Here is a 51,240-nt window from a genome sequence, read left to right on the forward strand (position 1 = left end):
TATTGGAGATAAAAACATCAGTCAAATTCTTAGCACTCTGCAGCCCACATTTACTGAACGCTTACGATGTGCCAGTCGCTGAGCTAAAGGTTTTACGCTGTTATATTTTATAAAAAATTGATTCTAGAGAGAGGATAAGGGAGAAGAGAAGGAGAGAAATACCCATGTGGGAAAGAAAAGTCAATTGGTTGCCTCTTGCATGCCCTGGGCGGGGCCGGGCGGGGTCAGGGGTGTGAGGGGTTGGGGGTGGGGGGTGTTGGACCAAACACTCAACCCAGGTATGAAGTCTGTGCCCTGACCCAAATGGAACCCGGTGACCTCATGGGTTGCTGGACAACGCCCAACCAACTGAACCAAACTGGCCAGGGCTACGCCGTTACCTCTTAAAGAATGCTCATAGCCCAGCTAGCAAGGTACTAGTCTCAGCAAGCCCGAGCGGGGACCGGTAAGCTTAGCCTGTCCCACCCGGCTTGGGGCGGCGCTCCCCCGATCCGGCGGGAGGGCTGGGAGCNGGTTGGGGGTGGGGGGTGTTGGACCAAACACTCAACCCAGGTATGAAGTCTGTGCCCTGACCCAAATGGAACCCGGTGACCTCATGGGTTGCTGGACAACGCCCAACCAACTGAACCAAACTGGCCAGGGCTACGCCGTTACCTCTTAAAGAATGCTCATAGCCCAGCTAGCAAGGTACTAGTCTCAGCAAGCCCGAGCGGGGACCGGTAGGCTTAGCCTGTCCCACCCGGCTTGGGGCGGCGCTCCCGCGATCCGGCGGGCGGGCTGGGAGCGAAGGGGGCGGTGCGCAGGTGGGGCGGGCCCGGCCGGGGCGGGGCTGCGCGGGGCTGCGGTTCCGGGATCCGGGTCCCCAGCTGCGCCGCAGCCTCGGGGCGCGCCGAGCGCTAGCAGTTGCTGGTGGGCGCATGTTGGGGCGCGCGGCGTTGCGGCGCTGCCCACGGGGGCTGCGGCGCGGCCCGGAGGTGCTGCTGGTGCTGGTGGCGTTGCTGGCGTTGATCGGGCTGCGCTCGGTTCTGCGGGCACATCGCGGGGCCAGGGCGGCGGAGCCGGGACTCCCACGAACCCCGCGCTCCGGCCGGCGCGACCCGGTCCTGTCACGGCCACCGTTGCCCGAGGACGCTCTGGGTGCGCGGGGCGAGGCGGTGCGGCTGCAGCTGAAGGGCGAGGAGCTACAGCTGCAAGAGGAGAGCGTGCGGCTGCATCAGATCAACACCTACCTTAGCGACCGCATCTCGCTGCACCGCCGCCTACCGGAGCGCTGGAACCCGCTGTGAGTCCGCCTGTGGCGGGAGGAGCCCTGCCCAGGGAGTCCAGAAGCCTCAGTTTTTGTATCTGTGAAGTGGTGGGGTGTCAAAATACCTGGGGATCGCGCGTCTTACTGAGTCTTTCTCAGGAGTTGGCAGCGTAAGGGTTACAGGGGGGAGGGGCACAAGAAAGTTTAAAAAAATAGGAAAATGTCAGAAATTGATAAATCTATTCCTAGGTGGTCTCTTGGCTCCCTCCCCGTTGAGAAGGGATGTCATTCGGTTCTGCCAAGTGGGAGTCTGGGCTAAGTAGCCAGGTTTAAGATGAGACCCATTTTGGGTGCCCTTTCTGGCTCCCACAGCACCCTCAGTCTGGCTCTGCCAGTATCGTCTGCTCCATTCACTTAAGTGTGCACCTGTGTCCATGAGTGAACTGGAGGGGTGTGCATCCTGGACAGGTGAGTTGAAAGGTGGCTGGAAGGCCACGTCAGAGGCAGTACACCACCTTCTTTCTCACCTGAGCTTTGGGAGGAGGGAGGCAGGAGGGAGTGGCTGGTGGGAAGGGCTCCTTCTGCCTGTGTTCTAGCCCACTTCACTCCTGCGGGTGGCGCAGGCTCAGAGCCTGTGTAGTCAAACAAGAGCCTGGTTCCTGTCAGAGCTGCTGGCTGGGCTGTTGCACCCACTTCCCAAGTTTCAAGAAGGAAGCAAGCTGGCAGGAGGATGATGGCCCTTCGGGCCTTCTCTTTCTTTTCCTTCATTGGTGGGAATCTTCCATGTCCCTGTTTGAGCAAGCCCCTCCTTAAAGACCTTGAGGAAAAGCGGGGTCCCTGGGAGCACCTAGTTGGGCAGCCTGCTGTATGCAGCAGGCATGTGCCTGCCATCCCTCCCTGGTCCTTGTCTTTCCTAATTTACAGGTGTGGAGACAGGCTCAGAGAGGACAGGTGACAGCTAGAGAGTGGTGGAACTTGAGGGACTGTGATCCTCCTGGTCCCCTTGGCACTGTGCTGATTTCAAGATTTAAGGGACCTGCTCTATGGATCCTTGGCCAGAGAGCAAGAGTGTCTGCATGAGGTGGCCCTACCCCTGCAAAATTTGGATGGACTTGCCCCTACCTTTTTTTTTCTTGCATCTGCTCATCTCTAGCCTCATGCTTTTGCCCGAAGCATTTTCCCTGTTAATCTTTTTGAGAAGTTTGTTTGCTGGGGTTGGTAGCAGTTCCCCCAACTTCAGCTAAATGGCTGAATGCACATTTATCTCCTTAAAACTCCAAGGGTGCTCACTGAGTGATCAATGAGGGGAAGCTTTCAGGTCAGACGCAGGGTTCAGGCCCAGCCCACGTGAGATAAAATTCTGACTCTCTTGCTTATAAGCTCTGTGACCTTAAGCCAGCTAACTAGTTAGTATTTGTGAGCCTGTTTCTTTATCTGCAAAACAAGGAATGAGTAGAAATAACATAACCTAGGAATGTAATAAAGCACCTAACACCTGGGAACATACTGTGTATTCAATTCTTGTTAGTTTTTCTTGTCTTTCCTGTTGCTAACAATATACACAGGAGGTCACTTTTTAGTTATCCAGGGTTTGGTTATAAAGTTTTTCCTTTCTGAGTTCCAACTTCCTTTATTGTCCCAGGTTGTGAAATCTCTTTCAAACACTGTGGATGACCTATGGAGCTTATGGTATCCTGTCTCCATGGTGACCCGGTTGCTTTGTGGCCTATCTGAATTTGCTTATAGATCCTGCTGTGGCATTGACCCTGGGGCATTAATCCAAACCCAGCGTGATAAGCGGTGTGAATACCTCCTGCCTTTAATTCCTGCAGCAAGGCCTGTTGGGTTATTCTTGCCTAGCTGGGGAGAGGGCAAGTTTATCTGTGTTGGGCTCAGACAGGCCAGGGCTTGAGACAGCGCTTCAGGGGGGCCAGTAGCGGCAGGGCCTTTCAGGGAGACTCACTTTTATTATAGTTCAATACAGGGGCGAGGACCCTTTCAGTGTCTTAAGATTTAGCTTGAGGATTGGCAGATTATGAGTTCATGGTGGGGATGGGAGGGATGGTCCCCTGGGCATGTAATTAGTAAACCGAGGGGTGGTGGCAAAGATCCTTGAACAGCACAGCAAGCAAGGCCCCGAGGCAGCGTCCAGTCTTAACTCAGAGAAAAAGCCATGGGAACACGCAGATGTGGGCAGGGCTGATCTAGCACCCAGATCTTTTATTCCCTCCGTCCTTTTAGGGTGCAGGCATTTATTTCTCTATTTTAATTATGAAAACCTTACATGTTCACTCTAGACATTTGAGTGTATGCAGAGAAGCAAAAACTGAGAATAAAAATCACCCATAAACCTACCACCCAAGGGAGAACCACTGGTAACATTTTGCTGTGTATCCTCCTAGACTTTTCCAGGCATAGAAATAGATTTCGAAAAATATGCATATGAGGAAGTGGGTGAGAACGCATTCAAACCCCAGTATTTTGTAGGCCCACCCACGTTTTTAACCAGTGTTTACGCTACAGCAGGTCCTCGAATAGCATTGTTTCATTCAAAGTTGTTTTGTTCCGACGCTGATGAGAGGCCGCAGGAACTCAACTTCTATTTATATCGATTGACCCAGGATAAAGTTGATTTCCTTATACGTTGTTTCCCTTCAAGTCAAAGAGTCTATGGACGTTAAGTGAGGACTTGCTGTACAGTGGATAAACCTGTTAGCACAGGCCAGGAGTTGGAACTTGCAAGGGTCGAGTTGGCTTGGCTCTCCCTGGCGTCTGCCAGCCTTGGGTCTGTGTGTGCTGCCTTGGACAGAGCCAGGCTGATAGGGAACCTTAGGAAAGCTGGTTCTAATTTCTTAAGACTGGGTGCAGCCCCCAACCCTCCTGAGTCTAATACTTTGCAGGCCAGGGCATTAGAACACAGCTTTCCCTCTGTTAGTGATAGTACTGAATCAAGGAGTTGGGGGGAGGCCGGTGAGGAATCCTCGCATGGTGATATAGTAAGTACAGGGTTTGCAATAGTCTTTAGCAAACACCATTTCATTTGAGGCTAGGAGGGAACTTTCACGCTGAGATGACAGCAGGCCAAAGTGGGGAGTCAGATAAGCTGCGTTTGTGGCCTTTGGAGACTTCTAACACTATTGATGCTAAGGACCTTCCCCAGAACAAGTAAATAGAATTTCTGTGGGTAGAGCCTGGGCTAAGGCTGACGTCAGCTGGGGTTGAAAGCTGCTGGCTGAGAGTCTGAAGATTTCTCACTGGGAAGATTAAGGGCGGGAGCTTTTCAGGGTGTGGACCAAGTTGGGGTTAAGGTCAGACCAAGTGCAGTTGAAGTTAGTGGTGACATCTCAGTGAGTTGTGTAAGGTGTGTCACAAGTAAGAGATTGCTAACAAGTTTGTACTAATATTTGCAAAAGGTTTTGGTTTTCGCAGATCAGAGAAGCCTCAAGATAATCACTAGAATGCCATTCTCGGCCATTCTTGTTTGCAGTCTGACTTATGTAGTCGGAGATCAAGGCGGAGTGAGTGGGTTTCCAGGGGCACCTGGGGAAGGATCCACCCATGTGAACAACAGCCATTCCCGCTGTGGCAGAGGGGTTGTGCAGCCCCGGGCAGGGGAGTGTGTGATTACACACAGGTTTTGCGTTTCTGAAAGGCTTGCTCTTTAGTCTCATTCATCCTGCGATTGCCGATGGGTTTAAGTTCAGGGATCAGGACCGGCCGGCTGGGATGATAGTCTGGAAATGGCTCTGAAGAGATAGTTTAGCAGAAGTGTTTGGCGTCGTCCGAGGGTTGACAGGAGGGAGTTGGTTGGGTAGGATTTCTCTTTTTGCAGAGAGTAGCCTGCTCGTCTGTTCTGATAACATTATATTTGGAAAAATAAAACGTGTGTGGAGATTAGAATGGTGTTTCTTTTGCTTCTCCAACAAGGCTGTAAACTGCAAGGCTGTAAACTGTAAACTGCAGTTCATTAATTCTCATTAGACTCGTCTTGTGGCCATCTGCTTGGCATTCTTCTACTCGGTTCTTTAAGTTTAGAACATGTTTGGTTTTGTTAGTATTTTCATGATACCTTTTCTCACTCACTCCACATCCTCATGTTTTAGGTGTGTCTCTAGCATGTTGCTGGATTTGTGTTTCTTTTAAATCCAGACTGATAGTCTTTGACTTTAACTAGTTATGTTCATTTATATTTATTGTGCTTATTGACACTTGGGATTTAATTATGCCACCTTATTTTATGCTTTCTATTTGTTAAGCTTTTTTCTTTATTAGTCATAGTTCTTTGGGTTGAAAGTGACTGAAAACCCAACGGAAACTGACTTAAATAAAAAGAAAATATATTTACTTGTATCACAGGAAATTCTGGCATGACAGCTGGGTTCAGATTATTTCAGGCCCTGGATTCAGGGAGTTGACTGGTGTTGTCAGGAAGAGGTTGACTGGTGAGGTCTGGGCATTCAGTCCGGAGGGCCGTGTGTATGTAAATGTACATGTGTGTATCCACGTGTGTGTGTGTTTAACCCTGCACAGACCACACAGACCACACAGACGGGAGGTCTCTGAAAGAGAAATCCCAGTGCAGTAAGGTGAGAAAGGAGAGGGGCATCTGGGCAGGTAAAACACACGAATGGAGGTTGTGACCTCTCTGGCCTGTTCTACGAAGGATATGAATTTTCATTTTTTATTTTTTTAAAGATTTTATTTATTTATCTTTAGAGGGGAAGGGAAGGAGAGAGGGAGAGAAACATCAATGTATGGTTGCCTTTCATGCGTCCCCTGCTGGGAGTTGGCCTGCAGGGAACTGGCCTGCAACCCAGGCATGTGCCCTGACTGGGAATCGAACCGCGATCGTCTGAGTCACAGGCCCCCGCTCAATCCACTGAGCTACACCAGCCAGGGCTGAATTTTCATTTTTTAAAGACATTTATGTGATAACCTGAATACAAAGATAAGAGATCGGAGGCATCTACTGCAGCCATTTCATTCACATCCATGGACTACACAGACGTGTCCTGTGCCAGTAGAGAATGGAGTGCTCCCCACCCAGCAGGGCTTTGGGAAGGGTAAATAGAATAACACAGGTAAAGTGCTCAGCACGCTGCCCAGCATGTAGTAACCACCAATAAATGTTACTGTTACCACCAGGTACAGTATAGGCGTGCTGAATAGCCAGGGGAAAACACAGTTCAGCCCCCGCCCTCCGAAAGTGCATGGATTAGACGGGAGAGTCAAGGAAAGGCTGGCTGGCTGCGATTTAGCAGTCATTTTGGCTCTGAGCTTTCTGTCGTGTGCCAGGCAGGAGTGGAGCCCAGGTGATGCAGAGCAAGCCTCTTCGGATTGAAGGGTGCGCAGCTGCCTGTGTAAAACCCTCACTCACTCCCCTTTTGCTGACCAGCCCTATCAGTCAGGAAAAGGGGAGACCGTGCGGGATGTTTTAGAGAAAGGAGGAGGAACTCCCAGGCCAAGAAAGAACGGAGAGGTCAGGGTATCACATCGTTGTTCAATGAAGGCATTTGCTGTGGGGAGCTAAAGAAATATGATCCCACTTTTAAAAAATAATCTTCCTTTGTGATGATAAAAACAATGCATATTCATTGTAGAACAATTTTGGCGTGCAGGAAAATACAAAGACCTAAATAAGACTCTGCAATAATCCACGACTCAGAGATCAGTATTGTGAACATGTTGGCCTATTTCTGTGTATTGTGTACTGTTTACATGTGAGCGCGTGCGCACACATGCATTGTCATGTATACAAGTGGCATTGTGCCGCACAGATCTGAACCTGGCTTTTCTGACTTAACATTGTACTGTGGCCATTGTCTTTTACCGTTAAATGTCCTCTGAGATGTGATTTGGATGGCCGTGCAGCGTGGCCGCATGCAGCCATGCTGTACTTGAACTACTTCTTGTTGGATAGTGAAGTTGTTGCCAGATTTTTGCTACTAGCAGTGATATTACAAAGACAAATTTTTACCGCAAGCCTCCTTCAGGGTGTCTCGGATTATTGCCTTAGGTGAGGAATCCCTAGAAATGTCAGTAGGAGATCAGAGAGAAGAGGAACAGTTGAAAGCTCTGAGTGTGAGTTGCCAAAGTGACGCCCAGCGTCCTGTGATCTAAGGAGGCCCAAACAGAGAAGCCAACTGGGCACTGGAGAAAAGTGGCCCCAGGCTCTGGGTTGTCACAGATCCGTAGAGACGAAAGAACACCGAGTAGGGACTGACACGGGGACCCAACTCTGTCCGGGGAAGCAAGCGCTTTCTTCCCTCCTGCTTACCATCATGAGGAGAAATGAATTTTAACCCCAGACCACAGAGACGTGATTTCAGACTAAAGGACAGTTGTGTAAGTTGAATAAACTTTATTGAAGACCTCACTTCATTGTCTTTATTTCTACTCTTTTCGCTTTGGATCTGTGTATGTTTGAATATAAATTTTAACTTTACCTTTTTTGTTAAGGTAAAAAACTTTATTTTTAGGTTTCACAAAGAACACAGTTTTCACGTAGTGTAAGCAATTCTTCATGATGCTTCCAGCGGGCAAACATGGCCTTTCTATGCACCCTGCCCAGCACGCAGGGGCTTATTAAACCCAGACATACGTATTCATATTTTCGTACACGTACATGTCTCCCTGCGCTAGAATGTCTGTCTGCTGGAGGACAGCTGCTTTGGTGGGAGTGGAAAAGGAGAGAGGACATTTCGTCATATCCACTGAGACTGAGGTACAATTCTGTAGGGCAGAACCGGCTTTCTCCACCCTTGGCAACATTGCACTTTTCCTTTTTGCATTAAACTTTTAATTTTGAAAAATTGAAACCTAGAGAAAAAGAATAGCACAACAAACTCCTATATATCCTTCACCTACATCCACTCATAACATACTTTGCCCCATTTACTTAATTTTTCTCTTTCTATTGGTGTATTATAGTATTACACACTTCTGAGAGTAAGTTACGGAGATACGCATCCTTTGCCCTTTGCTACTCTGGGTGTATTTTCTAAGAACCAGGACATTCTCTCATGATACTGTGGTGTAGTTATCAAACTCAGGGAGTGTGTACAGTATTGGAAAGCACCACGTGTCCCAGGGTTTATCTTTCTGATCTGGTATCTAGTCAGAAATCAAGTAAGACACTTACTTGTCGTATCTCTTTAGTCTCCATCAGTCTGAAACGGTTCCTCGGCCTTTTATGGCCTCTCAGGACGTTGACATTTTCAGGGGTGCGGGGCTACAGATTTATACAGCATGTCTCAGTCTGGGTCAGCCTGAGAGTTTCCTTGTGATTTATTTCACCTATGTACGGCCACAAAACTTAATGACTTAAAGCAATAATGAATATTTTTCTCTTACATTATGCCTATGGGTCAGGAATTCAGGTGTGGCTTCACTGGTGGTTCTGGTTTAGGGGGGTCTCCTAAGATCCCAGTTGAAATGTCATCTGGGGCCCTGGCTGGTGCAGTTCAGTTGGTTGAAGCATTGTCCCATAAACCCAAAAGCTGTGAGTTCGATGCTTCGTCAGGGCACATGTGTGGGTTATAGGTTTGGTCCCCCGTTCAGGGCATGTGTGAAAAGCAACCAATCAATGTTTCTCTCTCACATTGAGGTTTTTCTTCCTCTCTCTTCCTCCCCTCCCCTCTGCAAATAATAAACATGTCTTTAGGTGAAGATGAAAAAAGTTATCGGGGGCTTCCATCATCTCAAGTCTTGCCTGGGGCTGGAGGGCCTGCTGGCAAGAAGGCACATCCCATCCTAGAAGCTTTGTTGTGGGAGGGTGGCCTCAGTCCCTCACCCCACAGAGCTCTCCTCAGGCCACTTGAGTGTCCCCACTGCACAGCAGCTGGCCTTCCTCAGGGGGGATGGTCCATGACCTGGTCTTGGAAGTCACATCTTGTCACTTCCGCTGCATTCTATCCACATGTTGGTTTTAAAGTATAGTCACAAATTCTTTCATATTCTTTTCTTCAAAAGAGAGAACCTAGTTCTCCTCTCCTGGCGGGCGGGCCGGACGCCCCTCTGTGGAGCACTGTGCTAAGTCACGACTGCTGTGGGTTCAGGTCCTGCCGGCGAGGCCGTTGGGATGCCCTGTGGCTCCAGAGCACCAGAGCTGACTGGCTTCCAGCCCCAGGTGCTCACAGTGGGCCTCCAGGTGTAGCAAGGGTGAGAATGTAAAGGTGGCTGAGAAGAGCCAGCCCTTCTCAGAGACTGTTCTTGTGGAAAAGCCACCCTGGAGACAGGAGAGCCTGAGCTGCTGCAGAAGCTCTCGCGTCATTTATGAAGAGGGACCTGGAGCTGCTTGGAACACCGTGAAAGAGAGGAGAGGAGGAATCACCCGTGCGGGGTAGCAGGGAGGCCTGGGAGGGGAGATGTGACTGTAGAATCTTTCTGTAGATTCCATGGGCCCATCTGAGCCTCCTGAGGGGTGGAAGCAGCAAGATGACAAGACCGTGACAAGATCCCTGACACGGGTCTCAGCGAAGTTCACACTCACAAGTTCACACTCACAGGCACTCTGTGACCTGCCCACGTCACTCACCTTTCTGAGCCTTGCCTTGAAAATGAGAACTGTAAATACTTACCTAGGAAGAGGTCGTGAGAGTTAAATAAAGTCCTGCAGTTCCTCAATCCCAAGGCACTTTCTTATTTGTAAACGTTTCTGAAATGAGGATGTGTATTGAAATCCGTGTACCCTGTGATTGTCCACCTTCGTGGTTCAGAAAGAGGGACGTGTCTCCCAACCATCGGGTTCTTCACTTGGATGGGAAATTGTAGACCGGACATAGGGTAGCATTAAGGAATTACTGATTTTTAAGGTGTTACAGTGATATTGTACTTACTATACAAAAGAGTCCTTATCTCTTAGAGATATATATGGAAATGTTGTGGACATTGTGATATGCTGAATATTGCTTAAAATAGTCTGGGATGAGGGTGAGCGGGTGAGGAAGATTGACCAGGCCGTACTTACCTGGCCAAGGAGGTGCCTCGATCACGGAGACTGACCAGGCCAGGTGACATGGAGTTTCTTACAGTATCTCTCTGCTTTTGATATATTTGAAATTTTTAATAACAAGATAAAAGAAAAAACACAAAAGAAAAAAGTTGCGTACATAAAGGACTCTTCTGCGGCTTTTTGTGGAACTGGGTCCCTCATCATTCAGGTCTCATCCTCAGTGCCACTTCCTCTCAGAGGCCCTCCTTGATTACCTGTTCGGCGGTTGCTCACCTTCTCCCTTCCCTCTCCCCTCTGTGTCGCTCTGTGTCATCGCCCTTCTTTTGGTCATTGTATGGTCACTTTCGGAAATTATTGTTATGTTTGCTTTCTTTATTATTGCCCCCCTGGAGGTAAGCTTCGTGGCAGCAGGGGTTTTTCCTATCTGTCATGTAGTAGGCCATCAGGAAATAGTTGATGACGGGCCCATTGGCATAGGGCCTAGCAGGTGGCAGGTCGTCAGCAGATGTTAGCCGCACCCCTCATCCTGCTCGGCTCTCCGTCTCTTTGATCTGCCACTAGCGTGTTGGTAGGGCCTCCGCGTCCTGCCCGTGGCCTGGCTGGTCGTCAGCACTTAGCCCTTTCTAGGACTCCCAGCCCAGCGTCCAGTCCGCATTCAAACCTCGTTCCCTCTGGTGGCCCTCTTAGGTTTTTGTCCCTCCCCGCTCTTGCTGCCAGCCAGGGCCTGCTGATGATTTTCCCCCACTGCCCAGTGGGGGTTGGTCATGGGTCACTCTAAGGAGAGAGTTTTGTGTCAACCAGCACCTTCCTTGCACAGGACTAGCAAACCCTACCAAAGGAAGAGGGAGCCTACTGGTTCCTGTCACTGCCAGTCGAAGCCCACCCCCAGAGAGGGTGGGCTCAGCTTCCCCACTGCCAAGACGCTGCCTCAGAAGCTGCCACAGAATGGAGTAGGGATGACATGGGGACAGGGACGGGGTGGTGGGCAGTCACCGTCCTCTCTCGAGCCCTCCCTGGAGCGTTTGTCCATCCTGGCCCTGGTCCTGGCTGATGCACTCGGGGCAACACTGTTAAGCATAGATGGACTCTGCTTGGACCAAGTGTGGGGACGATGCTGGGAGGAGGCAGAGGGAGACGCAGGTGGGGCGTGAGCGACCAGAGCACTGTGAGTGACACACAGGGAGATGGAGGTGAGGCGTGGGCAGAGTGGGGAGGTTCCAGACAGAGGGCACGGTCTGAGCAAAGTCCTGGCAGGGGGGTGGAAAGGAGTGGACAGAGGGGAGAGCCGCGGGGCAGGGAGAAGTGACAGTCTCCCCGATTCTGATTCTGCTTAGTGTAGTCCTGGCTGGTGTAGCTAAGTGGATTGAGCGCGGGCCTGTGAACCAAAGGATCTCGGTTCGATTCCCAATCAGGGCACATGCCTGGGTTGCAGGCCAATTCCCAGCAGGGGAGGCACAAGAGGCAACCATACATTGATTCTGCTTAGTGTGAACATCACTCAAGCCTGAACATTGCTTTAAAGGGTAAAACCAGCATCCCACAGTTCAAGTCTGTGGGGTTTCATTTTAGAACCTTTCTTAGAATCTGTTCGGCCTCCTAGAGGAACGTGGGGGGCTCTGCAAGATCCCAGATTATTTCCCATTCTGCAGAGGGAGGCTTGAGACAGGGACCTATGTTCCGTGCGTCGTCCCATCCCCAGCGCCGGCCTGGGCTGGGTTCATGCCTGGTCAACAGCAGGTTCTTCATTCCTGAAGCTCTGTTGTATTTGCAGGTGCAAAGAAAAGAAATATGATTACGATCTTTTGCCCACGACATCTGTTGTCATAGCATTTTATAATGAAGCCTGGTCAACTCTCCTTCGGACAGTCTACAGTGTCCTCGAGACATCCCCAGACATCCTGTTGGAAGAAGTTATCCTTGTAGATGACTACAGTGATAGAGGTAAGCCCTGACATGGCCTCTTGGAGGAGCCCGGCTTTCTGTGGCAGTGCCTGGGAGGTGACAGTGTGACACGAGGCATGTGGGATAGGCCTGGTGAGGACAGGCTTCCTGCATGCCCCTGTGTCCACCAGAGCCTGCTGGAGGGACACACATGTCATGACAGAGGGCTCCACCACATGGCACTATGGGAGCAGGAGAGGGATCTACTCTGCCTGGGTGCCCAGGATGGGGCAGGTGGCCTTAGTCTTAAAGGTCGAATAGTTTGTGGTCAGCAAAGGAGGAAAGAGGGCGTTTCAAGTGGAGGCACCGTTGTGGGAAGGCGTGGAGGCGAGGCGCTGCGTGGATTGTGTAGGATCTGCCAGTAGTACAGAAAGGACGGAGGGCCCACTGCTGAGGGGAGCAGTAGAAAGAGGACAGGGAAGGGGGCTGGAGACGGAGGCAGGCACTACACATGAGGCCAAGGAGCTGGGACTTTGTTCGAAGGGCAGGGAGAGCCGAGGCAGGGTTTAAGGCAGGAGGGCTGTTTGGGAGAATCCCTCTGGCTGGAGTGAGGAGAGGAGTGTACCGAGCCCCTCCTTGGTGAGGAGGCCAGGGGGCTAGGGGCGTGACCCAGGTGGGAGATGGAGGCCAGGAGTCCAGCGGTGGCAGAGGGAGGGGAGAGGGCGGGATGAGAGATTTTCGAGAGGTGGCATCCGCAGGGATGGACACTGGTCGAGGTGCAGGGAGGACCGTGGGCTTCTGGCCTGGGTCCCTGGGTGAATGGCAGGGTCACCTTAGGGCTGGATGAGCCACCCAGGACAGGAGGGCTGGTCTGGGAGAGGACGGTGGGTGTTTGGTTTTTGGATGTGTTGAGTTTGAGATGAGATCAAAGGGGCGGCCCAGGCAGGAGAGCTGAAGCCAGGGAGAGGCGAGCCAGTGAGAGGGTAGCCACATGCCTGCCGGCCTGGCCAGTGACCCGGTCCAGCAAGTCACGTGCAGTCCGGGGTGGCCCTCTGTTACTCACTGAACGGTTTTTGAGTTTTAAGGTGTGCAGCACACTGGTCTAGGCACTGGGGACTTCCTGGGGAGCAAGGCAAGTCCCTGTTCATTTGTCTTCTCCCTCGTGAACGGGTTTGCCCACACCCGTCTCGGAGAGTTGTGGTGAGGGATAAATGAGAGCCTGTGCACACAGACACGTGTACGGGACAGAGCCTCCTGGCCCCAGCGTGAAGCAGGCACTCATCTCTGTTCCCTTTGTCCTTTCCTCCCAGGGTTGTTTTAAACCTGTCTGTGTGGACGCTGGTTCTGGGTCGGACTGCATGGGCTTGGGTCCGGCTCCAGCTCCTCGAAGCTGTACCACCTCGGGCAAGGAGCGCGGCCTGTTTCAACCTTGGTGCTAGCCCATGTTTTATAATAGATTAATATAATCAATTAGCATAAATTAAATAATAACAGTTCCTTCCTTGTAGGGTCATTGTGAGGATTAAATGAGGTGAAGCAAGGTCAGTGCCTGGCATATTGCTAGCACTTGTTAAATAACTTCTACTTTTATGAAATATTAAACCATAAAATGCTGAAAATATCAGAAATGTCTTCATTCAGAAGCAGATATTAGATTTAAAGTTTTATCTCTGGGGAATTAAGCAGGATTTTTGGGATCCTGTGGCTGGCGGGAACACGGTCTGGACCCTCCAGCACAGCTCGGTTCCCTCGTAAACATGCAGCAGGCCCATGGTCCCCCCCAACCCCCCTCCCCCCGGGGTANATATCAGAAATGACTTCATTCAGAAGCAGATATTAGATTTAAAGTTTTAGCTCTGGGGAATTAAGCAGGATTTTTGGGATCCTGTGGCTGGCGGGAACACGGTCTGGACCCTCCAGCACAGCTCGGTTCCCTCGTAAACATGCAGCAGGCCCATGGTCCCCCTCAACCCCCCGGGGTAACCTGTAAAGCAGGTGAGATGCCCTCCCAGCCTGTCCCGGAGGTGAGAGTCCCGCCTGCCTCCTCCTGCCCTTTCTGCACTGCCCGTCCGAGCTCCAAGATGGGGGTGGGTCAGCCCCTCCCCGTTGTGGGAAGACAGTTCAGGCAGACGGAAGGTGAAGGCCAACCGAATCCCTGCTGTGTGTGTCGGGGGAGGCCACAGGTGCACGTCTGTGGGTGTTCGCTGAGCACTGCGGTGATGCCTATGCGTGGGAAGTGACTGGTCTGACTCCTGCCTTCAGCTTATTTACAGTGATGTTTAGGATTGAAACAAACCAATCAATGTGATGAATTTTTCATTTCTTTTTGAGTGGCAAGAATATTTAGGGAAACATTTTCACTAACTGTGAAGCGACTTGGAACAGTTTATAAACTTTCCCCCTTCCCTGATGATTGAAGACTTTGAGACAAAGCCCATGTGGGTGTGAGGAAATTCTCTCATTCATGCTTTGCCTGAGGGGTGCCCACTCACCCGACTCACGGAGGCCTGTGAGTGGGGGTGGGTGTCCTGGGGCCAGCCCTCACTGTGGGTGCTTCCTTTGAACTTTGAAGGACTTGTTTCCTTTTCTGCAAAATGGGATGTTCTCCTGACAAGTTTTGGGTTTGTTTAACAAGGAGGAGAAGGAGCATGCTCTGTGGACTCAAGGAGGCAGGGTCTCTGGGTTTAAATGACAGGTCCTCAGTGCTCTTGGTCTGTGACCTTGACCCTGACAAGTTACTTAGCCTCTTTGGCCTTAGTGTTCGCTTCTGTAAAATGGGGATAATAGTGGCACCTACCTCACAGGATCGCTATGAGAACCACGTGAGTTGTGTGCTGCTCCCTCAGGCAGCGATGAGCACGGTGGGCCCTCTCAGGTCAGCTGTTGTCGTTACTGTGTCACTGCGCCACCTGACATGTACTCCCGAGAAAATGCACATTAGCATAACCATGATCACATGATACTGTCAGATTTTCACTAACGTAACTGTAGTGGTGTGACTATAATGACACAGAGTTTGTGTTAACATAATTCCATGTAAATTAAAAATCTGTAGCATATGGTATCATTAATTAACAAAAGTTTATGTTAACACAACTTTTCAGAGAGATGGTGGTTGGGTGGTTCCTGTGCTTTTTATTTTTGAGTGTTCACAAGTCAATGTATAATGTATTCTGGGGGCTCATGCCTCTATATATTCAGATATATCCACATACCATATCACACATGTCAAACATGCCATGGTTTTGGAATTCCTCCACCCCAGCCCCCGGGCCTGCGAGGCACTGCCAGCCTTGGCTCTCATGGAAGCCAGCATGTCCCAGGTGGCAGAGCGAAGGAGGCTTGTGTCTATTTGGCCTTCTTTTGGGGACAGGGAGGCCCTGGAAGGACCTGCCTGGGGATATGTGGGGGTGACTCTCGTCCTGCTTGCCTCCCCAGAGCACCTGAAGGAACGCCTAGCCAACGAGCTGTCGAGGCTGCCCAAGGTGCGCCTGATCCGCGCCAACAAGAGAGAGGGCCTGGTGCGAGCCCGGCTGCTGGGGGCTTCCATGGCCAAGGGCGACGTGCTGACCTTCCTGGACTGCCACTGCGAGTGCCACGAGGGCTGGCTGGAGCCGCTGCTGCAGAGGTGCGCGAGCTGTCCGTGGGGGGCGGGGCCTGCACATTGCGTAACCGCGATTCGGAGTCCTCTCCTCCCGTGCTGGCTCCCGGCTTTCTCTCCTTGTAAAAATTAGGCTACCCATGCTCCACCCAGCTCATTATAAGTCACACATTCTCGGGGTCTTTGCCAGAGGCCACACAGCACCTTCGAACCTGCCAGGCTGGTCTGCTGTTGTCCCTCTCACCCCTTTTAATAATGTCCTTTATTTATCCAAAGACCTGGGCGTTGGCAGAGACTGAAGGCAACTTCCCCAATTTAGTGAGCTCATGGTTTTGATTCTCTGGCTCACGTAATCTGTCCTGAACAGTGCAATTTCTTGTAAAACTGTAATTCTTACCTCAGGGTCATATTCATCGTAACTCCTTAACTTTCTGGTGTTATGCTGAAAACACGTGCAGCTCGAGTTTGGCTGATCTCTGTTTCTTCACACCATTTGTGTGTGTGTGTGTGTATGTGTGTGTGTGTGACTCCTGTGATTTTTTAGGGTCAAATTCTAGATGAAAGCCCCTAAAATGTAACCCAGAGAAATCTAGTGTTCACCCATGGTCCAGTCTCAGATCATCTTTCCTGGTGTGCTGTCTGTCAGATGCCAGAAAATAGTCGAGAAGCGGCCGATGGATGGCTGGGCTTGTGGTAACCACTGTGGGGGGACCAGCGAAAGCACGCACACTGGCTGGTGCCTGCCATGGAAAACCATAGTGTCGCCGTCTGGGTGAGATAGTTCACCATGACAAAGATTAAAGGGAAAGAATAGCAATAGTTCCAGGTTCTCTGCCAGACATCCCACATGTATTCTCTGGGAGTCTTCATTTTAACCCTGTGGGAATATACAGGGTGGGGCAAAAGCAGGTTTGCAGTTTATTTTGCATTGCTATTTATTAAGTATTGCATTATTGTCCCTGCCAACAACCTGCTTTTGCCTGAGCCTGCTCCAGTGGTACCCAGGAGGCAACTGGCCCTGAGAGGTGAGGTGACTCAGCTAAGGTCACATGGCAAATGAGGGGCAGGAGTAGAATTTATACTTTCACTGACCTGACCCTCTGGTCTGGGGATATCTCTGCACAGGGAGATAATTATTTCTTGACTTTTTGTGGTTCGTTGTGATTGAATGAAGGAACCTGCTGCGATCCTGAGAAGTCGAAAATCTGCTTTCTGTTTTAAAAGTTACCTTTGATTTTTCATGTGTCTTGACTTCTGTAGAGGTAGGCACGTTGAGTCAGAATATCCATAGGTCCAATCAGAAAATCAGAGCTGTGAGGCGTTTTATATGAAGGTTGGGATCCTTGCTCCCCCCTGACCCCCAGGAGTCCCCCAAGGTGCTCACCTGCCTGACAGGGCCGCAGACCTGGAACGGAGAAGCAGGTCTTCCCCATGCAGGTGTTCCTCCCTCCTAGTGGAAGGGCAAGGAAAGTTCACCCCCAAATTTCCACAGTGTCCTCCTGCGCCCATCCACATGGAGAGACGGGGTGTCCTGGGTGTTTGCAGGATCCACGAAGAGGAGTCGGCGGTGGTGTGCCCGGTGATCGATGTGATCGACTGGAACACCTTCGAGTACATGGGGAACCCTGGGGAGCCCCAGATCGGCGGTTTCGACTGGAGGCTGGTGTTCACGTGGCACGTGGTCCCCCAGAGAGAGCGGGTGCGGATGCGGTCCCCCGTCGATGTCATCAGGTCAGGAGCAATTCTTTGTCATTCTGCTCATTAATGCACCATCGGTTGATTCTTGGAGCGAGCCTCTTTGTATCTGGCTAACATGTCGGTGAAGGCCATCGGCAGGGACATGCTGCCGTGCCCCCACCTTCCTCCTGAGTATTTGTTTATTATTTTTATTAAAAATCTTCTCTATATACACGGATTTTATATTGGTGTTGTGTGTATTTAACAAATCATGGTAAAATATGCATAGCCCAAAGATTACCATTTTAACCATTTTTAAGAATACAGTTTAGTGGTACCAAGCACATCCACAATATCGAGCGGCCACTGCCTCTGGGTGTTTCTGGAGCTTTTTCATCCTCCCATACAGAGACCCTCTGCCCTGTGAGCAGTGACTGCCCACCCTTCCCTTCTCCAGACCCTCTAAACTTCTCTTCTACTTTCTGTTCTTGTGAATTTCCCTGTTCAGATACCTTGTATATGTGCAGTCACCCAGTATTTGTTGTTTTTTTAGATGGGGGGGGCGGAGAGAGATCAANTTTTGCATTGCTATTTATTAAGTATTGCATTATTGTCCCTGCCAACAACCTGCTTTTGCCCGAGCCTGCTCCAGTGGTACCCAGGAGGCAACTGGCCCTGAGAGGTGAGGTGACTCAGCTAAGGTCACATGGCAAATGAGGGGCAGGAGTAGAATTTATACTTTCACTGACCTGACCCTCTGGTCTGGGGATATCTCTGCACAGGGAGATAATTATTTCTTGACTTTTTGTGGTTCGTTGTGATTGAATGAAGGAACCTGCTGCGATCCTGAGAAGTCGAAAATCTGCTTTCTGTTTTAAAAGTTACCTTTGATTTTTCATGTGTCTTGACTTCTATAGAGGGAGGCACGTTGAGTCAGAATATCCATAGGTCCAATCAGAATATCAGAGCTGTGAGGCGTTTTATATGAAGGTTGGGATCCTTGCTCCCCTCTTACCCCCAGAAGTCCCCCAAGGTGCTCACCTGTCTGACACGGCCGCAGACCTGGAACAGAGAAGCAGGTCTTCCCCATGCAGGTATTCCTCCCTCCTAGTGGAAGGATGAGGAAAGTTCACCCCCAAATTTCCACAGTGTCCTCCTGCGCCCATCCACACGGAGAGACAGGGTGTCCTGGGTGTTTGCAGGATCCACGAAGAGGAGTCGGCGGTGGTGTGCCCGGTGATCGATGTGATCGACTGGAACACCTTCGAGTACATGGGGAACCCTGGGGAGCCCCAGATCGGCGGTTTCGACTGGAGGCTGGTGTTCACGTGGCACGTGGTCCCCCAGAGAGAGCGGGTGCGGATGCGGTCCCCCATCGATGTCATCAGGTCAGGAGCAATTCTTTGTCATTCTGCTCATTAATTCACCATCGGTTGATTCTTGGAGCGAGCCTCTTTGTATCTGGCTAACATGTCGGTGAAGGCCATCGGCAGGGACATGCTGCCGTGCCCCCACCTTCCTCCGGAGTATTTGTTTATTATTTTTATTAAAAATCTTCTCTATATACATGGATTTTATATTGGTGTTTGTGTGTATTTAAAAAATTATGGTCAAATATGCATAGCCCAAAGATTACCATTTTAACCACTTTTAAGAATACAGTTTAGTGGTACCAAGCACATCCACAATATCGAGTGGCCACTGCCTCTGGGTGTTTCTGGAGCTTTTTCATCCTCCCATACAGAGACCCTCTGCCCTGTGAGCAGTGACTGCCCACCCTTCCCTTCTCCAGACCCTCGTAACTTCTCTTCTACTTTCTGTTCTTGTGAATTTCCCTGTTCAGATACCTTGTATACGTGCAGTCACCCAGTATTTGTTGTTTTTTTAGATGGGGGAGCGGAGAGAGATCAATTTGTTATTCTGCTTATTTATGCATTCATTGGTTGATTCTTGTATGTGCTCTGACTGGGGATTGAACCTGTGACCTCGGTGGATTGGGACGATGCTCTAACCAACTTAGTTACCCAACCAGGGCCCAGCTTCATTCTTTTTTATAGCTAGAGGGTATTCCATTGTCTATACATCCACAGTTTTTGTTTATTCATTCATCTGTCGGTTGTTTCCTCCGTTTGGTTATCATAAATAATGCTGTTGTGGACATGGCGTACTATTATTTCTTTTGAGTCCCTACTTTCAGTTCTTTGGGGTACATACCTAGGGGGGAATTGCTGGGTTCATAGTAGGTCCATGTTTAACATTTTGAGGACATATCGTCGGGCACCTTTTGAACTGGTGAGGTGAGTGGACCTTGGGGTGGAGGGGCCAGCTTTGGCCGGTGGGCGAGCCTGGGTCTGAGTGGGGTGGCTCGAGGGAGGCTAGCGCTCATCCTTGAGGTATTGAAGGAATAGTTCGGCTTGTTCTTCCCCTTCCAAGTTCAGGACCAGTTGAGAGACAGAGGTTAAGAGTCAGGCAGATGGAGGTCGGAGTTTAGCTCCATTGCTGGTGTTTTGAGCCAGAAACCGTCTGTGCACCCACATTTGGCATTTGGGCTTTTGAATCCTTCCGCTTGAGTTCTGACCTTGCGATGACCCACTGATGCCTGAAGTGAAGTGAGTATGGAGATGGTATTGAGAGGTGGGGCTGGAGAGGTCAGTGGGGTCGAGTCACGTCCAGCCTTGAAGGCCACAGAAAGGATGTAGACTCCACCCCGAGAGGGTAGAAGCTATGAAGGGACTTTCGCTGGAAGTGACCTTTGCCTGTTAAATTCTTTAAAGATTGTGCTGGGTGCCATGTGGTGAGGGGCCTGGAGGGAGCAGGGCTGCAGGCAGGGGCATCATTAGGAGGCGCCGCGGTCTTGCAGGGCAGGAGGAGATGGTGCAGGAGAAGGTGGAGGGAAGCGGTGGACTCAGATGTTGTGGCCGGAGAAGTGGGAGAGACTGAATGGGAGTGCGGCAGGGAGGGATCAAAGGTGACTCCCAGGCTTCTGGGGGATCCCTTAGGGAGCATCTTGCCTAACCGCTCATTGTACAGGTTTGGAAACTGAGGCACAGAGTAAGAAGGGTCTTATTCAGGGTCACATATCCAGCCTGTGATGCTGACATGAACTCTTGTTGCCTGCCCCGCCCCCACCCCACACACATGCTTAGGGACGTTGTGGCCAGCTACCCCTGCCCCCGTAATACCCTGGGCCTCAGTTTCCTCACCTGTGCAGTAGGTACGAGCACATTCACCCTAGACTTTGAGGATGAACACGTGTGAAAGGGTTTTGTAGTCTAGAACCTTCCCTTCCACAGGGAATCTGGCTGTCCGTTCCCCAGCTGGCCTAGAGTTTGGAGCGCAGGGAAAGTCAGTACTTTGTCAAGGCCTGGATGTGCGGCTGGAGGATCAAAAACTTAAACTTGGGTTCTTCGTAGTAATAGTTCCCGTTTCTGAGTTTATTCTTTCCATCTGTTCGTCTGCGGTGTGCTTACAGCTTTCTGCTGTGGTGGGATGGAAGCCTTGGGCCATTTCTGAGGTCAGTGTTATCTTCCAGAGGAACCTGGGAGAGAGAAAATGGGGCCAGCCGAGGACACAGGCCAAAGCTGGCGTCCGGATCCTGCAGGGGGCAGTGCTGGAGCTGGAGAGGAGCAGGCCCTCCGGGAGCCCTTAGAGGGTGGTGCCTGGTACTGTCTTCTACTCACCAGCTTCTCGGGGGCCTCTGGGAGTGCCGGCACTGTGACTGGGTGCCCCAGGTCGCCACCACCTGGTACCTGCCATTCTGTGAGGGAATGTGGTCTTGTCTCCTGGTCCTCTGTGCTTCTAAAAGTACAGGGTTTCTCTGTCTCATGCCCTGGCTTCTGATGGCATCTTCTTGGAGAACCACTCCATTTCTTTTCTTGGCTAATTCCCCTTTGTTGTTCCGCATACCCTGCCTCTTCCAGGAAACTGAGCTCCCTACCTCCGGCCGCCCCCCATGACCTCTTCTGTGTTCACATAGGCTCAGGGCGACTTAGTGAACACATTTGTCCTACACCCAATTCTGTCCCTGCCTGTTGAGCTGCCTGTGCCCCCAGGCCTTGCTCAGTGCTGGGCGGAGTGTGAGCTCCGGGCACTCTTTAGAGATGGATGACTGGACTGAAGGCCATGTGGTGGGCGGGGAGTTCAGCTGACTGGCAGTTTCCTGCCGCTTGCGCTGCAGTGTGGGTCTCCTACGCTTCCAGGTCTCCAACAATGGCTGGCGGGCTGTTTGCTGTGAGTAAGAAATATTTTGAATATCTGGGGTCTTATGACACAGGAATGGAAGTTTGGGGCGGAGAAAACCTCGAATTCTCCTTCAGGGTAAGTATTCCAGCTTTCTCTTTGGACTCGTTCTTAACCTGTTTCTCTTTCTCTGTCTCTCTCTCTCTGTCTCTCTCTCTCTCTGAAGGATGGGATTGTATGAGAGCCAGCTTCCTGGGGGAAAAGCTACCAAGCTTTTTCCTCTGTGCTATCAACTTATCCAGCAATGCTGAAAAAATGGCAATGGCATACGAATCCTGTGACCATGCTTGCCTGCTTGTTTGAACTTTTAAAAATATCCACTTTTAAATAGACTTGGGGTAGGAAAAGGCTTCGCAAGTCACCCAGTTCTTTCCTCTCACTACAGCGGGGAGGGACTGAGGCCCAGGGAGGGGGAGTGACTTCGCTCAAGGAGTGGGTATCAGAGACTAGACTGGAAGTGAGGTCCCTACCTGCTGATCCCATCTTTTGGAGACTTGTTTCGTAGGACTATTTATGAAGTGGCCTCTTTATTTAGTGTACTGACTTCCAAACTTTGACCCACATAGAATTGTTGGGGAAACTTGTTTAAAAGGCTGATTTGCGGGCACTATCCCCAGAAAGTCAGACTCAGTGGGCTTACAGTAGGGACCAGGAATCTGCGGTCTGTGACAAGCCCACCCAGCAATCCCACTGGATATGACTCATGGATCATGCCCCCCTTTAAGAAGTTTTGAGCATGTCCATGAGGTTTCCGGTTAACCAAACCTTGCATTTTAAGTATTAGAACCTTAGGTCAATGTTAGTGCTTTTCAATAGAAAATTTAAAACTTGAATAATATTTGATATGGTTTCTTGTTTAAAAAGCATTATTTAATAATTAAGAATTTGGCCTTTTGCCCCAGCATGAAGTGGCCTGGATGCCTCAGGCTGCTGAGTTTCAGAGTGTGCTCTTAATGGTCTTTCTGCCTTCTCCCCAGGTGTCAGGCCGCTCTGCCTGCCTCTAGAAGCTCTTCCTTTCTCCCTTCCAAACTTCTCTTCCTACTTGCTGCTTTCCTATCTTCTGTGGCTAGGACATCAGGTAATCAGCCTGTATTTTACTCACTGAGTAGCTGGGTTCCCAGCGAGGTCAGCTACGGGTACAGCCAGGAGTCAAGCGCGTGAGCTTTAGTGCATGGACTTGGGGTCTTGGTTCCAGGGCTCGTTTGCCTTCGGGACTGCCTTCTTCCTCTGACTGCTTTCTGTGTTCCAAGTGTGCTGGGGGAGCGGCCTGCTGTCCCATGGCGGGGAGGGCTTGGCAGTGGTCGTCATGATGTCTGTGTCCAGCCACCTGGCTGTGGGCACTCGGGGCCAGCGCCTCATTCCCTGCCCACCCACACGGCCTCTTCTCTGCTCTGTGTGCAGATCTGGCAGTGCGGTGGGACCCTGGAGATACACCCGTGTTCTCACGTTGGCCACGTTTTCCCCAAGCAAGCGCCCTACTCCCGCAGAAAGGCTCTGGCCAACAGTGTCCGTGCAGCTGAGGTGTGGATGGATGGGTACAAAGAGCTGTACTACCACCGCAACCCCCATGCCCGCCTGGTGAGTCCCTGGGCCCCTGCACCCGGTCCGGCCTCCTCCGAACAGGAGGAGCTGACTCTGGCCTTGGCGTCGTGACAGACTTGGTTCCAGAAACAGAAAATGAGTTGGGTGCGCTTGATACAGTATGGGAAAACGTTATTCCTTTATTTATAATTTGCAGTTGATTCTTATTATCTGCTGTAGCTCTGTTCTATATAGTCACCGCAAACACTGAATTTGGGAGTCCTGACCCTCTGCTCTTAGGAGAAATAAAGTCAGGGTTAGGTTCCCAGAAGCCTCTGGCAGGTTGACATTTTTCTCAGCCAGTCAATATGTAATCCCTGTGTTATGGGTTTCTGTTTAAAGACACCTTATTTACCATATGTTGTTGGTTCACTACATTGGGGTCACGGCCATCAGTGCTGTCACTCATGCCTGGAAAAGGCTGATCAAACACATTCTCTCTCCATCGGGCACGTCACAGCCTTCTCGATCTGAGGCCGCGCTTCCGCACTCCGCAGGGGGCCACTCCACACAGTGGAGTCCCCGTCATGAAGCACAAAAATCTGAAATATGTAGCACTGAACAGACCACATTCAGAAGGGCACTTGTTTACAGCATGCGAGCGGCACATTGGGTGACTCAGATTTTTTGCCACCCTGTGCCGTCCTCACAACGCAGAAAACATGGGAACATCCCGAGTGTGGATCTGAGGGTTATGACCACACTTTTTTCTTATTTTTTAAAAAGATTTTGTGTATTTATTTTTAGAGAGAGGGGAAGGGAGGGAGAAAGAGAGGAAGAGAAACATCAATGTGTGGTTGCCTCTCACGCATTCCCCACTTGGGGACCTGGCCTGCCACCCAGGCATGTGCCCTGACTGGGAATGGAACCAGCAACTCTCTGATTCACAGGCCAGCATTCAGTCCACTGAGCCACACCAGCCAGGGCCAATTACAAACAGATTTTAACAAATAGGTCCACTGCCCCTGCATGGGCCAGCTCTGCATGCCCCAGGACACGGGCCCCCAACCCTGTGTTCTCGTAGCTAAGAGGGCTGCTCGGCAAGACAAGGTCTGCTCCAGGATTTCCTGGCCACTTGATGAAAACCTCTTCTGGTTCCTAATAGCAGCCCTTCCTTCAGGCCAGCTCTGAAATTTTCATTTTAGAGATGAGAAAGCTGACGTGAGCAGGACTGGGCCTGGGGTGTGCACACTCCAGGGGACCCCCCATGCTCTGCAGAGCCCTGGGCACCTTCCCCCTGACCTCCCTCCTATCTCTCTGCTTCTGAGTGCCAGAGGCATCGCTTCCTCTGCCTGCCTCCAGGCTGCGGGGTGGAAACATCCCCTCTTCCCGGTCACCCCATCTGGGACCCCCAGCTCCCTCTTCCTGAGAACTCCCAAAGAACAAGGTGTGAGAGGGGCACTGCATACACCTTTTGTCCGAGTGCCCGGTGGCCTTGAAATGGACATTGGGTTGCAGATGAGGGTACAATAACTCTCATAAAAAATGAACTGGAAGGGCAAATAAAGCACTTCTCAGATAAGGTCAAGTTCAAGGAGGTCATCATCACCAAGCCCTTATTATATGAAATGTTAAAGGGACTTATCTAAGAAAAAGAAGATAAAAAAGATGAACAGTGAAAGGACAGCAAAGTCACAGTTACTAACAACCACACCTAAAACAAAAGCAAATCAAGAGGACAGCAAACCAAGAGGATCAGGAGTGGAGCCACAGAAATGGAGATCACATGGAGGGTTAGCAACAGGGGAGTGGGAGGAGGAGAAGGGGGGAGAAGGTACAGAAAATAAGTAGCATAGATGGTAGGTAGAAAATAGACAGGGGGAGGGCAAGAATGGTATGGGAAATGTAGTAGCTAAAGAACTTGTGACACATGGACATGAACTAAAGGGGGGAATGGTGGGGAGGGAGTGTGCAGGGGGGATGGGAATGAAGGGGGGAAATAGGACAACTGTAATGGCACAATCAATAAAATATATTTTAAAATGAGCTGGAAAATAAGCAGAAATGTCAAACTCTAGTCAAATGTATCATTACCGTTTGGTTAAGTGTTTACCTTAGCAAACTTTATCAGTGTGATGTCACAGTGCGGGACGGCAGTGTCCGCACTCAGCACCGCTCGCGTGGCTGCTAAACAGGTGCTTCCTTTGTTTAGCCANGGGGAGAAGGTACAGAAAATAAGTAGCATAGATGGTAGGTAGAAAATAGACAGGGGGAGGGCAAGAATGGTATGGGAAATGTAGTAGCTAAAGAACTTGTGACACATGGACATGAACTAAAGGGGGGAATGGTGGGGAGGGAGTGTGCAGGGGGGAGGGGAATGAAGGGGGGGAAATGGGACAACTGTAGGGGCATAATCAATAAAATATATTAAAAATGAGCTGGAAAAATAAGCAGAAATGTCAAACTAGTCAAATGTATCATTACCGTTTGGTTAAGTGTTTACCTTAGCAAATGTTATCAGTGTGACGTCACAGTGCGGGACGGCAGTGTCCTCACTCAGCACCGCTCGCGTGGCTGCTAAACAGGTGCTTCCTTTGTTTAGCCGTTGGGAGGTTTTGAACCCACGCTCTGCCCAGAGCCCCGAACGTCCACTCGTCTCTGTTGCAGTGTTTTGCCCTCACCGTTGTCAGTGTACATTTAGACTTCAGGATGTGGAGCACGTCAGGTTTTCATGCACCGTCATGTCTAGAACTTGCCTGTGTTTGAAAGCGAGTGTCAGACATCAGTAGTAAATCAGAGTGTCGTTGTACATATGTGCCGCTGACATTTGCGGGTCTATGGTCATGCGTGCATCCATGGTGCGCAGGCCCCAGCATCTGGACCCTCATCCCATCAGCGGGCGCCCCGTGCCCTTCCCTCGTGCACCTGCTTGCACCGCCCTGCGTGAGAGCACCTGGGAATGTAACGTGGGACGGTCTCACCCGCCAGAGTGCTGCCACTGTGTCTGAGGCTGTCGTCTGCACTCCGGGTTCTGCCCGGGGCTTGGCACACATTCGTGCTCAATAAAAGCTTATTGCAGGAATGAACAACAGTGGGGAGAGGGGCCTCAATAAGAAGTACCACGACCTGCAGGGGCCTCACTGTTTTGTTGTTTTGTCAGGAGCCCTTTGGGGATGTGACAGAGAGGAAGCAGCTCCGTGCCAAGCTTCAGTGTAAGGACTTCAAGTGGTTCTTGGACACCGTGTACCCAGAACTGCACGTGCCTGAAGACAGGCCTGGCTTCTTTGGGATGGTGAGTAAGGCGGGCCCACGGTGGGCAGGGAGTCCCTGGCCCCTGGGTCTGGTCAGTAAACCCTGGGCAAGAAAGACACCTCGGTGGGGACCACAGGTGCCCCCAATCCCAAACTCCCCCCCTTTTCATCTACTGTTCTTTCTTCTCCCTGCCAGCGTTTGGGGCTCAGGTCCAGAGAGTCAGCCCTGGGAGCCGTCTTGAAATAGGCGTGTGTAAACTAGGACATGGGTGTTTCCGTGTCCTGGTTTTCACTGCCGCCTTATAACTTTACCTCAAATCTCAGTGGCTGGACGAGTTCGTTTGCAGCTCAGGGATCCCCAAAGCCAGCAGTGAGGAAAGGAGAGTTACTTCTGTTATTTCAAAAACCTTAAAGGAATGCTTTTGGAATGAGGCCAGCTCCTGGCCATCGTCCGAAATTGCACCAAGTTGGCAGGGGCGGCCTCCTGCGTCGTGTTTGCTGGAAGTGCTGGCGTTTCTGGGAAGTCTTTGGTTTCCCACCAAGCAGGAGGGTAATGCACTAAATTCAGCGTCACTGTGAAAGTGTTCAAAGGTACAGAAACCCAGCGGTGTAATGAACCCTGCCCCCGAGGTTCTAGAATCATCAAGCTTTGGCTTCTCTTGCTTTGCCTCTCCTCTGCTCCACCCTCCCCCGTGTTCCTTTTTTCAAGCAAACCCCGGGCACGGTGTCATTTTACTCCTATATCCTTCAGCACATGTCACAGTGAGATTTGGACATCCTCCCACGGAACCACAGGCCATTTGTCACTCCTGGTCAAATGAACGATGACTTCTTGGTGTCATTTACTATCTAGCCCCTATTCAGAGTCCCCAGATTTTCACATTGTTCTCGGGTTATCCGGTGCGTTCCCTGGGGGTCCCAACAAGGTCTGCACGGTGCCGCCTGTCCCCCCCTCTCCTCCGTCTCACTAATCGAAGGCAGTTTTTTCCCTCCTTTGCTCCCCTCTTTGCCACCACATTCATTGCCCCAGAGTGCCTCACTCTTGGGACTATCTGACTGTTTCTTTGTGATGACTTGTAATTCGTGCCTCTCCACCCCCGCATTCTTGACGGTGGAAGTGAGGTCTAAAGGTTCGATGGGAGTTGGCCTAGCCTTTTTGGCCAGGACGCTTCACGCGTGCGCTTTGCCTTTACGTCGTGTCGTAAAGGAGGCACGAAATGCCTGGTCCTCCCGCCTTTGGTGACGAGATCGGTCAGTGGGTTCAGGGAGGGCCCCCGGGACATCCCCAGGTTCCTTCACAAAGCAAAGGGAGCTCAGGGACTCGGAGGGCTGGGCGCCATGAGCTAGTGCGTGGTGGCTTCGTTCTTCCTGTACAGCTGAGCCTTGTCATCAGAGCCAGGCTGGCGGAGCGTGGACGGGGCAGGGCAGCAGTTGGGTTCGGGGGGACTATTGAGGGCACTCCGAACGCACCAGGAAGCAACGTGAGTTTCCCCCTGAGGCTTTGGAAGGGAGGGGGCAGCACGGAGCTTCCCAAGGTGTTTTGTTCCTGCGGCTATTGGAGGGTTTTAGAGCCAAGTGACACCTCAGAGATGACACTAGATTAGACAGTGTGGAGTGACAGAGCACTGGGCTTGGAGTCAGAGTCCTGGATTCGAGACTCAGGTATCCCCACTTGTCCAGGTACCTCGGGCAGGTCACTGGCTGTTGGAATTATGCTGTCGCTCTTCGAGTCTAGAGTGGTGGGCTTGTGACCTGGGGAACGCTGAGCCTCTGGATCGGGGTGTCCTTCGCTGATGCCCGGTGCTGTGGGAGGAGCTCAGCGGTGTACCTGTGAGGCGACAGCCCAGCCGCGTCCGGCCCAGCGCAGCGATAAGCTGCACTCCTGAGCAGGGAGGAGGCTGGGCTTTCAGGCCCTGACCTGTCGGTCTCGTGATGCCCAGGTTTCCTGACTGAGAACGGGGGTTGCGATTCCCGCCCACGGGATGGCACCTTTAAAGCCAGAGATGTACGGGGCCCTTGCCACGGAGTCCAGTCCTGAGGCAGGCCCGTCTCTCACCCCATCTCCCTCCCTCGGAGCGTGGGGTGGCCTCCATCGTTGCGTGTAAATCTGGACCAAAACGCCACCTTGTGTTTTGTTCAGCTCCAGAACACAGGACTGAAAGGTTACTGCTTCGACTACAACCCTCCCAGCGAGCAGGACCTCACAGGGCACCAGGTCCTCCTGTACCAGTGTCATGGGATGGGTCAGAACCAGGTAGGTGTGTGCTGTTCCCTGGGCCTGGCAGGTGCAGGTGGGGGGCGGGGGCGCTGGGGGTTCTTCGATCCGGGGCTCATCGGTGTGGCCCCGAGAGGGGAAACTGAGGGCAGATCTGTGCGTTTTTACAAATTAAATGTGTGCTGTTTTTTTTTCCATTATAAAAGTAACATATGCTCATTACAGAACATTTGGGAAATCTAAGAAGTAGAAGCGAATAGGGAAGGACAGCACCCAAAGCAGCCACTGTTACAATTAAGACGTGTTTACTTCCCGTCTTGGTTTCCATGCACGGCCTTTGGATATGTGCTTTAAATGCTTGTCATCCGACGTCTGTGTGTTTCCTCTCCCGTGTTGCCACTTACTTCATCCTGCTTTCCTTGCATTACCAGACGGCCTTTGAGAATTTCATTCCCAACGGCCACTTGTACCTTTGTGTGGCTACGTTACTGTTCAGTAACTGAGTCCCCGCCTCCCTGTTTTTGTGAATGTAAACAACCCTGCTGCGAACACCTTTGGTTAGGAAAAAAAAATTAAGGAAACAAACCACAGATCCGGATTTGGGATGGCTTCCTTCGAACTGACTCTTCAACGCAGTCCCAGGTTTGGAAGGAGAGTGCCACACTGCAAAGCAGGGCTCGGCCGGGTACCTCGGCGGGGGGCCTGGACGGATTTGTTAAGTGCTGTCCTTCAGGGTGGGCATGGGGGCAAGGCCGGGACAGTCTGAGGACCAGAACGGGACCCCAGCCTAGGAATGCAGACGGACCCACCAGGGCGGGGCCAGCGGAGGGGTCAGGAGAGGAGGGAGGTGTTGGTTCTGGGTCTTCAAAGTCTGACCATCCTAGGAGGTGTCAGACACTAGAGACGAAAAAGTGGGGACTCAAGTTTTCTTCCAATCCGGGACTCCCGCAATTCCATTTGAATGTGAAGCCCCCTTGGGGTCCACAGCCAACTTTCGTAACTCAGACCCCCACAGCCTTAAGTTACTTAGGTTCTCCAGCACTTTTTAGAACAGCGCTCCTCAACGGCGGTCCTCCCAGAGGTGACCGCAGCATCGCCTGAGAGCTTGGAAATGCACATTCTCAGGCCTGGCCTGCCCCTCTAGAGCCCCAGTCTGTTGTTTCAGCCAGCTTTCTGGGAGAGCCCTTTGAGAGGTGCTGCTCCACGTGACTGGAGAAGAGCCAGCCACCTGTGTCCGAACCTCCTGGAAAGGAGGGAGTAGGGCAATGTGGGTGGGCAGCTGAATGTCTTGTTAAAAGTGTGAAAACACAGCCCCCTAGGGTCTCAGACTGAAGGAATCCACATCCCCCTCTGGGCGGGTCGGAATTAGCATTTTCCTGGTCACACTAGAGGAAACCGTTGCCCCAAAGAGCCCAGCCTTCCCATCCGCAGTCCCATTGTCTGCTTGTGCACAGCACTTGTTCTTCTTCGGAGGGGGGAGGCCGAAAGGACTGAAGAAGAAGGAGAGGAAATGGCTGGGAAGGCCGCAGAACCCCCAGGTGGGGGCACTGGGCAGCGTGCATTTTCTTTCCCACTGGTCTGCACCTGCATGGGGTGGGCTTAGGCTCCAGGGGCGTGAGGAGCCCAGGCACCCACAAGGCAGACCTGAGAAAGGGCTCCTCCATCCCCATTTGCTGAGCACCACACCGGGCTGCGTGGAGTGCCGAGGGACACGCAGGAGGCTGACTGATCAGACAGGCTTATATTCCCAGGTGAGGGGAGAGTGGGGGACCCTGACTCCCACACTCTCGTGACCCCCGGCTCTCATCCAGCAGTTCCCCGCTTTCCCTGTCAGAGGGTGACCGATGCCTGGTGGCTTCTCTGATTCTAGTTTTTCGAGTATACGTCCCAGAATGAAATTCGCTACAACACCCGCCAGCCGGAGGCCTGCGTAGCTGCGGAGGCAGGAGCAGACACTCTGGTCATGCATCTCTGTGAGGAAAGGGCCCCGGAGGACCAGAAATTCATCCTGCAGGAGGTGAGTGAGCTGTCTCCTCCGTCTTTGCTGCCTTCTGTGGGCGGCAGAGGAGAGCATGGAGGTCAAGTCCACTCTCCGGGGCAGTCCTGGGGAGTCCCTATAGGAGACTGGGAGCGTCACAGCCACCCTGAGCCCGTGGCCCCACAGTTAGAGTCCCGGTGTCCGGGGTCGGCTGTGCTTTCCCTCTCCCTTCACTGTGGACTCCCCTCAGTCTCTCCATCTGCCTCCACCTTGAGCTGCAGCGGCTGGAATGGCAAGAGGACCTGTCGCAGACATGTTCTGAGATGAAATGGGGTTTGAACAAGCGAAACCAATCACCAACATGTGAGGATGGCGGGTTAGATCCGGGTAGAAGTCACTGTACTTCTCTCAGCCTCCTTTTTCCCCGCCTCTAAAATAGGGGCGGGCAGAGCAGCCTCATCTGAACTCTAGCGAGGATTGCATGTATGGCCTAGAATATGTGTGTTCGTTGGAAACTGGGAAGCTCTATCGAGATGCGTTGTTACGTGCAGTGGGATCACCAAGATCTCTCGGAGGGAGGTGGCTCTCCGCCAGGATAGTCACCGAGGAGGGACTGGGTGTTAGTTCAGGCATGGAGGGCGGGAGCGCCACCGCGTTTGTGGTGAGCCCGGGATGCGACTCATAAATCGGTCATATCCTTTGACTCATGAAAAAGCACTTGAAGAAATAAAACCAAAGAAAGTAATTCAAAAGAAGAAAATTAGTTCTCCTTTATCTCTATGGGAAGTTGTCATTCCCAGCCTGGCCCCAGGGGTGGAAAGATTTATCTAGACTGTTTATAAATAGGTTAATTCCAAGAATGAATAGAAGCTGGAGTATGGTTTCCTGTAGAAAATGTTATGATTAGCAACGTAATGTGCAGGCTCCTTGGAAAAGACATGCACCGTAGTATTATCTATTTCATGTAAAAAATGAGGGAAATATTTCTGTGAACCCCAATGTCTGTGACCCCCAGTTTGACCTCTTCCTTCTCTTTCTTTCTACTGGAAGCCATTCTGAGCCCCCAAAGAATAGCAATGCAAGATAGAGACTATAAAATTGGTTTGAAATGTCATTAAAATTTTATCTTAAATTTCAGTGACCATTTCAGGAAAAGCCCGTCTCTTCAGAAGGCTGGGAGGAGGGCTGCTTTATTTAATTTCAGGCATGTCTCAGAGATTTTGCAGGTCCAGTTCCAGACCACGGCAATAAAGCCAGTTTTGCAAGACAGAGAGTCACGTTAATTTTCTATTTTCTCAGTGCCTATAAAAGTGATGATTGCCCTATACTGTAGTCTATTAAGTGTGCGGTAGCATTATGTCTAAAAGACAATGTGCATACCATAGTTTTACAAATACTTCATTGCCAAAAGATGCCAACTATCCCCTGAGCCTTCAGCAAGTCGTGATTTTTTGCTGGTGGAGGCTCTTACCTTCCATTTGTAAAAATATATTATCTGCAAAGTGCGGTAAAGTGAAGCACAGGAAAATGAGGTAGGCCTGGATTTACCTTCACATTATTCTGGAGGCAGCTTGTGAGCACTTTTTAGGGTTTTCAGGGTTAACACTTTGGAGATTGTCTTGCAACGATGTTTATTTCTTAGGTCTCTCTCACCCTGGAATAGGGATGTCGCTGTTCTGCCCATTTGTTGCTGGGCCACAATTGAGTTCCTCAGGGGGGTGCTCCTGCATCTTTCAGCAGAGGGACGACGACATGTGGGAGAGGAGCTAAAGAGAAACTCCAGGACTGGGGGAGGGGTTTGCTGCAGTTAACTCAGCACAGTTTGGGGAAAGAAGAGAAGGGAGGGGCATTAAAGAGGATCGTGCGTGGCCTTTCGGAGTTTGGGAGTTGGCTCGGTCTCGGAACCCACTTCCGCTCTGGTGACTGGCTGGTCTGTAGCTGAGCTGGGACTGAAGCCAAGTTTCCTGACTCTCCATTTCCATACATCAGAGAGAGATCCCCAGGGATGGAATTAGCTGACTTAAGTGGAAGAGATCCATAAAGGGTCTTTGGTCTTGACTTCCCTGAAGGAAAAGCAGTGGGGATGAGACATAGTGTCCAACAGATCCCTAGAGCAGCCAGCAGATGGCACCATTGGCCCTCTCTGTGTCCCGGGACAGTCCTGGATGGCCTTCGTACATGCAGACCCTGCTCAGCCAATAATCCTGAAATGGTAAATCCACCCCGGGTACTTAAGAACAGAGGTTAAGGAGAAAGAGACTTGCCAAGGGATGGCCTGTAATTCTCTTGACCAAGCAGTGTCTGTTATCCTTTGCAGGATGGCACTTTACTCCACATGCAATCCAGGAAATGTGTTCAGGCCGAGAGGACGGCTGTGGGTGACAGTTTTGTGCCGCTCCTACGAGACTGCACCAACTCGGAGCATCAGAAATGGTTCTTTAAAGAACGCGTGTCATAAAGTGTCACTGTGCCCAGGAGACCAGCAGAGGAGATGGGTGGCCCCTGGACTCAGCGCAGCAGAGATTCAGCTACGTGCAGGGGCCGACCCACCGAAACCGGGCTGTTCTGTTTTCACAGGGACATCACTGTGCAATGTGTGAAGGTGACGCGGGGCATGGTGAGGGTGTCGGTGAGCTTTGTACTGATTTTGAAAACTTTAAAACTGTTCCCAAATACTCTGTTTTTCACAGGATCACAAAGTATTAACCCTTGGTTGTCAGAGAATTAAAAACCTTCAACTATTTTTCTATCAAGAGGTATTCTTCTACTGCCGTGTCTTTTTATTCTCCCCAGCAGAAAAGTAGATGTGGGTAACTTCGAGGCTTTCCAGGCACTAAGGTGTTTGTGTGTGTGGAGGTTAGACTCACGGTCCATCACTCATGGTGACGCCTGAGACGCGGGGTCGGACTTTTCTCCCTGTGGACTGATGGACGGCGGGAGCGCCGTGCTGGTTCCTTCAGGTCACCGAGATAACCGAGGTTTGTTGAACAGAGTGCGATTTGATTCCATGTTGCTGCTTCCATGTCAAACCTGCAGTTAGAATTTGTGTTGGCCAGAGAAGACTCGCCGAAGCTCAGAGCCCAAAGGAGCAACTTGGTGTGCTGGTGTACACTCATCACACCGATACAGACGCCCACCGCACAGGGTGGGCTTCCACTCCGCCTCGAGGTGGTGCAGTGGGCTGCTTTCGGTAGTTACCACGGGGGCTTGGAAACGTTTTTAGGTCATTTTTAGTGTTTAGCACACATTCACGTTAGGGAGAAATTTAATGGTCTCTGCAAAGCTCCAGTCTCAAGTTTGTTCGCTAATAGTATCTGGTCATTTAAATCATTTTGTGCTACAGCAGCAGCTGATGTGCAGGTTTCTCGCGATTCTGGTTTGCGGGAGATCCCACATCCTCTCCTGAGATCTTGTCGGTGTGAGCGGTTTAAACAAGTGGGGGAGGGCACTGCGGGTCTTTGTTTTCACAGCCAGCCAGGTGTGAGCAAGACACATGTGCAGTCGATTAAAAGTTTCAACTTGTGTCTCAGGCTCTTCGGCCCCTCATTATGCATATTCTCCTCTTGGAGGGTCACCGTTCATAATTACCCAGAAAAACTCCAGATGGCCTGGCTTGGGTCAAACTGTGGTATTTTCATCACTTTGAACTTCAGTTTCTTCATCTGCAGAGTGGGAATAATGAAACCAAGCTTATGGGATAGGTGCCATGTTTTGCTGGGTATAATGTGCTCCTGTGCGTAATGCACCTCCGTGTTTTTGACCCAAACTTTCAGGAAAAAATTTTTGTTTTAATTTTTTAATTCAATTATGTATTTATTTATATTTAGATACTTGTTTTTGTATATTATAAAGGAATTTCAGCATTTATTTTTGAATATGTTATGGTACAGGAAATTCTATGTAACAAATAATTATGAAGCACAAGAATTATCTCCGGCACTACCCATGTATAATGTGCATCCTCATTTTTCCCTCAAAAATTTGGGCAAAAAAAATGTGCATTATACATGGCAAAATATGGTGTTAGGATAAACTATCAGAGCAAGATGGCAGCTTAGCTTCGTCCCTGACTTACAGTGTGGGCTCGTTAAATCTGTTTTCATAAATGCACTTTATAAATACGACACTGCTAAATTCAGTAGGTGTTTATTCAAAAAATAAATATTAAATAATTTAGTTATTTTGTGTTTATGGGAGTAAGTAGTTCCTGAGCAGACAGGCACATGGTCTGGACCCTCCAGCACAGATCGGTTCCCTGGTAAACATGCAGCAGGCCCATGGTCCCCCCCAACTCCCCCCCCCCACCCGGGGTAACCTGTAAAGCAGGTTGGATGCCCTCCCAGCCTGTCCTGGAGGTGAGAGTCCCGCCTGCCTCCTCCTGCCCTTTCTGCACTGCCCATCCGAGCTCCAAGATGGGGGTGGGTCAGGCCCTCCCAGTGTGGGAAGACAGTTCAGGAAGACAGAAGGTGAAGGCCAACTGAATCCCTACTGCGTGCGTGCCAGAAGCCGCAGGTGTGCTTCTGTGAGCGTTTGCTGAGCGCTGCAGTGACCCTGAGCGTGGGAAGTGGCTGGTCTGACTCCTGCCTTCAGCATACTGTATGCTGTATTGCAGTAATTTTTAGGGTAGGAAAAACCAATAAAAATATTTTGGGGGTGTTAAGGGAAATATTTTTAGAAACTGGGAGGCAATTTGCAATATTTTGAAGCTTTCCCCTCACTGATGGCAGGTCCCTGCCTGCCACAGGGGAAGGTGTGAACTGCCCCCCCCCCGCCCCCTTCTGGTCATCAGTGCAATTGTTACGACAGTAGCAATGCAGACAATGCAGGTGCCTTTGAAACCCAGGTTCAGGGATGCCCAGCCCTGTCATCAGACACCCACTTAACATTGGAGAGGATTCCTTTTTGAAAACCTGTGTAAAGCTTCCTATATGTCAGTTGGGGATGATTTGTTTTATTTATACAGCTCAATCCTGGATTTCTTTATGGCTTGAGTGCATGTTAAAACTTAAATTTCCTGCACCAACTAGCTTCCTTTTTCTCAGACTGGCGCAGTGCTTTGCACACTCTCACATGTGTGGAATCACCTGGCGTTTTGTTTAAAAGGTGGATTCGGCTTCAGGAGGTCCAGCTTGGGGCCCAAGACCCTGCCTTTCTCACAAGCTTCTGTCTGGCACCATCGCTGCCGGTCTGCGGACCGTATGTTGAGTAGCGAGATATTCAAGGGAGAGAAGAAAGCTCCTGCTTGGCCAGCTGCTAGTGTCTTGCTCTCACACACGCACACCAGAGGGTGTTGTCCCCTCAGGAAACAGGACTGCGCTGCAGTGGAGGCCAAGTCTGTTGATCTAAAAGAGTCTCCAAACCGCTGGCCCAGAGGGTGCAGGCCTGAAAGTTGCCCAGAGATCACTGTCTGCCCAGTGTAGCCGATGGGGGACTGAGGCCAGTGAGGGAGGGGTGGCCGGAGGTCCCACAGCGAGTTGGGGCCATGTTCTCCTTCGATGACCCGTCATCCCACGTGGTGATCAGGGTTCTGAATTTAGCCTGGGTGTGAACTTTTTCTTAAAAGTGTTCAGTGAGCACTCTTTTTAAAGATTGTGTCTTTGACCCTTGACTTTGTTTTATTATGATAAATAATAAAATAAAATTAGTTACTTAACAAAAAGTTCTTAAGACCGTGCCCATGGTGGGTTTTATTGTAGCCACAAGGTTAACCTAACGGGGCGGGTGGGCGGGCGGCACCGGCCTCGTGGGTGAGGTTGGATGCGCCAAAGTCCTCCCACTTGCACTCGACTTCAGAGTTTTGCTGGGGAGCGTACTGTTCCACTCGGTAAGGCAGGGGTGTCCGCCTCATTTTCACCGGGGGCCACATCAGCTTCACAGTTGCCTTCCAAGGGCCAGATGTAACTGTAGGACTGTATACATGTAACTGCCCCTTAACTAGGGGCAAGGAGCTGGGTGCTGCCGCCAGGTAGAAACTAGGTGCCGGGTCGGGTAAAACAAGGTGGAGGGCCTTGCGTTTGCCACCTGTGCTCTAAGGTCAGCGGGGGGAGGAGTGCTGGGTCCTGTTTGCAGTTGCTGATAACCCTAATCCTAATCGTTCCATAAATTAGGCACTGCTCTAAGCACTTCAGGTAAATGAGCTCATTTAATTCTCAGCTGCAGTGATTTAGTTCTCGAAGACAAGACACTGTTGCTCAGAGAGGGCAGGGTCACGTGGCTCATCCGTGGCCGTGCTGGAATTTGAACCCAGAGAGTCTCGCTCCAGAGTTCACTGGTAACTGCTCTGTCCTCCTGCCTCCAGGAAGGGAGGGAGGTGACTAGCCCAAGTCACACGGTTGGCAAACCGTGACCCCGGGCCCTCCCTTCACTCCTGGCCCAGTTACGCCACCCTGCCAGTTACGGCAGGAGAACTGGGGAGCCTGCCCTGCTTGGAGAGCATGGGAGGTCCCAGCAGGCTCGCGTCTCTGGGCGAGCACATCTCTTTCAAAAGTGCCAAGGCTGGGAGCACTATGAGGACAGCCCTGGGGGCTCCGACCGGCTCCTTTAGATGTGGTTGTTCTAGCGCAATTCCGTGTTGCCCACACCCACGCCCATGCTCTGCCCTCTTTCTCTTTCACGTGGGGGCAGCGGGGGCAGGCGGGATTGGGAGGGTGTTTTTCAGTTTCCCTTTCGAAATTCTTGCGGGGAAGCCAGGGAGGCTCCCGATCCGCAGCCAGTGGCCGCACGCAGTTGCTCCGTCCAGCACGTACCCGTCCTCAGAGTGCTTCCGCCCCCTGGGACTGGCCATGTTGTCCCGTCGGCCGTGTCATGATTCCTCTGGGAATCTCGAACCTTCTTTTACAAGGCAAGGGTCAGCGGGACTGATTGCTCATCAGAACTTGAGCTGGTTATTTCAGCATCCTGAAAAGAAATCGCCAGATGGGTGTGCCTATGGGGCAGCTCCAGTCATTAACTCCAGGGCGATTGCCAAGCACCACTGGACCTTCATTGCCAACTGTTACAAAAGGAAACAGATTATCGGGTTCCAGAGTATGAAGGGACTTTAAAGTCGTGGACTCAGCCCCTTCCTCATGCAGGAATCCCTCCTTGTCCCCAGCATGTGGTCAGCTGACCCTGGCTTGTCCGCTGCTGGTCAGGGCTCCTGCTCCCTTTCCCGGCCATCCTGTCCTGTCCCCTAATCGGATGGCTTTGTACAAAGCTCAACCCCCTCGACCCGGAGCTTCCCTCACTGCTCTGGATGCCCCTCGCAGGCCGCCCGGCAGGTGTGTTCTCTCTGCCGTTCAGAGAGCCTGCGAGGGGGCTTCTGCTCCTGAACCCGCTCTGCTGCAGGCTGGCCAGCCCAGGTTCTTCACTCCATCCGCACAGCAGGTGGTTTTCACTGGCGTTCTGGGAGGGCAGGCGACATAGATGTTTGTGTTAAACCCGCTGTGTTTAACCAAAGGCCAGGACTCTTTGTTTTTCGTCCTGCAGGGAGCCCAGGCTTGCTCAGGTTAGCCCAGGGCAGTAAAACGGCCTCAGTAATTGGCTATCTGGTGGTGGTGGTGGTGGTGGTGGTATGTGTGTGTGACCACAAGAGTGAGAGGGTGTAAGAGAACCTTCATTTTCATAGGAGGAAGTCAACAATAATGGTCCAAAACTGAAAAGTCACAAGAAAGCAGGTCTAATGATATTTGAAATACGGAGGCAAATGCTGGGAGACTGGCTGGAAATGCTGTGAGTGGAGGCCTCTTGGGAGCCAGACCGAGTGAGGGTGGGGAGGGGTGGGGCCGGGGACAGGGGACCGCTGGCTTTAGTATAAACCTTGAGTATTGTTAGGCTTTTTGAGCTAAGTCCCTGTCTATAAACTAAAATACATTTGGTAAAAATTATCCTTAAAAATTCTCCTAAATGGAGTCTTGAGTCCAAACTCTTGTTAGTAGGGAAATAATTAAGGGCCAGGGTTTGGCTTTATTTGTCAGGATACATTGAAAAGAGGTCGGGTTTTGTAGGAGGGCAGACCTGGGTATAAATTCCCTTCGGTCACTTGCTAGCTGTGTGACTTTGGGCAAGTCACTTAACCACTCTGAGCCACAATTCTCTATCTGTAAAACAGAGATCATGCTAGTACCTAACTCCAAGAGGGTAGCGAGGATTAAATGAGATGATGTGGGCAAAGCCGGGAGCACAGAGCACTCAGCCTGAATAGGTGCTCAGGTGGTTTACTGACCAGAGGGTCTGAGGTGCTCCCCACCCAGGAATATCCTGGGGACCAGAACAGTCTCAGAAACCACAGGGCTATGTCCTAGATTCTGTGGTGTTTGCTCTCTGGGGCAGAACAAGCGAACAAAGAAAGTTCTGGAAGTTTCCCCAGTCCTCCTCCTCCTCCTTCTACAGGGAAGCTAATTTTTTAACTATTCTCTCAGAATTAGTTTGTCCCTGGGAAAACTTTTAACCCAAGAACTGCAAGAAGTTTTGGGGTCATTTCAGTCCAATATTTTCTCTGTCGAGTGGGGGGAAGGGGGCCCTGGGCCCCTTCATCCTCTGTACCGGGGGGTCAGACACAAGAGTGGGAGCTTTCGATGCCCCTCAAAACCCCAGTGGCCACAGGACCCCAAGGACTCAGGGAGTTTGTCCTGAAGTGGACTGGGCTCGGCTCACTCCTTTTGGAACCAGAAGCTAAAGGGAAATAAACTGCCTTTTCTGGGTAAGATTCTAGACAATTCTGGGAACTTGTGTGCAGAACGAATTGATTTATGGGGACCCAGCTGTGCAGAACTGTACAAAACAGGGATCGGAGAAGATACACTCCAGATGTGGCTTCATTAAAGGCAGGGGTGGACCACTGGGGTGAAAAGGCTTCTGAGGTCCGTTGGGCCACGGAGGCTTTGAGAAAGTGTGGCCAAGGGCCTGTGGCTTCCAGCTGCTGAGTCCAAGCTGGAGAGCAGCTTTAGAACTAGCTTATTCCACCCAACCTCTTAAACTATGGAAGGGGACCCTGTGGCTCAGAGAGGGAAGGGGCTTACCTGGCATCACACAGCAAGGGGAGACAAGGCTGGGACCAGAACCCACACCTGCTGCTGCCAGTTCCAACATCTGTCCCATCACCTGCCTTGACCACTTACTCCTGCCTTTTTTAATCCAACTCAAGGCTGTTTTCTTAAGTAAAAGTTGAGGGGGACCTGGCTGAAAGACGCCCCTCCCCACCTCATGGGCTCCTGAGACCCTTAGTGACATCTCCCATGGGAGCAGTGGTCCCTGCACTCCCAGAACTGGACTCAGTGGTACTTTGTCAGGTGCCTGTTCTCTGTCCCCTGAGAATGAGGGCAGGGGTGGCCCAAGAGAGGGCGGGGGACACACTTCTGCTGCATTACCTCTGTCGGGAACGGATTTTGGTTATGAGAGTTCTAAAAATGAGCTTGGTAGGTCTCCGACTACAACGTTCCTGACATACGCCTTTTTTTTCTTTAACACTTTTTCTTTTTCAGATTGCTCCAAAGAAGATGCTTAGCTGAAAGTTTACTTGAGAAAGCACACAAGAATATACAGAAATCACTTACGTTTTCACGACCCAAAGAGCTCCATTGGGAAGTGCCATGGGCCCTTGAATAGTGTGAGTGTGAACAGCGTGAGTCCACTTAGGTGGGTTTTTTCAATGAATGCAGACCGTGCCGTACATGTGTTTTTCTCTTTCTTATGATTTTCTGAATAACACTTTCTTGTTCTAGCTTACTTTATGGTGAGAACGCAGTACATTAAACCTATCACATGCAAATAAGTACGTGTCAGTCGACTGGTATTGATAAGGCTCCCCGTCAGCAGCAGGCTATGAGTGGTTAAGTTTGGGGAGTCAAAATCAGACACAAATTTTGGATTGCGCAGTGTGGGGGTGTTGGCACCTCTAACCCTGTGCGCATCAAAGGTCAACTGTATTTTCTCTTAAGTCTTTTTATGTGACTGAAATGGGCTCAATATTGGCTTTTGCCAAATGAACATAGTTCTGTCCTTTAGGGAAATGCAGAAGAAGTCTCCTTCCTTGGCCCACAACAGGGGTTCAGAGGTGTAGAGACGATAGGCATCCCTAGATTTTTCCCAGCTCTGGGGGGAAACCTGAGCTCCATTCCAAATGCTGGGGTTTCGACAGCAGTTACTCTCATTGCCATTTGTTAAGAGTGCGCTGCTTACAGGCCACTGAACTAATTAGCTTTTCATATGTTACTTTGTCTCATCTCCACAAGTGTTAACAGAACGGTATTTTCTAGCTCCAATTCACAGGGGAAGGAACTGAGGCTCAGTGAAAACGGGTCCCGTACAGGCTGCGGGGAACTGAGCTCAGTGAGTTTCCCCTTCAATCTGGACTCTTTCTGGAGCGCAGCCACGTGACACACAGCTTTCCCGACAACCTCACTAAGACTGCCTCTTGAAGGTCTTTGCATTGTTCCTGGAGAATTCCTCTCCATCACTTCCCTTACCCTTATGATAATTTCTCTGAGGCAACATGACTCAGGGAGAATTCCTGGCAACGGTATTACCAAAAACAAAACAAAACAAAAATCCTTTCTAGCACAGCTCCGGGCACATAGTACTCACCCGGTACCTGGTTGCTATTATTATATAAAGTGGGCGGCACTGTTTGGTGCCCCGGGTTTCCCTCTGTTCCCCACAGAACACAGCCGAACAATGTGCTAAAAGTAGCATCTTGCTTAGGAGGGGCCTGTCCACCGTGGCTGGGCTCTAAGGTAGCTTCCAGAAGCATCCTTTCTCTCCAGCTATTGGCAGAAACAAGAAACCAAGAAGTTGCTTCCTTGAATTTGGTTGGGTTCATCTGCCCCTGGCCTGGCTCTGCACTTCCCTGGGGTCTTGTCACTCCCCCTCTTTGCTGGTGTGGCGGGTCTGTCTGTCTCTGGTGCATCCCACCCCCCCACTGGCCTTGGAAACGGAGAGCGAAGCTGGCCTTGCTGCCACTTCTGCTCCTGGTGCCTCAGGCACGGTGCTTAGAACAGACATTCTTCAAAGTGGGTGGAGCTGTCAAAATGGATTTTAAAATATAGGTTGTATTTTATTTTAAATTTTGGTTGCTTTCTAAATTTGGTCACAATTGCATCTTGTTCTAAAACAAGAGAAAGGAAGCAGCTGCCCTCTGGGAGGTTCCAGAGAGAAGGGAGGAAAGCCCTCAGCTTCTCTGCCGATTGTTCTGCTTCCTTCCTGAGGGCTCCACAGTAGCCCTGTGGGCGGGGGAGGGGACAGATGTGGACCTGAAGATGCCCGGGACGTCTCCCTGACCTGGGAGCTTCCAGTCGGGCCTACTGTCACCAGCCCATGACAACTGGCCAAGGCTACTGGCCCCCACTGTGTGCGAGACACAGGCACTTCCCACTCCTGTATCTTCACCTCGGCACGTGAAAACCACTTGCATGCAGACAATTATGACTCAAGGTTGGCACAGGGGTATGGGAGGGACCCCCAAAAAGGACTGATCTCGTCTTCATCATAGAGAAGTGCCTTCTGTGCCATCTGGAAAGGCTGAGCAGGCTGTGGACAGGCCGGGGGAAGGCAGTCAAAGCACAGGGCAGCTTGGCCAGGAATGGAGAGTAGGGGTGTGATTGCAATGTGGGAAGAGAGGCTGGGGATGTGAGGCCTGATCCTAGCTGGTCCACACCTTGAGGGGGTTGGATGCCAAACTGAGGAGTTGAGACTTCAACTTGGAGACCAGGAGGAGAATTACAGCTGGTCAGGAGCAGCTTCCTCCCATTGCATCATCCTTCCTCGAGTGTCCATCCCCCACGAGCTGCAGAGGGCTGGGAGTCTATCACTGTGTGGTTTGGCTCCTGTCCCCAACCCTGACAAGGTCAAGGATATCTTGTTTGCAAAATCCCTTGAAAAGTTTTCTTCCTCGTGTTTCTGCCTCAGACAACTGCCTTGGGCCTCTCCGTGCCTGTCTCCTGCTGGCACTCTGTCCTCGGTGGCTCTGGTCTCCACATTTCTTAGTTCCCCACTCACTACGGACTCTCCTAAGCCATTTCTGTGGGCTTCCTCTGCCTCATGCTTGAGCCCCTTTCCCTGGGATGCTGCGGGGTCCTCTCGTGGCCTCTCACCTTCTCTCTGGGCGATCTCAGACGCAGATACGACTTTACTGCCAACGGTATCCGTGTCTGTCAGATAGGAACTGTAGTCAGCTGCAAGCATCAGAAACCTGGAAAACAGTGACTTATGGACTAGAGGCTTTATTTTCCTGACCTAAGAAGGCATCCTGAGTTAGGCATTTCAGGGCTGATGTAGCTTCACGGTACTGTGAGGGATGGAGGTTTCTTCTGTCTTTCGTCAGCCATACTTAGCACATTCCTGTACCCCTGTGGTGCTAAGATGGTGCATCCCCTCCGGGCACTGAGTTTGTCCCATTCTGGGAGAAGAGTAAGGGCAAAGACCTCAGCTGAGTCTGTCCCTCATTAAAGACCTTTCCCATCTCAGTATCAGTCAGGTATTGCCACAGTAAAGTTCAGTAACAAGCACGCCTCAACTCAGTGTAACGGGTCAGTTCAGGCCAGGCTCCACTGGGCAGCGCTCCAGACTTGGATCAGCTGTCTCAGCTCTAGGTCAGCTCCCAGGGCACTAGTTCTGGGACAAGGCTGGACAAGCCACCATTTCCCAGGGCAGGCTCTTCTAACAGCAAGTCATCGGGGCAAGAAGCAAGCCAAACTGCAAACAAATCCAGGTCTCTGCTTATTCCCTCTGCTAGCTTTCCATGCTAAGTCACACAGCCAAGCCCATCAACGGGTAAGCTCTCACACTCAGTCCTTCATAGGAGAAGAGGAAAATGCATATTTGTTCTGTAAAAATCCACATGAAACGATCTCACCATTCAGTCCCGTGTCATGACTCCCTTCGCTGCAAAGGAGCTGAGAAGTGTGTTTTTCTACTTGGAGAGTTGCCATCCTAGACCAGTCTGGAGGTTCTGATAGGAGGGAAGGAGAGGGGGAAGGAAACCGGGTAGGCACACTTTGACAGGAGGCCCCAGGTAACAGACAATGAAGTTAGAGTCCACACCGGTTTGCAGTGACACTAAGGACCTTACCTTTGTGAAGCCACCAGGACACACAGGCCACATAACAAGACTTAGGTGGCCACCTTGTGCCTTCTCCCACTGTGACATTTCACAAACCCCCCTCCCAGTGCTGTCCTAGGTCCCACTGCCCAGTGGCCCAGGGAGAGCACGATCAGGAGGGCTGGGAGAGTCATCAGTAGTGCCCCCATTTGGAGTTGCTTGTCCTCTGTCTCCTAGTGAGATGTCGGCCTGTGTGATTCCCGGCACGTGCTCGTCAGCCCTGGAGGGCCCGGCTCTGTCATGTGGCCCGGCACCGTGGCCTGGCACCTCTTTTGCAGCGTCAGTGACTCAGGCCACTGTCAAATACACTCAGGTCTTAATGCCAATTACTGAAGAGGAAGGTGCAGAATAACGTGAGACAAGGAGAGAGAGTGTGGGGAGGTGGGTGCTCCACCGCCTCACCCTAAGAGCACAGGGAGGGGCAGGCTCTCACTAGATTGCACTTGCTGGTCCTGAGGCAGGGAGTCCGCAATGGCTCCCAGAGTCCATGGCATTCTTAAGTCTCTCGCTCGCCACCTACCCGCAGATGTCTCTGCACACCGGGTCTTTCCCTAGCCTGCTTCCCTCTGAACCCCTCCCTCTGCTTCTCCCATCGACTCTGCAAATGACACGTTCTAATCTGGACTGTGAACCCCGACACTAAGAAGGGCTCCTGGTGGCTAAGTGGGCTAAAATTTAAAACAAAATGAAATAAAGCGAGTTTAGCAGCCATTTCTACACAGGGGCCTCTCACGCAAACTGCACTTCACAGAGAAGCCTTTGCACTATCCTGCCTACCTCTGCGCCATCAAACTACCTGCCAGGGGTGTGCCTGCCCTCTGAGCTAGCCCTTATAGAGGAGTTCTTAGAGTCCTATTTCAACCAATAGGACTGAGATTTTCCCCATCCAATTGGAGCTGCACACCTCTGACCAATCAGAGTGGCTCTATTCTGTCTGACCAATCAGGGACCAGGGGTAGGGACTTCTGGCTCTGTCAGCCAGCTCCTCCCTGGCTCTAGCATCCTTTGCACTGAAGGCAGAAGGTTATGTGTCCTGGGCTGGGACTGAAACACCAGAGCAGAGTGGAGCTGCCTGGCTGAAGATGCTGTTTTCATGGCTGTGAAGCAGCGCCACTGAGCTGTCCATAGCAGTGCCATTTTCACAGCTGTGCCATGTTATTGTTGAGCTGTTGGCACTCAATACAGTTTCCTTCTTCACCACGCCCCAAGCTGGGGATTCCTGTTGGCGTTGAATTGGCACCAATTGCCATCAGTTGGCAGGATTCATTGTCTCGTTCTCCCCTAACCCGCTGTTTTCCCTCTCATGCTGCCCACAAAGGTGGAAAGATGTGATTCATCTCCCTGGCTTCTATTTCCCTTTACTCTGGCAAGAGCTCCAGTGTTTCCTCAGGAACTACCCCTTCCCCTCTTAGTCTCCGTGGTTTGTATGGCTCCACCAAAGCTCGTGGATCAGGTCCAAGTCAACTTGCCCAAGCATAGTGATTGGTTCCAATTAGAGAGAATCTCAGAACTTTCGTGGAAACGCTAAGGCACAAGCTCTTGTTTATTTCTACTAATTTAAACCTAGAAGGATATAGTTCAGAGAGGTGTTGGCAGCCATTTTGTGACCATGAGGCTGGCATTTATTGTGTGTCTTGTGAAAAGATCCGTCATGAACAGAGTCAGCACAGGGCACCTGCGTCAAAGATGGAGAGGGAATAAACTGATGATGTGGCTTGAACCTCCGGATCCAGGTGTGCCGAAAGTGAGTGAGACGGACTCTCGTACTGTTCAGTCAGAGGAACCAGTACCATCCCCCTTTCCTTTTTTCTAAGAGGTCGGTCTGATTGGGTTTTCAGCCAGTTGTGACCAGCGTTCTGCTCCACCTCTGGCAGTGTGCGGCAGCACTGTTTACTCATCCGGTGAGGCTAGAAACACGGAGCCCTCCTGTAGACCCCTGCATCCATGGAGCACAGAGAAGCTCTCAGTCCTGGGCCAACCTTTTAGCCAGTCCCTCCCTGCCATCCCCACTACTCTTGTCTTAGTTCAAACCCATGTCCTTTCTTTCCCGAGCCTTGGAATAACCAATAAAGTGGCCTCCAGGTCAGACTAGCTGTCTCAACTCCTCCTTCCTTCCACTCAGCAGTATAGTTTTTCTAAAAGCGAACTTGGCCATGGCGCAGTGATCAATCGCCCCGCACACTCTCGCGATTCACATCAGGAATGACGGGGCTCCAAGTGCCACACGGGCCCGGGCAGAGTGGGTGTGAAATCTTGAGGTTGTAGGAACCTGTCTTTGGGGGCTCTTTCCCCCTTCTGGGTACTGTCTCCCACCCCTGAGCATGGCTCGGATCTGCCCAGATGGGCTGGGCCCACAGGTTTAGAGGGCCATGCAGTTCTGGAAAAGCAGCTGGGAGTTCAGGTTTCCCTTGCTTAGTGTGGCAAAACCAGAGACCCTGGGGTGGAAGGAACCTGCCAGGCCCTTGCCTCCCTTCTCTCCCCTGGCCCTCTGCTGCCTGGCTGTAGCTTGATCTCCAGAGTCAGCCAAGCTCAGCAGGTAAGAGTGAGGTAGTGGCATGTGATAGAAGAAGGACCAGTTGGGGCTTGGGCCTGACGTTTATAGGCTGTTCAGCCTGCCTCAAGCTTCCCTCTTGCTGAGGGACAATCTCTGAATTGGTCAGACCATCTTCAGGGGCATTTAGCCTGTCCACTAGGCCCCACGCCTAGATGGGCCCACGCTTGGTTCAACGCTCTACCATTACCACCTTAAAATCCTTAATCCTTTTGAACAAGGGGCTGTGTGTTTTCATTTGGCGCTGAGCCCCACAAACTATGCAGCCTGTCTTGGTCTTGGTCTCAGTCTCCCCACCTGTGTAAGAAGGTGCTGGACAAAAGGACCAGAGGAGCTCAGAGGTCCCTTCCAACTGATGGCAGAAGGAGGTGGCCCTCCAGAGGGACTGTTCTGGAGCCTGAACATGGTGGTTTACCCTCAGGAGGTCACCTACTGTCCCTTTGCCGTTCAATGTGTGGGCCATGGGCCAGCAGCCTGGGCATTGCCTTGGAGCTCATTGGAAATGCAGACTCCCAGGCCTCACTCCCGACCTGGGGAACCATGTGCACTTTCACAGGCTCTCGGGGTGATTCTTGGGCCCGTTAAAGTCTAAGAAGCTCCGTGGAATGCTCCTCAAGAATCCCCGGGTCATGCTCGGGGCCCAGGCCTGGGACAGAACAGCCACGAGGTATAGACAAAGGCACTAAGCTGGAGAAATCACGGTGGATTAGTTGACTCAGGCTGCCACACAGAGGACCACAGATATTTTTCTCACAACCCTGGAGGCTACAAGTGTAAGATCAAGGTGTTGGCAGGGTGGGCTGGTTCTGAGGCCTCTCTCCTTGGCCTGTAGATGGATGTCTTCAGTGCTCACGTGGTCTTCCCTCTGCTGCTCCTGGCCCTCACAGCTTCTTATCAGGACACAGTCATTGGATTAGGACCCATCCTGATGAACTCAGCCTTAATGACTTCCTTCAGAGCTGTCTCCACACACAGTCAGGTTCTGACATACCGAGGGCTTCAACCCATGAATTCCAGGGGACACGACTGAGCCCGGAACACAGGGTGGACCCAGGAGGGACGGGGAACAGGAGCCACCAAGCTTGCCAGGCTTGGAGCAGGGGCTGTGGGTGGTTTTCTCACCCAACTCCCCAGGCCACCCGAAGAGGCACTGGGTGAGCCACAAACACTGTTCAGATTCTTCTGGTGTCAACACCAGGCCAGGCACGTTGGACACCATCCCCCTGAGTCCCCAGACACTCTCCTTCTCACACTCACAGTGGAAACTGAGGACCAGAGAGGAGAGGGGACACGCTCAAGGCCACTCAGGGCATTGGTGCCAGAGCTAGGACCAGGACTCAGTGTCCGTTCTCCATCCTCATCCCTCCCTTTCTGCTGCGCTGCATGATTCCTTGGGGACAGTCACTTAATATGTTGCTTTACATGGACGTTCTGTCTAATATGAAGGGTGGGTTTCTTGTTGTGGAAGACAAAAAGCAGTGGTAAGAAACATAAAGAAATCTGCTGCCTGCCAGGTACCTCAGAGAAGAGGTGGCAACCACTGGGTCTGCAGTGTGACAAGTGGGGGGTCCCGTCCTCTTTGCAGTTGGGGTACAGAACACTCCAGCTTCAGGGAGGGGAGGCGTGTCTGCTTCGAGCTTGCCAAGTGGGAGGCTGGTATAGTTAAATTTCATGGCCCTCATAGTGCCCCTCAGTCCCAAACAGCCCTCACCTCCTTCTGTCACTCCCCTGTGCTTAGTCCTGCGGGTGACAGAGTGAGTAGATAAGAAGTCACATCCCCAGATTTTGCCTGTCTCCCTGGGGTTTGGCTGTGCTCCTTTCCTCACTGGGGAGGGCATCCAGACCCTTCCCAGCCGTTTCAGCCCCAGAAAGCCTTTCATTTTTTAACTGCTCAGTGTCCCCACAGGACTGGTCCCAGGACACAGCGTTCAAGAGTGGCCTGTCCAGCCCCAGGAAAGCCCACCACTCACTGTTTGCTCTGGACGTTAGTCATGATGTGTGTAGCTTTGGGGACAGATGTGGAAAAAAGCAGATACAGTGAGCTAGGGCTCAACTTAGACCCCAATTCTTCTTCCTATAAATAGCTGCCTGGTCAGCTTCCTGTTGGATTTCAGAAGTTTTAAACTTGAAACCTAGCCCCGGCTGGTGCAGCTCAGTGGATTGAATGCCGGCCTTTGAACCAAAGGGTTGTCGGTTCAATTCCCACTCAGGGCACATGCCTGGGTTGCAGGCCAGATCTCCAGCTGGGGGGAGTGCAAGAGGCAACCACACACTGAAATTTCTCTCCTCTTTCTCCCTCCCTCCCCCTCTCTCTAAAAATAAATAAATAAATCTTTAAAAAAATAAACCAAAATCCTCAGTTGGACCATGGATTCAGGTTTCTTTTTTTTAAAGATTTTATTTATCTTTAGAGGGGAAGGGAAGGAGAGAGGGAGAGAAATATCAATGTATGGTTGCGTCTCGTGAGTCCCCTGCTGGGAACTGGCCTGCAACCCAGGAATGTGCCCTGACTGGGAATCGAACCGCAATCACCTGGTTCGCAGGCCCGTGCTCAATCCACTGAGCTACAACAGCTAGGGCAGATTCAGGTTTCTGTCCCATCCTTTCATGGCCCATGGTGTCCTTGCCCAAAGATTTTTCCACCCCTGAGCCTCAGTTTTCTCACAGGATTTTTGGGATGGCCAGATATGCAGTGAAAATGCTAGAGTGTTGAAATGTGTAAAAAACAAAACAAAGCAAACAACCAAACAAAAATGCTTTCTGTTAGTTGTTATTTTGGAAAGGTTTCTGGTTGTTCCCCCAAATCCATTTACCCCCTTTAACAAGAAACAGAACGTTCACCTTGGCACATGTGTGCTCAGGGTAAGGCCACAAATCCCAGTGTGCCTGGCCCCAGGCGTGACCCTGGCAAGTGGGAGTGGGGGTGGTCAATGTGCTCAAAGTCCAGTCATAACCCTAAAAGAAGGGGTGAGCAGGGGCCCTCCAAGTCCATGTAACCAGATCACTGTGGGGTATTTACTGGGTGGTGGGTGAACGCAGAAGAGCAGCTACCACCATGGCTTGGGTAGGGAGGAGGGGGTAGTCCAAGGGTTATTATTGTTTGAGTTGGTTCCTGAGGGCTGAGTAGAGGTTTCCAAAAGGAAAAGGTAAGGAGGTGCATGACAACCACAGGAAACAGCTTGTACAAAGGTGCCAGGAGTGGGGAACCCCAGGCTCACTGCTCTGAGGGTAGGGGCTGTGGGTGGGAGTGGGGGGTGGAAGACGGGGTCGCTCCAGGATTTTCTTGGCTGCCAAGGGCCCGACCACAAGTTAACTTCCCTCTGACGAGCTCTGAGCGATGAAGAAACAACTGCTTTGCAAACAAACACCTCGAGTATTTATTTCCTCTGCTTTCCTCACATATCTCATCTCCTCCCTTGAATGAGATGCCTCCTGGTTTCACTTAATTTCCACAGGAAACTGGCAAGAGCAAATCTAGCTAAACTTCCCCTAATTCACTCCAGATTTTCAACGTCAGAATGTGGACCTTGGGATGCATGGTCTTTGTGGGGTCAGAGGTGACAGCCCCAGAAATGGTGGACTCTCTTGGAGCCCCTGGTGGCAGCCAGCCCCTGCTCCAGTTCCCTGAACAATACAGATGTTCGGCAAGAATTTCTCTGGGAGCAAAATCAGTGGCTGAGGCGGCCCCTGGAGAGGGGAGCACAGGACTGGTTCCCATGGGCTCCTGCCCAATGTGCGTTCCTGAGTTAATGTTCCTGGGAGAGGGGCCACCAGCAAACGCTCCAGCTCCCACACCAGCTGGTCTGCTTTCCTCACATGGCCTGGGCCACACCCAGCCATAGAGACATGGTTTTATTCACAGCTGTCTGGGTGCAGCATTCATTTAGGGGACCTTTTCTCTTCTGCCACCCATGAGAAGGCAGCTTGGTGCAGGAGAAGGAGCAGAGATGGGCCTCTAGGGTTGGCGGTTCAGCTCTCAGGAAAGCTGTGGGAGGCCCAGGTGGCATGCAAAGGCAATTCATGGACGAGGTGTGGACTTTGGAGACAGGCAGCTGAGGTGTGAGTCCTACCGAGCCCCTTGCTGGTCAGATGGTCTGGCCTGGGAGGTCCCTCACCCCACAGCCTCGGTTCCTCATTTGTGACCAAGGAAGCCAGACCAGGCCACCTCTGAAGGCCCCATGGGCTTCATGGTGACAGGTCGGGTCCCCTGCACTCTACAAGGAAGCTGAAGGAAAGGGCTGTGTTCCTTCTTTCGTGACAAAACATTCTGCCTATGGAACTCAGGCAGGATCAGCGCAAAGGAACTGGCCTTCCTGAGCTGCCCTTCTTCCCCACCCTCTCCCAAGTCTCCACGGATCAAGAGAATATTTTTCCTAAAGCACTGGATGGGTCCTTGGGGTGTCCTCTGGGGCCTTGGAGGACCCAGCCTCTGCAGACGCCCTCTCCTCCAACTGCTCCACCCTCTGGCTCGCTCTGGCCCCTTTCAGGCCCTCAAATGGAACAGCTATGGCTGCCTGTGGACCTGGTCCCAGTGGCAGGGCCAAGGGGTGACTGGGCGGTTAGCTGCTCCACAGTCCCATCGGCTTCCCCAAGGACACTCTGAAGACCTCGATGTAGGTGAAAGCAGGGTGCTGTTGGTCTGTAGCGATGCCAAGGTCCCTGGGTCCCCCTTTCATGCTGCTGCCCCCAACCAGGTCCCCACAGGGGTATTTCCTGGGCCTGGAAGGCTCCAACCCTCTCCACTCACTTCTGCTGGCTCCTTCTCATCTTTCAGATTTGGTGTCAACACCACTGTCCTCTGTGGCACTTGCTGCCAACCTGTGGGTCCCCCTTGTTTGTACCTCTCACCTGGTACTTTTCTTTGGAGATCTCAGCACAGCTGCAATTATAAATGCATCGTTTCTGAGAGGTGAGGGGAGGAAGCAAAGGTCTCGTTGACCCGGCCACAGAGGGTTATGGCGACTTTGACAAGAAGAGTTCCAAAGGGCTGGGGAGTCAGCGAGCAGGCTGCAGGGCAGTTACCAGGACGTGGGGGATGCGGGGACCGGGAGT

At 51.4% G+C, this 51,240-nt stretch overlaps 1 protein-coding gene across 2 annotated transcripts; it reads left to right on the plus strand.

Annotated features, from left to right (window-relative positions):
* The first annotated feature begins 847 nt into the window (after positions 1-847).
* On the plus strand, positions 848-33,570 carry GALNT12 (polypeptide N-acetylgalactosaminyltransferase 12). Of its 2 annotated transcripts, none has more exons than XM_037035819.1 (10): positions 848-1,282; positions 11,971-12,140; positions 15,519-15,708; positions 17,227-17,412; positions 21,558-21,675; positions 22,999-23,175; positions 26,279-26,410; positions 28,510-28,629; positions 30,455-30,601; positions 32,880-33,570. In XM_037035819.1, the coding sequence occupies exons 1-10, from the start codon at positions 918-920 to the stop codon at positions 33,018-33,020; spliced, it is 1,746 nt and encodes a 581-aa protein (XP_036891714.1). In that variant the 5' UTR covers positions 848-917; the 3' UTR covers positions 33,021-33,570. The 2 variants fall into 2 exon arrangements, with proteins under 2 accessions (XP_036891714.1, XP_036891715.1); XM_037035820.1 differs by having other exon boundaries at positions 28,510-28,623.
* Positions 33,571-51,240: the final 17,670 nt, after the last annotated feature.

Source organism: Sturnira hondurensis, unplaced genomic scaffold (assembly GCF_014824575.4).
Source record: "Sturnira hondurensis isolate 20B ecotype Veracruz unplaced genomic scaffold, ASM1482457v3 Scaffold0022566, whole genome shotgun sequence".
Classification (NCBI taxonomy): Eukaryota; Metazoa; Chordata; class Mammalia; order Chiroptera; family Phyllostomidae; genus Sturnira; species Sturnira hondurensis.

What these genes read in the sequence shown, in the direction of transcription:
- GALNT12 (XM_037035819.1), top strand. Translation starts at nt 918, where the DNA reads ATGTTGGGGCGCGCGGCGTTGCGGCGCTGCCCACGGGGGCTGCGGCGC. An exon ending in CTGGAGCCGCTGCTGCAGAG is followed by an intron (nt 15,709 to 17,226) that starts GTGCGCGAGCTG and finishes GGGTGTTTGCAG; the next exon opens with GATCCACGAAGAGGAGTCGG. An exon ending in ACCTCGAATTCTCCTTCAGG is followed by an intron (nt 21,676 to 22,998) that starts GTAAGTATTCCA and finishes CTCTGTGTGCAG; the next exon opens with ATCTGGCAGTGCGGTGGGAC.